This window comes from Vombatus ursinus, unplaced genomic scaffold (assembly GCF_900497805.2).
Source record: "Vombatus ursinus unplaced genomic scaffold, bare-nosed wombat genome assembly UNPS02000582.1, whole genome shotgun sequence".
Classification (NCBI taxonomy): Eukaryota; Metazoa; Chordata; class Mammalia; order Diprotodontia; family Vombatidae; genus Vombatus; species Vombatus ursinus.
In genome coordinates, this window is record NW_020940360.1 from 21,178,398 (window position 1) to 21,250,486 (window position 72,089).

General features: G+C 37.7%; 2 protein-coding genes across 2 annotated transcripts; one reads left to right on the forward strand and one right to left on the reverse strand.

Moving 5' to 3' along the window:
* Nucleotides 1–2,947: 2,947 nt before the first annotated feature.
* On the reverse strand, nucleotides 2,948–38,413 carry LOC114037506 (UDP-GalNAc:beta-1,3-N-acetylgalactosaminyltransferase 1-like). The gene is given in 4 exon segments (XM_027854416.1): nucleotides 2,948–3,168; nucleotides 3,416–3,610; nucleotides 3,613–4,239; nucleotides 38,335–38,413. Coding segments are annotated over 4 exon segments (1,122 nt in total).
* Nucleotides 38,414–53,229: 14,816 nt separating this feature from the next.
* On the forward strand, nucleotides 53,230–54,342 carry FUT9 (fucosyltransferase 9). The gene has a single exon (XM_027853820.1). It carries the CDS (start codon nucleotides 53,230–53,232, stop codon nucleotides 54,307–54,309), a length of 1,080 nt encoding a protein of 359 aa, XP_027709621.1. The 3' UTR covers nucleotides 54,310–54,342.
* Nucleotides 54,343–72,089: the final 17,747 nt, after the last annotated feature.

The window sequence follows — 72,089 nt, forward strand, 5'->3', positions numbered from 1 at the left end:
CTATCAATCTGCTCTTCCCACTAACAAATTAAAATAAAATAAAGAAAAACAAAATTCCTTCATACATATCTTCATAGCCCAGCAAAACAAATTATTAGCCACGTCTGAAAACATGTCTCTTTCTAGATCTTAAATTCACCTTTCTAGTGGCAAGTGAGTGGCATGTTTCAGCTTCATTCTTTTAAACTGGTGGCTTATCATTGCACTGATTCGAGTTTTAACATCTTTCAGAGTTGTTTTTTCCTATAAGCATAGCAGCCTTCTATGGAAACCATCATCAGAAGAGGGATCCCATGGATAACTTATACTTTATGTTTTTTTCTCAGTCTTTTGGAGAGCAACAAAACCTCTCCCAACATTGCCCTACAAGGAAAAGGCACTAACTATTCCCAGGCCACTAGGAAGACTCCTTTAGTTCATTCACTAAGTGTTGATCTTGAAAAGGTCTTTGAAAAAAATAAGCATGGACCCAATGCATTTAACATGTGAAAAGTACTCGACACAAGTTCTAGTCTAGGACTCTACCACTAATGAGCTGTGTGAGCTTGACCAAGTCATTTACTTAAATTCAGCAAGCATTTGATGCTTGCAGAGTACAAGGTCCTTTGATAGATCCTGAGGATAAAAAGACAAAAATAAGACTGTCCATGCTCTTAAAGAGAAGACACTGGAAAGGCTGAATAGAGAAAGTGGCACCAGACCCGAGCTTTGAATGAAATTAAAGACTCAGATTAGAACAGTATGTGCATACTAAGCATGGAGGATGACATGCAAAAGTACATGGCCTGGAGATGGAATTTGATGTTTTCATCCCATATGGTGGGAATGTAGTGCATGTGAAAGAAAATAATACAAATTAAGCTTGGAAAGGAATTTGGGAGTAGAATGTGGAGGGATTTGAAAGTCAAGCTGAAGAGTTTGCTTTCTTTCCTAAAGGCAAGAAGGAACTAATGAAGACTTCTTTCTTTTTTTTTTTTGAAGTCCATATCTTCTTTTTCTTCTTTTTCAGTTTTTTTGGTCTGTTCATTCAAATCTTACTCATTTTTTATTTTTTAAAAATTTATTTATTTATTTTTAATTTTCAACATTCACTTCCATAAGATTTTGAGTTCCAAATTTTCTACCCATGCCTCCCCTTTCCCCACCCCATGACAGTGTACAATTTGATATAGTCTCTACATATACATTTATATTAAACCTATTTTTACATTAGACATGTCATAAAGAAGAATTAGAACCAATGAGAGAAACCATGAGAAAGAAGAAACAAAAAAGAGAGAGCAAATAATATGCTTTGATCTGCATTCAGACTCCATAGTTCTCTTCCTGGATGTGGATAACATTTTCCATCATGAGTACTTTTCCCATTTGTATGATCTCTTTGGGGTACAGACCTAGAAGTGGTATTAGCCCTTTGAGCATAGTTCCAAATTGCTCTCCAGAATGGTTGGATCAGTTCACAACACCACCAACAATGCATTAGTATTCCAATTTTCCCATATCTTCTCCAGCATTTATCATTTTGAAGATTTTTTTTTGTGAAGAAGGAAGAAAAGACATAAGCATTTATTAAGCTCCTACTATGTGCCAGGAAGCAAAATAATTAAGCCAAAATATCCAGTACAGAGACCATATTGGACAGTATATACAACATTTTGTCTAATTTTGCCACTAAGGGTGAGATAATTTTCATTATCTGATCAAGCACTTTAGAAATAACCATTGATCATTAGTTCATCTGCCTGTAAACATATGTGTTTTTACTAAAGCAAGTCACTTACCTATTTGCAAAAACTTTGTTAGCCCTTTCTAGTCGCTGTTGGTACATGTAATAAAATATTTTTTTAAAAATAAAATAAAAAAAAAAACGCAAAGTAACTGTCTCCAGAAACAAGATATATCATTTAGGTCTTTCCATATCAGCACCTCTACATATGAACAAATGTTTTCTGCAGTCCAAATCTCCCTGGCCTTCAATATGTTATAACACCCAATTAGCATTTTCTAAGCACTTAGCATGGGCCAGGTACCATGCTAGGCTGTGGGGAGGCAAGGGCAAAAAGGAAACCATACCTGCCCTCAAGTTTTCACATTCTCTAGTCCCAAAGGGTTATTCTACAGTTGTCCATCTCCCGTCATTAAAGTGTACACCATGAAGAGTTGATTGAGAAGCATTCCAACCCAAAAAGGGTACCAAGTCTATCCAGAATTTAAATGTAAAAACCTGAAAGAATGAAACCCCATGTTTTTACCACCAATATAATAGCAGATGACCATAATAATAACCCAGTGGACACGGAAAGTTCAAATATCTTCTGGCATGGGGTAAGTCATTTAAATCTCTCTGGGACTCCATATTCTCATTTGCAAAATTAGAGAGTTGTATAGGATTCTATAAACTAATCAGACCTTAACCTTAATTCTCTGCAATGACATCACAGTTCATCCATGCTTGCCCCTCCTATGTCTGGCCAAAATAATGTCATCACTAGGCAGCCACCCACAGGTGATGTCCTTCCCCATAATAAGCGAGCATGGTCTTTGGAAATTAGACTTAGTCTGTTACAGGGGCCATACTGAAAGCCTTTTGTATGAAGAAAATAAATTAAATTATATTCAGTATAATATTAGTGTTGAGTATTATAACTATGAAAATGGTTAATCCATGTATCACATCTCTGCAACACTCTTCTTTAACTTTCATTATCAAGTTGTTTTGTTTTTTTGTTTTGTTTTGTTTTTAGAAAAACCCATTTTTACCAGTAGTCCTAAATAAATGAGTCTACTATAAATAAAAGAATTCTATTAAGTCCCTACTAGTAAAATTTTCCTGTGACATGTTCAAATCTTTAGGCCTTTTTTGTGTAATTGGCAAAATCTACCATTTTCCTTCTAAGATTTTTTTTTTTGAAAAGTACTACACGATAGCTCTCTTCTACTGCCAACCTCAAAAACAAAATACAATGACACAGGAGGCAGCCACTGCAAAGAAGGGTGGGGTCTGAATGAGGGAAAGTGAAGTGGGCACCAGGACAAACACTGCCTTTGAAAGGACTCCCCATTGGCAAGTTCTCAGTTCAACCTCATGGGCTTTTGACTTGGTCAGAGAAGAACAGAGGGTCAACAGCTGCTTTCCTTTTGCATGAACTGCCAATCCTGGATTAGTACCTTGGGAGAATAGCCATGGGCTGCAATCAAGTGCTTGAATTGTAGGTATTAAATCTAATCTGGTACCAAAAAAAAAAAAAAGTGGTCATTGGATTTGGGAAAAGTGGATGTCCACTTTTTTTTTTTAGGTAATTGGGGTTAAGTGACTCGCCCAGGGTCATACAGCTAGTAAGTGTCAGGTGTTTGGTCTGAGGCCAGATTTGAGCTCAGGTCCTCCTGCCTTCAGGGCTGGTACTCTATCCACTGCCTAGCTGCCCCTGGATATTTTTTAAGATGCTCAGGGTGATCCTAACATAAACGTCTTCAAATCCGATGGGTTTAACATGTGCCATCATTTCACAAATTTGAAGAACCAAGTCTCTGGGATAGCACATAACCAAGCCACTGCAGTATGGTGGAAACATCCTAAAAGGATACTCTTGGTAGGAAATACATGTTTTTTTGAAAAGTTCTCTATGAGAGAGTAGCCCATGAAAAAGTTCTCAGACTGGTTGTATGTCAAAAGATATTTCACTAAGTGTCCAGTGTTGCTAAAAACATCAGAGTCTGCCTTCATTACGTATTTGGCTGTAGGACAAAACTCCATAACCCATCTGAATGTCATGATTGTCTTTAAGGTCAAGTTATAGTACGTGTGTATAAAATCTTGGCAGATTATTTCACCGTAAAAAATGCTTTCATCTTGTACAGATAAGGCTAACATGTTATCTTCTGGCTCCATTTGGTGGCCTAATAAAAAGTATGTTAGGACTTCTTGTCCCCACCAAGACTTCTTTGTACCCCAAGTAACTCGAATGGCCTGTTTGGTTTTCACATTCGCAGGGCATGAGCTCACCAAAATGACAAGGAACAGGTCTGAGCAAGTCACCTGCTCTTGCATTGTAAAGGCAAATTCTGAACGGTTAATGGGCTTGTATCCATAGGAATACATCCAGTTGAGGCTCTCAATCGCAGTGTAGGAGAGGAGGTTGAGGTACCAGAGCATGGTGACCATGAGAAAGCAGAGTAGCCAAAGGCTCCATCTCAGGCATCTCACAGACGTTCTGTGCCTTCGAGTGGTCAAAGGGGAGGCTGGAGTTGCAGGTTTTGGGGGATTGTAAAAGAAAGCCCCAAAATCAAAGGGACCCTCTGCTCCCCTCTTGGAGGAGGGAGACAGTGAGGCCCCCTCCGCGTGGGGCTTAAAGACTTCTTTCTAAGCAGACACATGCTATGTTCAGACCTCTTCCTTAAGAAAATTATTTCAGTATGGTCAGTGGATAAGATAGGGAAGAGACTGGCAGCAGGGAAACCATTTAGGAGTATGTTAAAATAGCCTGGAAAAATATAAGGAGAGTCTGGTGGACATATGAGTGAAGGGAAAGGAACAGATCAAGAGGTATTATGGGGAGTACACAGGACTTGATAGCTGATAGGATGTGGAAAGTGAAAAAATGGAAAAGACAAGGATGGCTCTATGGTAGGATTGAGGTACCCTCATTAGAAGCATTTGAAATAGAGAAGTTTGTAGAAGAGATGGGTTTATAAGGCAAGATGATCCTTTCCATTTTGGACACATTGAGTTTGAGGTACTGCTAAGACATTCAAATGGAGATGTCAATCAGGTAACTGGTACTGTGGTGCTAGAATTCAGCAAATATATTTTTGAGATACATACACACATGCTATTTGTAAAGAGATGACCATTGAATCCATGAGAGCCAATGAGATAACCAATGGAGAATGGGAAGAGAAAAAAGAGATCCCACAACACAACCCTGGGAGATAACTCCCAAGAGATAGGTTAGGAGGTAGGAGATAATCAGTCAGCAAAGGAAATAGAAGGGAACATCTGTCAGATAGAACCTAGTGAGAGCATTGTCATGGAAGCCAAAAGCAGAAAGTATCTAAAAGAGGTTAGTCAACAATTTCAAAAGCTCATTAATTTCAGTTCTGACATTATTGATTACCTTTGAGAGGGCAATTTCAGTAGAGTGGTGGAGTAGAAAGCCAGATTATAAGAAGCTAACATGACATCATGGTGTTGAGGAAGCAAAGGCAGTGAGAGTACCACCTTTTTTATAGGAAATTGACAGTGAAAGAATAATAAAATTCACATTTTATGGCATTTTAAGTTTCTCAAGGGTCCTTTCTCTCAAACCAACCCTGAGACCTAGGTCATGAACATGACCTTTTTTTTTTTTTAACAGATGAGGAAATTAAGATTAAGAGATACAATACATTTCCCATCATCACCCAAGCTGGGAAGTGTCTGAGGCAGCATTCAAACCCAGTTCTCTTCACTCAAAATCAAGTGCTTTTTCCATTCCATCATACAAGATATAAAATGATAGCTTGAGGAGTTGGCAAGGTTAAGTGAGAGTTTTTGTATTTTTTTTTTTACAATTGGAGGTGATAAGCAAATTTGTAGACTACAGAGAAGGAGCTGTTAGATAAAGAGACACTGACCTCAGTTTTCTTATCTGTAAAATGAGATATTTAGACTAGAAGATCCTTCCCAGCTCTAACATTTGTGATTCAATTACGTTATCTTGTTTTTCTGTTTTGTATTCCCAGTACTAGAAGGAAGGGGAATAGTGCTTTGCACATAGGAAGCACTTAATGAATGCTTTTTTTAATTCATTCATTCAGTATATCTGTGTACATAGTCAAGAGAATAACTACCATGCTAAAAGGAAATGACATATTACTGCCACTTATAGGCAAGGGTACAATGTGAATTCAAGTATCTATCATCAGCAGTCACTAACAAAAGTACTTTATGTCTCTTCCTTTTGGCAGACCCACAGTGCTAAACACTTCAGTCCAACTTAAACAGCCTAAATTCAGAGAAACTCAAGAGTTTAAGTTCAATGTTTTGTGTTTCCCTTATTTCCATTTTAGTTGTTTCATTAAATAATGAATTGTTATTTTGCCAATGCAAATGAAACTTTCTTTATTACTGATTTCCTTAATGTGAAAATTCAACCTCGTGGCTACTTATCATAGATTATGTCTTAAATTCTCCATAGTGACCTTTTTAACTTAATGTTTAAGTGATTCCTTTATGACAGATATATATCCATCCAGATATATATCTATCCAGAATAGCAATTCTAATTTTGGGTGTAGTTAGAGGGTGAATCCTCCATATTTTTAATAATTGAGTTTTGATGTCAATATACTTGAGAGAGACAAGAGAGGCAAGTAGCAAATGTAATTAGGAAAAAAAAAATCCTTGAACTAGAATTTGCACAGCTCTTATCTGTAGTGTGCCATCAATAAGTACCTCTTAACCTCCTTTTCCTGTAAATCAGTCAACAAGCATTTATTAAACATTTATTATGCACCAGGCATGATGCTAGGCACTGGAGATATAGAGGGGGGAAAATAAAATAGTATCTGATTTTGAGTTTATAATCTATAAAGGGAAACAATGTGTATGTGGATAAGTATATATATATACATATATATATGCATATAAAATACATACATAGATATTAAAAACAAAGTGTTTAAAGGAACCCACTAAACACATGGGAAGATCAAGAAAGGCTTCATATAGAAGGTGATGATTGAGCATCTTGAGAGAATTAAGGAATTCTATAAGGTGAAAACAAGGATGAGATAGATTCCAGGCATAGGTAAATAGCCAGAGTTAAAGCACTGAAATTGGCGATTATGGTGTGTGGCTCTTCCAGTGGGCAGATATCAATATCTTGGCCCTAAAACATTCTTGTCTGCTCCAAACTGATGATGAGACTGTCACACAATTAGATCAATCACATGTAGTCCTAGAAATTTTTATTCCATATAGAAAAACAGTAGTGACCACAATTTCCCAAAATAATGCCCACAAGTGATATAGTAAGCATAGACCCTTAGAGCCTTCAGGGTCCTTAAAGCAACACCTATGCTGAGTACTCTCTTAGGTATCCTGCCTCATACTCTCAGGCCAGAGAGGTCAGTGATAAGATAAGGAAGTAGGAAAGTATTTCTTCTTTTCCCAGATTTTGAATTGTGTGAGGTATTTGTAAATACTAAGCAAGTGATTCCCCCACCCCACCCCAAGTTCACTGTGTTTTGTTTTGTTTTGTTTTTCTTACCATTGCTACTAGAATGGGTCTGATAATCAACTACCCTATGGCGCCACTCAAAATTCATGTGAATTCCCAGAAGAAAAAGAAATAAAACAAAAAACCTTCCTTCCATGGCACCTACTCCCCCAGATGTGTTGGAGAATGCAAGTTCCTTTAGGGAGGGACTGTTTCACTTCTGTATTTCTGTCCCTGGCACCTAGAACTTAGAAGACTCTTAATAATTGCTTGTTCATTCATTCTTTCATCCATCCATCTTCCCATTCATTCAACAGTGACATTTTCCTGTACACATTGTCAATTAAAGTTACTCAGAAGTGGGAAGGTTAGAATTTTGCTGAACTTCTCCAAAGAAGAATCTTTATTAAGCAGTTGGGTTAGAAGCATTAGTGTTTAAGGAAGAGCACCAGGTTTCCTCTCAATAGGTATTTAGAGCTTCTTGGACACAATCAAGAAACAGGATGGTGTGATAGAAAGACCACAGGATTGTGCATCAGTAATCCTGTGTACTAACACTGGCTTACTTGGTCACTGATCTTTTGTGTAAGCTTGGGCAAGTCTTAGTTTCTCTGTACCTCATTTTCCTATAAAATAAGGACTTTGAACTAGGTGAATTCTAAAATAGTTTCCAGCTATATTAGTACAAGAATTTTTGTGAGTTTTGGACCTATAGCTGGATTAAGAACAGAAGCTTTTTAAATTTCATTTTATTTCATTGCCACCAAAGAAATTAACAGAATACAAACACACACACACGCATGAGCATGTGCACACTCGTGCTTACATGCCATAGGAGTAGATATTTCCCTGAATTTTGTTTGTGTTCCCAATGAGTTCAGCAAATGAGAAGCCTTTATCCTCTGAACATTTATTTTATAATTAACAAAGTGCAAGGAGGTTTTTTGACCTTGTTCATAGGTGCTTAATAAATATTTGTTGAATTAAGTTGAACTTTGATTGGTCCAAATTTTAAAATATGTCATAATTATCTATTTGGACCCATTAGTCATTTTTGCCTACAAAGGCTGGATGGCAACCCAGCTGTGAAAAAGCTGGCATTTCATCTTCAATAGCATTCAGTCCTTCAAAGATCCATGATTATACCAGTTTTGGTATTCCCAACCTAGATCACAATCTTTACACACATTAATAGGGTGTGTTTGATATGATTATTTCATTCTCACTGTGACCAACATTACAGCAATTTGGCCAGACTGACTTTTGGAAAATAAACCCACAGTCTATTGTTGGACCTAACTCTTTCTAGTTGACAGAACTTTCCAGAGCTTTCCATCTTATACAGATTTTGAGAGCCCAAGTTCATCTCTAACCCATGGATGGATGATCAACATAAGAGGTTAGTTGAAGGGACCTGAAATATAAAATATTCTAGTTACCTTTACTGTTTTGAAATTTAATTCCAATTTTGAAAAGCAAGTGTTTTTCACCCAGAAATGTTTGTAGGACAGGTGTTTATAGGAAGCCATAAACCTGGGTGTGCGTGTGCACGTGCAGGGAAATAATTAACTATGAAACCTTGCCTCTCACTCCAATAAAATGTTTTATTCAGATACACACACCATATATACATATATGTGAATATTTACACATATGCAAATATATGTACAATATATATAAATAACATATATGTGTATTATGTATATAAATGGATGTGTTAATTACAAGAGTATTCTGCCATAGGATCAGAGATGGAGAGCAGTGGTTTTCAAAGAGTATGTGGTGTGCGTGGAATTGTATTGAATGGCCTGTAGGACCTAGTTTCCCAGGAATTGTATGAATCTTGCAATCACATGCATATGTATGAGTTGTCAGCTTAAAAGTTCTGTGTGATACAATTCCTTACAGCAAAGAATAGTGCTATACCATGAATAAAAAGGGCCAGCTAGGCAACACAGTAGATAGAGCGCCAGATCTGGAGTCAGGAAGACTCATCTTCCTGAGTTCAAATGTGCCCTCAGATACTTATTAGCTATATGACCCTGGGCAAATCACTTAACCCTATTTGCCTCAGTTTCCTCATCTGTAAAATGAGCTGGAGAAGAAAATGACAAATCTCTCCATTATCTTTGCCAAGAAAACCCCAAATGGGATCACAAAGAGTTGGACACAACTGAAATGACCAAACAACAAAAATGAGTAAAAAGAATAAAATTAGAACCACTGATCTAGAGTGAGCAAAGTCCTCAGAGCCTGCCTAATCTAAATCTCTCATTTTCCAGATGAAGAAATTGAGGCCATGGGAAGTTAGGTACCTTACCGAAGGTCACACAGGAAATTAAGATCAGAGGGTAGGATTTAAACCCAGCTCCTGTGACTCCATTGCATTATGCTGCCTCTGAAATTGGGGGAATAATTCTGGTGCTATGTTTGCCACAATATTTGTCCCCAGAACATGATAATATTGTTACACCTTTGTAGGATAGGTTTGGATATCTTAATGGCTGTTATTGTTGAAAGTGTGACTTCTACTCTGCCACTTAAGTCACTTAAATTCTCCCAGCCTCAGTTTGCTCATCTGGAAAATGAGGAGGTTAGATTCAGTGGCCTCTAAATTCCCTTCTAGATTTAAATCTATATTCGTTTGACCCTTGACGTTATGATCTTGGTGATAGGGCACTGAGAAAGTCCTAACGAGAGTGAGAAGTTCAGAGGATCACTTCTCTAACCTTGTATAGTCAGTCTGAAGACCTTGTTATTAAATAAGATTTTACACAGAGTCGTCTTCTTTCAGGAAAAACAGTGATACACTCCTGATCTTAGTTGAAAGAGTTGGCACTAGTATACTACAAGGCAAAAACAAAGAAGTCTTACAAAATGTCTCTCTGAGAGCACCTCACTAGAAAAGCAGAGAGATTTTTATCCATAAGTTATTTTACACTGCATTTAAAATAATTTTGTGACTTTCTAGTTTTGTTTCATTATTTCTCAGAAGAGGGTTGATTGCTGTTATTTTATTTACCTCAATAGTTATTTTGTAAGTTTTTGGAACTGCCTTTATAGTTTCTTATTTTATTTTGTTTTGTTTTAATTGGATTTAAAAAAAAAACCCAAGTATTTTTCTCTTTCCCATTCTCCCTCCCAAAAAAGAAAGAAAAACAATTTATACAGCCCTTTAAAATTGATAAAGCAGTTTTCATATGTTATCTTATTTGATCCTCACAATAACCCTGGAAGATAGATTCATTTATCATACTGATAAGGTCTAGAGATTAGGGATCCTGGAATCCCAAAATCACAACATGTGGGTCTTGCCAGAAAGAATTCCATCCAAGCCTTCTTTCAGCCAAAAACAAGGTTTATTGAAGATTCACCATATTAGCTAGACTTTTAAGGAATCTGAGAGTCTGTGAGCTATTGGCTAGATTGTGAAAATCCAAGTAGTGGCTAGATTTTAGGAATCCCAGCATCTTAATGAAGACAAAATGGACCTTATCTACAGAAAGACTATGGGAGAGGTCTAGGAGTGGCCAAGTAGTCTATGAGGTAATAGAACTCCAGGAGTGGCCAAGGAAGAATGGAGCCTAGGTAGGATTTAGGGTGGGAAATGGGGGTGGGGGTGGCCCATGGGGAGGTAAGACAATGGAGGGCCAGTCTAGGTTAAGGGTAACAGAGATTGGACATAGCCACAATGAAAGGCCAGTTGATGGGATTATAGCCACAGGGGACCACCAGAGATTAGGCCCTGTGGGAAAGTCCAGGGTTTTTCCTTGTCGGGGGTCTAGCTCCCATCCTCATCAATACTAACCCAGCCTGAGATAGGGCATGAGATAGGGCAAGTGACTTTGCCCAGGACTGCATACCTAGTAAGTGTCTGAGGCAAGATTTTTTTTTAATTTTAAATCAGTTTTTTTCCAATTATTAAGCATGTTTTTCTCCTCCCACCTCCCACTCCACTCCCCAGTAAAAGAAAGTCAAACCCCCTGTAACTTATAAGCAGTCAAGTGAAAACAAATTCCCATACTGGCCAAGTCCAAAACTGTGTATCTCATTCTGTATATTTGCCAATTACCTCTCTGCCAAGGGATAGGAAACTCTTCATCATCATTCCTCTGGAATAATGGTTGATCATTTGATTAATCAGAAATATTGTTCTTCAAAATTGTTCATTTTTACAATGTTGATGCTATAGCATAAATTGCTGTCCTGGTTCTGCTTATTTCATTCTGGATCAAATCATTCAAGCCTTTCCAGGTTCCTCTGAAACTCTGGCTTTCTTCATTTCTTAATAGCATAGCAATATTCCATTATATTAATGTCATAATTTGTTTAGCTCTTCCCCTTTCTCCAATAAAATAAAACAGCTAACAAAAATATTTTGTACATATAGGACCTTTTTTCTTCTCTCTTTTGTTTCTTTGGGAATATAGGTTTTGTGCTATCAATGGGTCAAACAGTATGCATAGTTTAGTAATTTTTTAAAGCAAGTTCCAAATTGTTTTCCAGAATGGCTGGACGTAGCCTCACCAATAGTGAGTGCATCAGTGCACCTATTTTCCTGAAGGCCGTACAAGATTTCTTATTTTTCTTCTTTATAGACTTTGCCAGTCTGATAAGCATGACATGGAATCTGTATCCCTTTAATTTGCATTTCTCCACTTATTAGTGATATAACAGTTTTTCATATACCTGTATATAACTCGGACTTATTTCTTTGAGAACTGCCTGTTTATTATATCCTTTGGCCATTTATCAACTAATGAATGGTTTATTCTTAGAAATTTAAAATGGTCTCTTATAGCTTAGAAATGAGACCTTTGTGAGAGAAACTTGCTGCAAAATTTTTTGTTTTGTTCTACCCAGTGAACAAACTCAGTGTTTGTTTTTTCTGATCTTAGCTGGATTGGATTGTTTGTAGAAAAACTTTTAAATTTGTCATTGCCTTTTTTAGAGCATGGTGGGAATAGACATTTAGACAGTATCCTATTACAAGAAATAAATCTTTAGGCAGAGGTCTCAATTGCTAGTTTTTACTCTACATTTCTTTGAAAAACAATGTTGATTGTTACACTACAATTGAATCTATTGCAGAAATGATTATCCATCAAAAGGCAACATATTTCTTTGGTGCAGAGATTCAATATAGAGATTCTTAAAAATAAACTATTTTAACAGAAGTGAGCATTAGGAGCATTCCTTGTCCTATCTTTCCATCCTTTGTGTATCAGATTATTGTTTGTCAAGTTAGAATCTAACCTCGGTCACTTATAAGATATATGACCCTGGGCAAGTCACAAGCTCTGTTTGCTTAAAATTCCTCATCTATAAACTAAGGATAATAATAGCACCTATTGCTATGGATTGTCATGAGGATCAAATGAAATAATATATGTAGACCATTTTGTAAACCTTAAATCATCATGTAAATACCAGCTAATATTATTATCTTGGTATTATTATTCTCTTAGAGCATTGCCTAAGCCATCGAAATGATAAATGACTTGTCCATAGTTATACCACTATTATCAGTTTAGGTTCTCAAAATGTGATACCTCCCCCAGGGCATGGGGGTATGATGGATCAATCCAGGAGGGTGGTAGTTGTCTTGGGTGCAATTGGGGGTCAAATAAAAATAAGGAGGCAAAGGGGCAGTGGAAGCATAAGGAAAGAAGAGAAAAGATAAGAACATTTTGAAAAACTGTTCATACATGTTCCATCTGTTGTGTAACAGAGTTAAAGTCACAGTGATTACATTATTTTCCAAATAAACACACAAAATGCAAGTTATAATTGATCAGTAGTCAAGTAAACCAACAGGTCTTAACAAGCAAGTGTTGACAGGTAAGCATATCATGCATTGTCAGTAAGTTCAGCATGCATCAGCCGGAATATGTACGCGTTATGACATGTTTACGATACTACATGGTAACATGACACAATATTGCATCATCAAAATTTCAATGCAGGAAAAAACCCACAAATTACAATATATTATTAAATTTAAGATGCATCACTAAAAATATTTTCTATTTTTTTTTGAAATGATACAAATTTCAAAAAAAAAAATTAAAGGGCTAAAGAAGGTGGATTTCTAGGAGGACACTGAGTAAATTTTTTTTGAAAAACGGGTGGTAGGCCAAATAAATTTGTAAACCTCTGACCTATTAGATAAGACATTTGAACTCAAGTCTTCCTGAATCAAAGTTGAGCAATCTATGCACAATATTCTTCTCTCAGTGTTCCCCTTACCTCTTTTACCTCTTCAGTTTTGAAAAGTACTGATGTTCCTTTTGTCAGGGAGTTATCTGGAAGTGTTTTAAATGAACAGAAAAGTAGCAAAGATTGCCTTATGGTAAACAATGAATGAGAAGTGACTTTCTTTCTGCCAAACTGAATAAATTTAGAATAATTCAGAGTAAGTAATTTCTTCATTAGCCTGAGCAAAGGCAATTTATTTCTAGGTATAATTATAAAATACATAATTCTGCCGTAATGAAATTAAAACACCAATTCTGAAAGCAAATTCATTTGCTATTTCTATGAAATTGGATTTTGAAAATGTCTTCCATTTGAATTGCTTTTGAAATATCTAATGAAATCACAGATAGGATTATTTTTAAAGAACTAGGCAAAATATTGGATAAAAGCTAAAAATCCATATATATGAGAAGTCTTTATACTCACTAGTTTTTGGTTATTAATTGAGCAATAGAAGGTAATATGAAATCATGAAAGAAAACAGAGTTCTTAACCAAAATCAAGTGGGAATACTGAGTTTCATGGGAATTAAATAGTAGTTTCAGACATGCACCACAGGTCAAATTGAGATTGTTATGCATGAGAATTCAATGCAGTACTTGATAAATGCTAGGAAACTCAATATTGCCACTGGCAAAAGTTTATAAAATGATATATGGGGAAATTTAATGTTTATAGCAGGGATTTGAACTGTGATCTATGAACTAAATGCAACCTGTACTAATTTTCAAATTCAAGTGTTTTTGTTATTTTTGTTATTATTATTATTGTTTTATTGGATCATGAATCCAATAACAATTTTGTTGGTGGCAGTGTTGTTGTTTTCAAAGCAGTACCCAGGCAACCAGTTTGAACCAGAACCAAGCCTGTATGTTTTCTAAGACTTACTCTTGAATGGAAAGAAAACTAGAACACTGATAATTTTTTTCCAAATGAAACCTGAATCTTAATAGATATTTCATTTACTTTCAAATCCATACTTTGTGTGTATAGCACAGTAGGAGACCACTAATATTTTGATTGAATTCAACAAATATCTTTTTAAGTCTCTACTATATAAAAAAGCAGTTAGGTACTAGAGCGGTTTGCTTTGCTCATTGGTCTGTATGGAAGTATTAACATGACCACATGACCTAGTTGAAGAACACTCACTCTGGAGTCAGAGGACCTGGCTTTATTTATTTATTTTCAGCCAAAGACAAGATTTATTAGAACATCCGTCATATTGGGCAGACTCTTAAGGAGTCTGAATCTTAGTGAGCTATTGGACAGATTATAAGAATCTGAGCAGTGGCTAGATTTTAAGAATCTAAGCACCTTAATGGCGACAAGATGGACCTTATTTACAGAAAGCCTGTGGGAGGGATCTAGGAGTGGCCAAGTAGCTTGTGGTGAGGGGAGAAGGGGGCCTAAGGAGATCTGGATGGGAGTGCCCAGTAAACTGGGGTGAACAGAACTCCTGGGACCTGGACAATGGAGCCTAGTTAGGATTAAGTGTAAGAAATGGCCAGGGGCCGTAGGGGGAGGTAAAACAGTGGAGGGGAGATTGGGTGTAGCCACAGTGAAAGGCTAGTTGATGGGATTATAGCCTCAGGGAAACCCCAGAGATTTGGCCAGGTGGGAAAGTCAAGGGTTTTTCCTTTCTGGGGCCCAGATCCCAACCCCATCATATACACTTGCAAATTCTCAGCAAGCCATAATTCAAACAAGCTTTTTGGCTAGTTTACACATTAAAACAATAACCAACAATAGCCAAATTATTTTAGCGGTAACCAAATTACAAAAAGTTGCTTGACATAACTGATACAAAAAGTTCACTAATTTGAAACTTGAAACAAACCCATTACCAATAGGGTGACTTCAATTTTGTTACTTTACACAGAGAATCAACATCTCCTCATTAACAGTTAAAACTGGGGCGAGATGGGGTGAAAATTTGGAACTCAAAATCTTGTGGAAGTAAATGTTGAAAACTAAAAATAAATAAATTTATTAATAAAAAATGAATAAATAAAAGAGGATGCTTACCCAAGTTCAGAGGCTAGCTTCTTTACCTTGAGCAGGATGTGCTGAACCTGGGTGATGCTCCCAGGCAAAGGCTGCCCTCGGGCCCAAGGCCATTGCCAGGGGGTCCATTCTGTAGCAGTAGCCCCTCCTCCCTCCTTCCTTTCCCAGGTGGGGGAGGGTAAAATCAAAGGCGTTGGGTAAAGGGTGAAACTCTCTTCCCCTGTAGGAAGGATTAACAGCTACCCTCTTGACTTAAGGGAAGTGAGTGGGAGAAAGGAGTGACCAGAGTTGTAAGGAGGAGTTTCAAAACCCCTTAATGATCCATCAATCACAAAACCTTCAAAATCTGCCAAGATATTTTTAGCTGTTCTGACTTTTCCCTGTAACCTCCATGAAGGAGGATTCAGGGGTGTAGAGTGAAGGGAGTAAGTAGGCCTCAGGGAACCAAAAAGCAACTGCAGTTTTCCCCAATTCCCTAGCGCTGAGAGAATTAATAGAATTGGGCATAGACTTCCGGATGGAACTGAAGGTGTACTCAGGTGCATGACCTCGAACTGACCCAGTGGGCGGAGAGCCTGAGAGCGTCAGGCCAAGTTTGAGACAGTCTCATAATTGTCTGCCCAAAAAGCACCTTCAACTCTTGGTGCTTGGAGAGTGATCTTAACTGCAGAGCAAGAAAGGAGGGGCGGTGGAGGCTTACATACCTTCCAGTCTTGGCTGGAGAAGAACTTTGGGTTAGGCAGTTTCCCCGTATGGGCCACCAAAATGTTGAGGTTTAGGGGCTTAGGGGTGCTGGAACCCCAAAATCACAACACCCGGGTCCTGCCCGAAAGAATTCGACCCATGCCTTCTTTCAAACAAAGACAAGGTTTATTAGAACATCCGTCATATTGGACAGACTCTTAAGGAATCTGAACATTAGTTAGCTATTGGCTAGATTATAAGAATCTGAGCAGTGGCTGGATTTTAAGAATCTCTAAGCAGTGGCTAGATTTGAAGAATCTAAGCAGTGGCTAGATTTTAAGAATCTAAGCTGAGGACCTGGTTTTAAATTCCATCTCTTACACTTCCTTTGTGAACTTAGATAAATCACCAAACCTGTCCCCTGGATTCCACTTTCCTCATATTTTAAATGAGAGATTTGGACAAGATGACATTAGAGCTCGAGATCTAAGAACCTGTGTTGAACTCCTCTAGTTCTGTGTCCTGTAGTTCAGATGGCTAACATGAAATCCTGCTAAATGGAGCAGCTACAAAGTGAGCATTGAGCCCATGAGACTTGAAACCTGAGGAGATCCCCAACTTTCTGTCGGTTTCCATAGGGTGATCAACTATGGCAGGTTTCCCACACCATCTCCTTTGACATCCTTGAAGCATTCTGCCCCAGTGTGGTGTGACCCTACTTCTTTACTGATAAAATCCTCTCTTCTCCAGTTTCTGTTGCCTTTCCAGATAGCTGACAGCCTTAGGTTTGATAAATAACTCTCAACTGTTTGGACAGTGTGGGGGAACCTAATAATTTCCCTCTCCACAATAGACTAGTTGGTAATTATCCACATGAGACATCAAAAAGAATGAACAATGTTCTTTTTTTTTTGGCTAAGCAGTGGGGTTAAGTGACTTACCCAGTCACACAGCTAGTGAGTGTTATGTGTATGAGGCTGGATTTGAACTTAGGTCCTCCTGACTCCAGGGCCAGTGCTTTATCCACTGCTCTACCTAGCTGCCCCTTTTTTTAGCTAATTTTTTTTTTTTTGGCAAGGCAGTTGGGTTTAAGTGACTTGCCCAAGGTCACATAACTAGTAAGTGTCAAGTATCTGGTCTGAGATTAGATTTGAACTCAGGTCCTCCTGACTCTAGGGCGGGTACTTTATCCACATTGTCACCTAGCTACCCTTAAAAGGGGCCAGTGGCACTCTCTCTTTTTTTTTTTTTTTGGTGAGGCAATTGGGGTTAAGTGACTTGTCCAGGGTCACACAGCTAGTAAGTATGAAGTGTCTGAGGCCAGATTTGAACTCAGGTCCTCCTGACTCCAAGGCTGGAGCTCTATCCACTGCGCCACCTAGCTGCCCATGAACAACGTTCTAAATCCATGTTCATGAGACATGGCAAGAAGAGTGAGGTGCTAATTAATCTGAAAAGCAGCTCAAAATGGTGCCCAGTAATGTATGGCAGTTACAAATAGTGCATCTGCTAACCCTGACATTGACTGCCAAATCCTGGACTGAATTACAGTTATCCCTTCTACATCATGGGGGTTTGGGGTATGGTGTCCCCACCATCTGGAAAATCTGCATAAAATGTTTTGGCCCTTCCTATGTGCCAGAGAAAAAGTATGTTTTTTTTTCCTTTTTCTTTTATAGGGTTTTACAGTACCTTATTGTAAAATTTGGGTATATTTATGGTATTAAAAGATAAAATATTGAGATTATACATTACCATACATATATTTTATTCATTTATGAGTTTCTAAACTTTTTCTGTGTTATCTGCGGACATCTGCAAATCTCCTCAAAAATTCCTATTTAATTTCTTATGCCAACACACAATATTTTGTAACCGCACTAGAGGATGTCGTGATGTGGAAGGGATAACTGTGCTTCTCAATCAGCATGGTATCTAAGGTTTGGGGAATGCCTTGAGCGACCTAACTGCCCATCATTAGATTCTTTCCAAACCTGAACCTAGAAAGTAGTCAGCTAAAGAACATTTGAAACTTCTAACCAAAAGCAATATGATAGTAAGAAACCTTCCTTCTAAAGATTAGCATACAATACATAATTTGAATAAAACGTTTTTCTAAAATGTCTCTTCTGGGGAAATGGATTCTGTTGTGGAGACATTACATTTCTTTCCACCTGCATGAGCCTACCACTGCCAGAGTGATTCTCAGCAGACTGATTGTTTATGGACCTGAATACAATGAGTCTTTTTCAGATGTCCCCTTTTGAAATCAGCACTACATTGCTTACCCATGTTCAGCTGATTATCCACTTGACCTCTAGGACCCTTTGCCCTCTTTCTTGCATACCGCAGTCTTAATAATGTGGGTTTGTATCAGTGTTTAGACTCCTCTGCCAAAAGTCGGAACAAACCAGAAAAGAAACTCTGTTAAGAGCAAGAAACTGGACAATCACAGCATGTTTCAGGCTGTGATCTGACAACTAACACCAAACAAGCAGGTTATTCATTAAAGCTACAGATTAAGATGCACTGAGAGATAAAGAAGGAAGGAAGGAAAGAAGGAAGGAAGAGAGAGGAAGGGAAAAGAAAGAAACAACAAGGAAGGATGGCAATTGAGCTTCACAATTCCACAAGTTTTAAGTTTTATCCTCCGCTGTGCTAATCCTGTAAACATTAGCTATATTTCCCTTTCAGGAATGGGAAAATAAGATCATAGAATTTTTAGAGCTAGAAGAATTAGTTTCAGTTCAATATTCTTCTTTGATAGAAGAGGATTCCAAGACTTAGAGAAATGAAGTGATTTGGTCAAAGTCACACAGCTAATTAGCAACCAGGTCAAAATTAAAATAGAGGCATTCTAACTCCCAGGTTCATGTTTGTCCCACCACAAATCCATGTGTTTCACTAAAAAAAAAAATAATCAATTTCATTAAAAGGTAAAAATCATTGGTGATTCCAGGCTAACAAAATCACCTTAACTGGGGTTGGAAGGATGATCAGAGGCCATATAGTTCAAAATATATCTAAATAAGAATCACCTCTATAATAAACATCTAACAAATGGTGATTCAACCTTTTCTTATGACCTCCAGTGAGGGGGGTCCACTACAGTCAGTTCTCCTATAACTAACTCAACCTGAGTTCCTAAAAATCACTATACTATGTCAAATCATGGCTTATGGGACAAAAGGTGTTAAGGATTAGGATATGGAATGAGTCTTGAATAAAGTATGAGAATTAGACCCATAAATAAAAAGCAGGATATTCCAGGGGAGGACAATAGCATAAACAAAATCAGGAAAATTCCTAACAAGGGAAGGGAGGTTGGAATTAAGGGTAACAACCTGGTTATTCAAAAAAGATCATTTAGGTGAAAACACTTTGTAACCATAAAGTACTATATAAATGAGTTTTGAAGCAGGATGCTTAGACATGTTTGGGATGTTAGGTTAGGTGTTTTTTTTTTTTTAATTAATAATAGAGAAATTCACAAATGTGAAAGAACAGCAAAGCAGAACCTTGTAGGATAACTTAACTGAAGTAGCTGATAGATGTTTGAGGTATGTGCGTGTGTGCATTTTGTGTATTCCTACGTGGCCTGGTTCGGTTAGGTGCAGTTTTCTGCATTCACCTAGCATTTCTCTCTGAGGAAATCATGCATAAACAAACATGAATTTTGTATCATATTCAGATTGTTCCCTGATATATCAATTGCATTGGAACAAATTTGAGTTTTCAAAACAAGTGTTATAGCAGAACCAACCACACCTCCTGAGGTATCCCGTTTCTCTTTGGGAGTCTTCTAATCATTATGAAATGTTTTCTTCCATCAAACCTAAATCTTTCCTGTTGTTCCTTGTTTTATGCTCTCAGGTCAAGCAGAACAAAGCTAATCCTTCTTCTATGTAGCAGCTCTTTCAATCAATACTTGGTAACCATTACTAGAGCTAGTTCAAAATGAATTGTCATTAATTGCTAAAGATTACAGAAGTGAAGTGGTTTGAGTTGTAATGTCATATCTAAACTTTATTTTTATTATCTGCATTAATTATTTAGTGGTACCAGGTTTACACCATGGAGATGTATAAATGAAGACATGATCTCCATGTTCAAACAGTTTACAATCAACTTGAGGAACTAATACATACATATATATATATAACATACACACACATGTATATACATATATATAACTAATATAATGTGTGTGTGTATATATATATATATACACACACATATGTATATATAAAACTAATATAATGTATGTGTGTGTGTATATATATATATATATGTAACAACTAGGGAGGTATGTAATCAGCTGGCAGGTTGTATGGTCAATTGGAGGTGTATAGGAATTTAAAGTTATAAAGGACTATTAAGAATGGGAATAACAAGATGATATGTAAGATTTGGACTGAGTCTTGAGTGAAGTGTAAGAACTAGACCCATGGATAGAAAGCAGGATATTCCAGGGGAGGGAAACAATATGAACAAAGTCAGGAACAAATCTAGCACAGGGAAAGGGAGAATGGAATAAAGGATACATAGCAACCCACCTGACTGTTCAAAAGAGATCCTTTATGTGAAAACACTTTGAAACCATAAAGTGCTATATGAATGAGTTGTTAATGTTGTTGCTGCTGCTGCTGCTGTTACTCTGAGAGCCATCTCTGTACCCTGATCCTAATATGATACAGTGGAAAGAAAAGTGGCTCTGAAACCTGTGTTCAAATACAGCCTCTGATACTGAAAGCCTGTGTTATTATGGATAAGTCATTCAGCCTCTCTAGGCCTCACTGTCCTCAAGAGTAAAATGAGGAAGTTGGATTTAGATGGCGTCTGAGGTTCCTTCCAGGTTCTAAATCTATAAATTTCATCTGGACACATAAGGTATTTGGAGAAAATTTTTTTTTAAAAATTTAAGAGCGTATAAATTTGACCTTAGAATTATAGAAACCTAAAATATCAGCACTTATAGGAAGCTTAGCATAATCATCTAGTCTCACACCCCCAATGCAGTGTGTGTGTGTGTGTGTGTGTGTGTAGAAGAAAAGGGAATCGTTCAAGAGAAATCAGGTCTCCTGTTATGCATTCTTTTGTCAAACGTTCATCTTTACTCAAAACATGAATGTAGTTATGGAAGGTTAGAGTAAGCATCTAAAAAATTAAATATCAATATTACACTATACATTTCTATTCACAGAAAATGACGGTTCACACTAATATGAATAAGTAATAACTGGTGTCTTAACTCATTTTGAAATTGTGTATTTAACATAAGGGGATAAAGGCCCATATAAATTAATTTTTGTCAATGAAAGGTAATATAGCTTGTCAGTTCATGTATGTTGATCTTTTTAACATATGTTGACACAGTTTTGGCAACAGTTACTACAGATCAATTTTTACTTTCTTGGGATATTGTGCTTATTTGAGGAAATATTGTATTTTTTTATGAATATTTATTAAGCTTTCATGTTGATTCATCAACTATTAGGTGGAGAGTTTGGTAAGCTGCAGCATTTTTCCTGATCTCCTGTTTTGGAAATGTCCTCTTATTCCATCATCATTTTTCTAGTGAAGAGAGTGAGGAACCTCTGAGAAATTAGATTAGGATATCTGGGGAACAGGCACTATTTTTTGGGTTTGTGGTTAAAAGTATGACATTTTACCCCGGTGGGACCATTGAACTGAAGCAGAAATATGTAAATTAATCGTATCTGCATGCATTAAAAACTATAAAATGAAATTATATGTAAGGTAGACTTATTACAAAAAGTGAACCCAATAAAGCCTCAGTTAAGGAAGAGGGATAGAGATGTTTTTCATCATTCTTCCCTATGAAATTTCCTACCTTAACTTGAAGAGAAAAGAGCTCATCATAAAATATTCACCACCACCTCCAACACACACACAGTCACACACATTCATTCATTCTCTCTCTCTCTCTCTGTCTCTCCCTTTTTTTTCTCTCTCTCTCCCTCTCTCCTTTAACCTGATATTGCAAAAGACACAACTTAAAAAGCCATCTGGCAGGAGAGGGGTTTTAAGCATTGCTTTGTCCTCAGGTTCTTGCTTCATGTTCATCGGAAGAGAACTCTATCCTGACTTATATAAATTCCATTTCTGAAGTTATATCCATACAGGTGTGTGTGTGTGTGTGTGTGTGTGTGTGTGTGTGTGTGTGTTTTAAAGGAATCATTCAAAAACAAATATGTAAAGTACATTTTTAAAAGGGTAAAAGGAAAAAAGTATCATATGAGATAATTTCTTGCACCTGTCCCTAAAAATATGGGAAATTGCTTTGGCAAGAAGAAACATCTGGTCATTTACATACGCATTGTAGCAATTTAGCATGCTTACAGATATAGAACATTTCAACAAATCTTGTTGTGTTTTTCCTAATGCCATCCCTTTCATGTTCCTTACTACTTCATTATCATATTGGTAAAATGTCTTTGGATATCCTAATGAATTTGATTGTTGCATTGTTGTCATTAGAATTTCTCTAACACATTGCAAAATGATTCACAATTTTTTTCTAACTGAAATTTAGAAATTTGTTTTGAGTTGGCAGTGCTGTCAACATTAGGGCTCTGGGATTATAGGTATATGAATGTTAATCAGGATCTATGAGACCCATTGGGAAAGGTTTGTAATGACGGTGAGCTCATCTAGTTAGAGTATGATGCTAATGAAGCCATAAACTTGATTGTCAATTAGTTTTACACTGGCTTAGTTTTGGAGGCCACATGATACACTGGGAAAAACATGTTCTTAAGGTAGAGAACCAGGTTGAAATCCTGATTTTAATACTTACTTGACCTTAGGCAAGACACAATCTCCCTGGACGTTGATCCGCTCATTTGTACAATAAGAGAGCTGTCTTTTGAGGTCTTCCAGCTCCAAATCTATGATTGTAGCTCTGTGGTGTAGTAGAACTGTGAGAGGCTGGGAACAGGAATACCTGGATCTTCATCCTGGCTCTGCCACTTCTGAAAATAGTGGCTCTTGTTTCTTTTGAAATGTAAAGTTTATGAAATGTTTTCCTAACAGGCCTGTGAGGTAGGTAGTGCCAGTGTTGTTACTTACTCCCATTTTACAGATGATTTAACTGAGACTTTGAGAGGTTAAGTGCTTTGCTCAAGATCAACTGGTTCATAAATGAAAGTGTTGAGACTTGAACCCAAATTTTCTAAGTGTCATGTTCTTTCCATTATACTGTACTGACTTCGTAAATATGTGACCTCAGACTGGTCACTTGATGTCTTTGGAACTCAGTTTTCTCACCTGTATGAAAAAATTATATTAAACGACCTACATGAGGTCCCTTTTACCTCTAATATTCCATGCTTATAACCCCAGCCACACAGTTCCCAAATACTCCCAGTGCACATAGAGGAAAGAGATAAGAGGTTTTAGATCCATCCATTCAAATCTTTACATTCCTCAAATAAGAAATAATATGTTGAGGCAGATTCAGAAATAGTTGAATGTCTATGTCTAAAGAGAATATATTAATGCTGATACCAACCTAGAAGAAGGTCTTCAATGGATTTACCAAGAATTTTTCCTGTTTACAGTTTTTATCAGTAACTTGGCTAAAGGCATAGGTGTTATATGTATCAAATACACAAGTGATTCAAAGCTAGGAATATGTGGCTACCATGATGTGTGACAGAGTAAAGAACCAAAAAAGATCTCAACAAGGGAATGTTGGGCCCAATGCAATGAGATAAAAATTTTAATAGCCATAAATATGACTGAAACATAGTCTTATACTTGGATTCAAAAAACCATCCGCACAGGTGTGATATAGGGGAGACAAAGCTAGATAGAGGTTCATTTGAATAAATACTGAGGAGACTGGAAAGACATCAAAACCTGCTGTTTTGGGCCCAACTCTAATGCCAGCACACTCCTATTTCAGGCTTGATTTGGGGATGAAAATGAGGCATTCATGGGTCAATGAACATTTACCAAAGGAGGGTAACTTTGTCCAAACACAACAAGGATACAGTGGCACTATCTTTGACTTTGATAGTCCCTGCTCTCGAAGAGCTTACTATCTAGTGAGGAAAGCACATAAAAGGAATCTAGAAAGGGAGGTGGTGGTTTGAGGTAGAGCATCAAGGATGCCTGGTGCCTGGTGCCAGGAACAAGATGTCCTATAGAATTCAAACTAGGCGGAGCTGCAGATGGAAGGTGGAGTGAGCTGAAAGTCCAATTTCTGCCCTCCAAAAATAGAGCTTTGGGAGGAGTTTAATACTCTACCCTCCAGGCCTCAAAATAGAGGGCCACTAATTGAGGAAGCTGGAATACTTAGGTCTTCCCTAAAACAGGATTACTTCCACTCTCTACCCCTAGAAAAGAAGAAAAGAAAACATGTTCTTTGAGAAGGAAGAAGCCATTATAGCTGGAGTTTTCCTAATGATGAGAGTTCTAGGTGCCTTTAGAATATGATTCACCACAGCCTCTCAGAGACCTTAGCACAGTGAAAATGAATGAGGGTTGGCTTGAGGTCCTGTCTAATGTTTCTTTTTAAATGAAGAGAAAAATCTTTATAAGCTTTTTATCTGTAGACAGCTTTATGAGTGACTACATGAAGCCTTTCTTGATTCTCTAGGACTCCCAAAATTATCTTGTATTTACTTTGCCTATTCTATTTATATGCTTTTTTCTTACCAATAGAATGATGGAAGCCCCTTGAGGAAAGGTACTTTCTAATTTTTTCTCTGTATCCTCAGCACCTAGCACAGTGCCTAGCATGTCATGGAATCAAGGTGGAAGGGACCTTACATGCCATTAAGTCAAATCTTCTTGTTTTATAGATGAGGAAACTGAGGCCTGGAGATACTAAATTATTTGCCTAAGGCCATACAAATAGCAAGTGATGGGGCAAGATTGGAATTCTAATTCTCTAACTGCATATCCATTGTTCTCAACATTTTACCATGACCTACTAGGCTTTAAAGATTTTGAGTTCAGGGTATCTTCAAATTCTAGTCACCTCCTAGAGGTGATAGGCATCAAACATATCATCTCTCCTTGTCACATGACCTCAATCCTAATTCAGCACCCCTGCTAACATAGACACTTAGGGGGAAAAAAGCTATCACTTGCCTGATTTAAAGACACTGCTGGAATATAAAGCCAAAATAACACTGAAGAGCAAAAAAAAAGGTGAATTTATGAAAACCTCCCACTACAAAAGGGAACATTTGAGAAATAGCTTTTCAAAAACAAAAGTCAAAAAAATGCCTACACATCAGTAGGAATGCATTCCTAAATCTCCATGAGCCATATTCACCAATTACTCATAGGGTATACGACAAAATAATTGTCCATAATTACTCTAAGAGACTGAAGAAGTCAAATAAAAATGGAGCAAATTGCCTTTACAAAGTGACCAGTTGAGAAGTGGTGACACATTCACCCCCCAAAAGTTGATTTTCTCTTTGTAAAACGTGACAGATTGACTGGAAGACTAGTTAAGAGGTGTCTAAGTAACCCCATCGTACCTAAACACTTGGCTCGATAGAAAATAAATTCATGTTTTCTCCTGTTATCTTTATATTTTGCAGTTTCATTTTGCTTCATTTTAGCAGTTTGTAAAGTGGTTAACTCTTGGATTTTTTTTTTTTTTGGTAACTGGTGACTATTGTATTCTTAAATACTCCATTGAATCTCTGATCTCATTGATGTATGGACTATATCCAGTGGTACAGATGACATCCAGCCCATCCAATACATCTCTTGGCTAATAATGTTTAGCATTTATATGTAAAAATTAAAGGTTTACAAAGTGCTTTATAAATATTATCTCATTTAATCCTTACAATAATGCTGGTAGGTAGGTGATATTATCTCCATTTTATAGATGAAGAAACTGAGGCAGGCAGAGATTAAGTAACTTGTCCAAGGTGATGTCTGTGACAGGATATGAACTCAGATCCAACTGACTACAGCTCTAGGGTGCTATCCACTGTTCACCTAGCTGCCTCTAAGTGCTGGTGGTAAACTCAAGTCTAAGCAGAAATTGTGTCATTTATTCCTCATAACAATAGTGTGAGGTAGGCACCACTGATATCATTATCTCTGATTTACTGATAAGGAGACTGAGGCTCAGAGATATTACATAGCTTGTCACAGCTAATAAGTATTAGTAGTGGGATTTAAACTCAAGTTCCTCTTGACTCCAAGTCTAGCTCTCTTTCTACCACATCACCCTGCCCCCCAACAGTCAAACTGGCAAAATCACTTTCGTACTGTTTCTCAAAAATGGTGCTCCATCTCCTGTCTAGGTGGCTTTGCACTGGCTTTTCCCCAAGAATTCCCTTGGAATGTAATTTCCCTTCACCTTTCCCTTGAATAAACCAGTCAGTCAATCTACAAGCATTTATTATCTGTCAGACTGCTCCTTCTCAGTCTCCTTTGCTGGATCTTCATCCAGATCATACCCTCTAACCATAGTTGTTTCATAGATTTCTGTCCTTTGTCCTCTTCTCTTCTTTTCTCTTCTCTCTCTATACTATTTCACTGGGTGATCTCTTGTCAGCTCCCATAGATTCAGTTACTGTCTCGTGCTGATGATTCTTAAATAAAGCTGACAATTCCCATAGATTTAATTATTATCTTGTGCTGATGATTCTTGAATCAAGCTGTCAACTCCCATAGATTTAATTATCTTGTGCTGATGATTCTTGAATCAAGCTATCCTGCCCTAGCCTCTCTGCTGACATCCAGTTTTGCGTCTCTAACTGCCTTGAGGAGACATCTTAAACTCAAGATGTCCAAAACTGAACCCATTATTTTTCCCCCTAAACTAACTTCCCTACCTCCTATTTTTCCCTGTTACTGTAGAAGGCAACACCATCCTCCAAGTGCTTCAGGCTCCCAACTTAGGTATCATTGTTGACTCTTCATTATCTCTCTCACACAACCCACCCTTCATATCTAATCCATTGCTGAGGCCTGTTTATTTCACCTCTGCTATATCTCTTGAATATGGGCCTGCTCTCCTCTGATACTACCACCATTCTGGTACAGGCTCTTATTACCTCATTTCTGGACTGTTGCGATAGCCTACTGGTGGTCTGCCTGCCTCACCTCTCTCCCACTTCAATCTGTTCACCATTTAGCTACCAAAGCGATTTTCCTAAAGCTCAAGTAAGACTATGTCACATACACCCCTCCCCCACTCAAAAAACTCCAAAGGCTTCCTATCACCTCCAGGATCAAATACACAAACCTCCGAGTGGTGTTCAAAGCACCACATAACCCAGCTCCCTACTAACTTTCCAGTCTTCTTACACCTTGCTCCCCAACATTTACTCTGATCTAATGACACAGGCCTCCTTTCTGTTGGGCAAACAAAACATTCCATCTCTCAGCTTTGGGCATTTTCTCAGGCTGTTTCTCATGCCTGGAATGTTCTCCCTCCTCATCTGCACAGTGTATTGGCTTCCCAGGCTTCCTTTCAGTCCCAACTAAAGTCCCATATTCAGAAGGAAGTCTTTCCAAACCCTTTTTAATGCTAAGGCCTTCACTCTCTTAATTATTTCTTATTTATTCTGTATATAGCTTGCTTGTGTATATTTGTTAGCTTGTTGTCTCCCCCATTAGATTATGAGCTCCTTGAAAGGAGGAAGTATCTTTTACCTCTGTTTGAATCCGGAGTGATTAGTATGGTCCCTAGCACATGGAAGGCACTTAGTAAATGTTTATTGGCTAATGACTGAGTTATTAAGTACTATGTGCTAGCTAGGTGGTGCAGTGGATATTGCATTGGACCTGGAATCAGGAAGATTTGAATTTAAATCCAGCCTCAAGACACTTATTAGCTGTGTGTCTGGGCAAGTCACAATCTCTGTTTGCTTCAGCTTTCTCAACTATAAGATGGAGACAATAATGGCCCCTACCTCCTGGGGTTGTTGTAATGATCAAATGAGATCATTGTAAAGCACTTGGCATAATGCCTGGTACATAGTAAGCAGATGATGATGATGATGATGATGGTGATGATGCTGATGATATACCAAGTACCAGGCTGGGCCCTAGGGGTACAAACATAGGCAAAAATAGTCCCTGCCCTGGTTTATTTATTACCTGGTTTCCTTCAAAACTGCCTTCAAATGTCACCCTCTGTATGAAATCCCTCCTGATCCCCCAGCTGTTAGTGCCAATCTTCAATTATATTTGTTTTGTATAGATTTATTTTTATATGTGTGTGTGTATATAAGTCAAATATAAATATGTATATATATTCACACAGGCACACGCTCCCGTGTGTGTGTGTGTGTGTGTGTGTGTTTTGTATGTTGTGTGTTGTGTGTTGTGTGTTGTTTCACCATAGAATGTAAAGTCCTTGAAAACAGAGCAAAAACTCTTTCATTTTCTTCAAGTCACAGTGTCTGGTACGTAGAAAATGCTTAATAATTGCTTCTCAATTGTTCATCCCCAATAAGCTCACTAAGAATTTTCTCTAATGCAGCCACAGTATTTATTTTATAACGCATGGCGTATAAATTAGGGAAATACCTATTTAACTTAAACAGATGAGTAAATAGAGATGTTTATATGAGATAACCAGGCCTTAATAAATAAATCCTAGGGAACTGCTGAAGTACAAAATGGTTTGCCAAGGGCTCTGCAACTACTAAATGTCAGTGTAGGCATTTGAAACTTGGAGGCTGGTCTTCCTGGCCTCGGTCCCAGGACTCTATCCACTAAGCCAGACTCTCTCTACAATAAATAAAGTTTTGAGTTTGGAGACAATGAATACATAGATTTTTCTTATTTAAACCTAGAATTAATTAAGTTTGCAGATAATTTAAAAAATTATTATCCCACAAAATTTGTTCTAGATTGAATCCTGTATCTGAGAGCACTGAGTAATCTGCAAACTAACTTTGTAGAGAAAGAGGCTGTTTGGCTAAGTGGCTATTCAATGGAACTGCTCAATCTACTAACTGCTCCTTCTGCAGACACTCTCCCTTGCCTTGTGAAACATTACAGTTCTAGGGATCGTATATACTGCTCTCCTTCGAAAAGATGGGCTTGCCGAGTAGTGCAGTAGATGGAGTGCTGAACCTGGAATAAGGGAGACCTGAACTCAGATCTGGTCTTCATCATTCACTAGCTACGTGTTGCTGGGCAAGTCACTTCACATTTGTTTGCCTCAGTTTCCTCATCTGTAAAATGTGGAGAATAATAGTACCTACCTCCCAGAGTTGTTGTAAGGGTCAAATGAGATAATGCTAAATGTTTAACACAGCACCTGGCCCATAGTAAGTGTTACACACACATTACCTTTTATTTCTGTGCTCCAGCTAAACTGTTCTCCTTGTTTTTACTCACACAGGGCAATCCATATCCTCAGTGGCTATATAGAGGCTGTCCTCTCATGTCTAGGATGCAATTTCGACTCACTTCTAACGCATAGAATCCCTAGCCTCTTTCAAAATTCAGCACCACTGTACATGAGGCCTTTCTTGATTCTCTAGGACTCCCAAAATAACCTTGTGTTTACTTTATATATATGTTCTGTTTATGCTACCAATAGAATGATGGAAGCCCCTTGAGGCAAGGTACTTTTTAATTTTTACTCTGTGTCCCCAGCACCTAGTACATTACCTGGCATGTCACAGAATCACAGATTTGGAGGTGGAAGAGAACTTTCATGTCATCAAGTCAAATCCTCTTGTTTTATAGATGAGGAAACAGGCCTAGAGATACTAAATCATTTGCCCAAGGTCACACAAATAGCATGTGACAGAGCAAAATTGGAATTCTAATTCTCTAACTGTATATCCATTGTTCTCAACATTTTACCATGACCTACTAGGAAATGGCAAACTCTAATATCTTTGCCAAGAAAACCCTAAATGGGGTCACAAAGAATTGGATAAGCATATGATAAATGCTTACTGATTAATTGCTGCCTTATTCTCTAATGTTAACTCTTTAATAACCCCTGTCTCCTTAGCTGATTGTTCTTCTTCTTCCAGACCCCTTAATGATTTTGAGGGTAGTGTATCTTCAAATTCTAGTCATCTCCTAGTATGGTTTATATAGGCATCTGGACAGTCTTTCATTTCATGTTGAATCTTATTAGTATCAGTTTCACAAGGTGATATTTATTAAACTTGTTTTCCAAATGTGGGGATGTACTCTCAAACTTTCTGAAAATCCCCCAATAGAATGAGAAGTATAATTTGTCTCCAGAGTCTGAACTCTGGTCCCAGTATTTACTACATCTATGAATTTAATAAGTCACTTACCTTTACGGAGCTTCAGTTTCCTTCAAAATGAGGAGGTTGGTGTAGTTTCTATTTAATTAAAAAAAATTGTTAATCACCAATTCTGTGTAGGGCAATGCTGCACTAAGCATTGGTTATATAAAGGCAAACAATTAAGCACACTGTCAACAAGGAATGGACATATTTTCTAGTGGGCGAAAGCAATCATTACAAAGAAAACTAAATACAAAATACATATCAAATGATATCTGGGGAAGGGCATTAGCAACAGCACTGGGAAACGAGACAGGTTTTCTTGGGGAGATGGCACCTGACCCTTGTTTTGTAGGAAACCAGGGATCTTGAGGATGAAGTTTGTTCCAAGCATAGGGGACAGCTTATGTGTTGGTGATTTGGAATTGGAGTTCTTGGAAGAGATTGGGGCTGCATATATAGATTTGGGAGTCATCTGCCTAGAATGTAATTTAATCCATTAAAACCAAATACCTTCACCAAGATACAGTGTAACTAGAGACAGAAAGAGAACTCAGGGCAGTGTCTCGAGTTATGACTACATAGAAAGGGTGGAACACAGGTGATGATCCAACAAAGAGTTGCAAATGTAGAGGAAATGTACAAAACCTGTGTTCAATGAGTTTGGAGGGGGATCATTTCCCCAGAAATTTTAGCCTGAGAGGTAAAAAAAAAAAAGTGACCTCCAGGTGGTATAGATTGACTCTGGGTCAGATTCCATCTCAAAAGGAGGCCTCTACTATTTTAGACCTCTAGTCCCACCTAGCCATTCAGATAAGTGTAACTGGAGGCTTTCTAACCCACCTAGATGGTCTGATGAGAGGAAACACTCCTGCCAGAACTGACCTGATCTAGGGGCTTTGCCCTCTCCCCAGTAGAGATAGGTCAAGGAGAGTTCTACCTTTCCTCCTGCAGAGGAAAAGGATTAAAGCATTCTGCCTCTCAGGAAGAAGGTACTCTAAGGGAAAAAGGAGATAGATACAGTATTACCTGCTTGGATTTTGTAGTTGGTGCAGTGGGATGGGGTCAGCAACATAGCTTCCTACTGATTGTCCCAAACAGCATCTCTCTTCCTGGAGTCCTGACCCTTTTTTTTTAAATGGTGCTAGCCTCAGATTCAGCTCTCTTCCCCTATCTCTATTGCTCAACCTCTTAAATAAGTGGCTGAGCAGCCTCACCTTTTGCTGAGTGCCCTAAAGCTCTATAAAACCCTTTATATTTGTGTATTTCCTTGGTTTAGCAGAGTTGCTAGTTATCTGGCAATTGTCCATCAGCTAATGCTAATTAAACTTTATCAAGGCTTGCTTCTAGATTTATTGACCTCTAGGCAAATGGATCTTATTGGGAGGAATTATTCTCCAGGAGGATCTTAGGATCTCTGGGCTGAGGAATTCCCCAACACTGCACAGGTAAGAGAGCTAGGTGAAGGAAATAATACATGAACTCAAGAGAGAAGGCGCACAACAGTATTACATACAACAAATTAGTCAAGAAGGATAAGAATTGAGAAACATCCATCACATTTGGCAACTAAGGAATTTAGTAACTTCAGAAAGACAATTTCACATGAATAATGAGCTCTGAAGCCAGATTGAAAAGGTGAGGAGTGGGTAGGAAATGAGAAAATAGAACTATCAGAGTTGACATCTTTTTCTAGGAATTAAGTGAAAGGAAAGAGAGATATTGGGCATTAGCTTGAGGAGATGGTTAGACCAAGTGAAGGCTTAAGGATAGAGGACATTTAAGTATATACGTAAACTGTAGGGGAAAAGACAATGGATAAGGAGGGATTGGAAATTAGGGAGAAGCTGATAGAGCAAACTCCTAGAGGAAACAGGCAGGAATGGGCTCAAAAGCACAGTTATCCCTTCCACATTGTGACTTTCCTCATTACAATTTCGATATATCAAAGACTGACATAAGAAATTAAATGGGAATTTTTTGGAAGTTTTGCAGAAGCCACAGACAACATGCAAAGGCCAGCTGACAACACAGAAAAAGTTTAGAAACTCAGAAATGCATACAAATTTATGTATAGCATTGTATAATATCAACATGTTTTATCTTTTAATACCATAAACATGCAAAATTTCTTTTTTAAAGTTAAAATAAGTAAAAAGTTAAAGTTTGTAAAGAAGAACATGAAAGCCAGCAGACAACACACAAAGGCTAAAAATGTAGTGATGTCACATTGACCTACATATACTTAACCCAAATTTTCCAGTAAGGTACTGTAAACACCCCATAAAAGAAAAAGAAAAAATTCGGACTTCTCTGGTATGAGGGGAGGGCCAAAAAATTTTATGCTGATTTTCCAGATTGCAGGGTTGCCTTGCCTCAACTCCTGTGATGTGGAAGGAATAACTGTGAATATATAGTTTTTGGCAATGGAAAGGACCACCAGTCAAGTTTTCCTCTAAGACTTGAGCAAAGAGTTAGAAATATGCTACACACACCTATAAAGTCAATTTATCCAACTGTATTAATTTAATGGAAATTCCCCTCCAAAATACTCATTTCTCTTTTCTCCAATTCCATACTCATCAAGCAAGAGTATCATTTATGGTGTCACTCCTGTTCCAGGTATATCTCACTTGGAAATTTAGCAAACTGGCTTTCTGGAACCTAAATTAGTCTCATAAATTCAGCTACAGTGAATTCATTTTCAGGAAGCCAGCCCACTCTGGCTGAACTGATAATAATAACTAATATTTATTTGGAAAGAAGTCCTTGAAAGCTTAAGACTTATCACAGAAAAGAAGTGCCAAACTAACTACAAGGTGAAAATTAGTCCCATGAATGAATCAGAAAGAAAACAAAGGATGAAGAATAATCTAAGAAGCCTCAGGGCGACCTTTAAAAGTAGGTAAGTTCACTGAGTAAAGGAGACCCTAATGAGAGAATTCAGCTCTGAATAGAGTGGGTCAAAAGGATAAGCATAGGGCCAGAAAAAAGGGAGCTGTAAGAAGCTATGTGCAGCTGGGGGAGAGAGCTGAATCTGAGGCTGGCACCATAAAAAAAAAAAAAAAGGGTCAGGACTCCAGGAAGAGAGATGCTGTTTGGGACAATCAGTAGGAAGCTATGTTGCTGACCCCATCCCACTGCACCAACTACAAAATCCAAGCAGGTAATACTGTATCTATCTCCTTTTTCCCTTAGAGTACCTTCTTCCTGAGAGGCAGAATGCTTTAATCCTTTTCCTCTGCAGGAGAAAAGGTAGAACTCTCCTTGATTTTCAGTGCTTTCTTAGACTTTTTTTATAAACAGTGGTAAAACTGGCATCCCCCTGTTCGGGGGTGTACTTACTGTGAAGAATGTTGAGAAGACCCACTGAGGGGAAAACCTCCCTAGACAGGAAAAAAAAGAGAGATCTAACACTGAATTGGTTTGTCAGAAACCCTATCTCTGGCTGGGGCTTGGAGCTAACAAAAAGATAAAGAATATTGCAGATCCTTTGAAACTACTTTTACTCTACTTAGCACAGTACCTGGCATATAATAAGTGTTTAATAAAAATGTGTGTTGCCTTGCCTATTTCCCAGAGTTTAGGAGGAGTTTATACCAGGAACCCATCGGGGCAAAGAGTCAGTGATAAAGTGGGGGGAAGATAGGAGCAGTTGAATAACTCTGACCACTGTATCATCCCTTTAACATGATTACATATAACCAGCTTTACTGTTTACAAAGCATGTTGACAGAGCATCTTACATGTATGATTTCATTTGACCCTAACAAACTACTCTGTGGGGCAGATAGTATAGATATCTCCATTGTACAGATGAGAACAATGAGGCTTAGGTCAACTGACTAAATATTTACTATGCAAGGGCAACTAATAAGTGTGGGAGATGGGTATCCAGCCCAGAATTCTCCTGACTCCATCTTCAGAGCTCTTTCCACTAAAACAGAAAAACTGAGGTGCAGATCATGTACTCATGGTAATCCTATCAAAGCATAGACATGCAATAAAGCCAGGTAGCCTATCTTTAACATTATTTTTTAAGTGCAACGTGATTGTACTTATGGAGTGATAATATGATTTTTAAAATGACTAATAATACACTAAGGAATAATACTAACAAGAAACATATAAATATATACATGTGTATGTATACATATGTGTGCATCTTCCATGTGTATATGTGTGCTGTTAACCAAAGACCCCCCAGGCCCATAAAAGCACCTGAAATGAAACAAGAGTCTGATGTACCAATTAAAAGCATTTATTTTCTGAGAAAAAGCTTGTAGGGAAGAGAAGATCTTACAAGGGAGCAGAGGAGGAGAGAGTTCTCAGCTGCTCAAAGAGGGGTGGAAAAAGAGTGAGATATTATAGTTTCTAGAGATTTTCAAGCAGGGCATGGGAGGTTAAGGGAAAGGACATCTGTAGGCACAATTAGTCAGGTAGCAGGATGTTTAGAAATTCCTCAGCAAGATCTTGAGTCCACAGCTTCTTCTCAAGGTTGCCCTTGAGCTGATCAAGGCTGGTTCTGTGATTTCGGGGAGCTACAGACATCTCCAAATTTGGCTAGAGTTCACTGGCAAAAGATCACTGGCATGTCAAGTAGTTTTGGGTTTCAGAAGCTTTCTGATTGGTTGGTTATTGTGTAATGCCATTGTCCTGTTCTGTGAAGAAGGGAAACTCTAAAATATAGCACAGTCATTACACAGCCCATGTTAACAGTGTATGCATATATACACTCATCGCTATAGATGACTGGTCTTTTAATTATTCTCTAAACAAGACCAAGTCACGATGGAATTCTTAGTATCCATTCCATTCTCTCCATTGCTGTTTGTGAACACCCTAGAATGGGTTCACCTGGACTGTGTCAATAACCTCCTTAGCAATCTTCCTGGCTCTGCTCTCAAATCCTTCATCCCACTGTCAAATTCATCTTCCTTGTGCACAGCTCTAATGTTTTCACTCTTCTACTTAAAACCCTCCAATGGCTAAATAAAATTCAGATTGCCTTGGCTAGCATTCAAGGCCCTCTACAATCTGTCACTCTCCTATCTTTCCAGAATTATCTTGCTAATACTCCCCTATAATTACTCTCTATTCCAGCCAAATGGGACTATTTGTAATCTCCCATACGCCTCCTCTGAAAGTCCCCTCCCCATCACCACCACCATACTTTTATATTTCTCTTTGCTCCTAGCATTCCTAATGAGTAGAATTCCCTGCTTTTCCACCATCTGACCTTTAAAGTCCAACTTAGATACCATCTCCTCCCTAAAACTGTCTCTGATTGCCCTATTTAGAAATAAAATTCCCCCCTTCAGATTCAGAACCCAGAATCTGGGTTGCTCCTTATCATGTATCATTTTGCACTATGGTTACATGTGTGTGCATTAGATCCCTTTATCAAGATTGTGAGTTCCATGAGGACAAAGCCTGTATCTCATCTAAATTTTGTATGTTGAATCCCAGAACCTAACACAATGCCTTGCACTTAATGAGCATGAAATAAATGTATTGAAGTCGAATTATTACTTGTACTACATTCATTTTACAAATATTTAAAGTTTTGAGTTCCACATTCTATCCCTCCCTCCCATCCCCCCTCCTTGAGATAGTAAACAATCAGATATAGGTTATATATGTGCAATCATGTAAAACATTTTCATATTAGTAATTTTGTACAAGAAGACTCAAATTTTTAAACAAAAATGAAAGAAAGTGAAAATAGCATGCTTCAGTCTATATTCAGACAATATCAGTTCTTTCTCTGGAGGCAGATGGTATGTTTCATTATTAGTTCTTTGGGGTTGTCTCGCATCATTGTATTGCTGAGAATAGCTAGTCATTCACAATTCTTCATTGTGCACTAACACATCATGTTACTGTATACAGTGTTCTCCTAATTATGCTTACATCACTTTACATCAGTTCATGTAAGTCCTTCCAGGTTTTTCTGAAATCATCCTGTTTGTCATTTCTTTTTTTTTTCTTTAATTAATTTATTTAATTTTAGTGTTCAGCATTCACTTCCATAAGATTTTTGAGTTTTACATTTTTTCTCTCTCCCACTCCTCTATCTTCCTCCCAGCATGCAACTTGATATCAGCTCTACTTAATACATTTATATGAAGCATATTTTCCCATTAGTCATGATGTAAGGAACAATTAGAAGTAATGGGAGGAACCACAAGAATGAAGCAATAAAACAAAACAACAAAGGAAAAGGAGAGCAAATAGTAAGCTTCCATCTGCATTCAGACTCCATAGTTCTTTCTCTGGATGTGGATAGCAATTTCTATCATGAATCTTTTGGAGTTGTCTTAGATTCTTGCATTTCTGTGAAAAGCCAAGTCTATCAAAGTCAGTCATCACACGATGTGGTTGTTGCTGTGTACAATGTTCTCCTAGTTCTGCTCATTTCACTCTGCATCAGTTTATGTAAGTCCTTCCAGGTCTTTTTGAAGTCTGCCTGCTCATCATTTCTTATAGCACAATAATATTCCATCACAACCATATACCATAGCTTGTTTAGTCACTCCCCATTTAATGAGTATAAAAAGCTTACATACTACTAGAAAAAGAATAAACAGACAGATGTGATCATAGAGCAAGCAGGCTGGAGGGAGAGTGGTGGGAAGTGGAGTGTATGCATCTGCACTGGGTCTTCTAGTGATATACCAGGGCCAGGCAGAGACTCAGTATTCTTTGAGTTGACTTCATAGGGCAGTAGTTCCCAGAGGGGCCAGGCAGCCAGTTTGGGAACAGAGCAGGACAGAGGTTGAAAATGGATTAACTGCTATGAGGTGTACAAATATTGTGCTAGAGGCACTGCTTAGGGATACAAAAAAAAATAAGGCTTAGTCTTTCCTTCAAAGGGAACAATTAGTAGGTGATTTCAATAGTCCAGGCAGAGGTGCTGAAGACCTGACCTGAGTGGTGGCTTAGTGAGTGGCCAGAAAAGGATATAGATAAGAGGCAGATATTATTGCATTGTGGAGATAGAATTTATTACTTGGCAAGTGATTGCTTATAGAGAGGGGCAGGGGCAGTGAAGGAGAAAGAAGAGTTGAAAGTGATCCCAGGTTGCAAAACCTGGGTAACTGTAAGGATAGTAGTACCGTCTGTAGAAACAGGACACTTTGACTCAAATTCTTAAGATCTGGCCCACTTGCATTAGCAATACAAATGCTTAGATTCCTTAAGAGTCTGGCCAATATGGAGGGTTCTTCAAATCTCACCTGCAGCCGATTGATGTTCTAATAAGCCTTGTCTTTGGCTGAAAAAGAGAGAGAGAGAGACAGAGGGACAGAGAGACAGAGAGAGAGAAATAGGACACTTTAAAAGGGGGAAGAAATATGGGAGGGAGGAGAGAGAAGATAATGTTCTATTTTAGAAATGTTGGGCTTAGGATATATACTTAATAAATAGAAATCAATGTTAGAGTATGAACCATGGTCCATATATTAACCTTTAATTTATTTATTATCTGTTTTACTTTTAACCACATGATTCTTTTAGGCAGAAAACCCAACATAACACAAAGAAGCAGCATGAGATAGTTACCAGAATATGTGACCTGGAGTTATGAAGACTTGGGTTTGAATTTTATGTCACATACTTATTATTAGATGTCTAACTCTAGGCAAGTCTCTCTGGGCTTCAGTATCCTCATCTGTAAGTTAAAAGAATTAGACTTGATGACATGTAAGATCTCTTTAATCTATGATGATGATATGATGATTTTAAGCATTCAGATAATTTTCAGTTGTCCAAAGCCTAAAACATGTGAAAAGTGCACCAAATAAAGTCATAAAACATTAGCCCAAAGCTGTTATGTGAGAGTGAGCACAGGATAATCTTAATGTGAAAGATGGGAGGTTGTGACAGTGACAGTGATCTAGTTACAATGGGATGAGTAGGTGACTTAATTCTGTTTGCCTTTGTGACCTTACTTTTGAACTTCTTAGACTTCACCATGCTCCCAGCAAAGTCGTGGGAAATCTCATCCTCTTGCAAGTTCCAAACATCCATGGTATTCATACTTCACCAGTACCCTCTGCCCCTCTGATTAGACCATGGAGTCATGAATTCATTCTCCAAGGGGGAGATGAGAGACATCTCAGACATCTAATTTTCTACCTGGCTACACTCATTTTGGACTTCTTTGACTTCTCAATGATTCAACTATTCCCTTTCCCCAACCTGGGTACCTTCCCCCTCCTCCTTTCAGCTTTCTTCTGTGTGTCTTCCCCCATTAGACTGTAAACTCCTTGAGGGCAGATACTGTCTTTTTTGTACTTGTATGCTTAGTACTTACCCTGACATTCTGGAGTCACTCAATAATTTATCAGGGCAGCTAGGTGGTGCAGTGGATAGACTACTGGGCCTGCAGTCAGGAAGACCTGAGTTCAAATCCAGGCTTAGGCACTTATAAGCTCTGTGACCCTGAGCAAGTCACTTAACCCTGTTAGCCTCAGTTTCCTCACCTGTAAAATGAGCTGGAGAAGGAAATGACAAACCATTCCAGTATCTTTATCAAGAAAACCTCAAATGGGGTCACAAAGGGATAGGCAGGACTGAAACAACTGATCAACAAAATAAATGATTATTGATTGTTGACTATTGACTCATTTGCTTTACCATTTATACTTTACCATTTACAAAATGCTTTCTTCACAATTACCCTGTAAAGTAGATAATACAAATGGTATTATATCAAACTTGCTGAGAAATGGTATTATAAATTACCCTGTAAAGTGGGTAATACAAATGGTATTATATCAAACTTAGTAAGAAAAATCAAAGCTAAGTCAAAAAAACTAGTAAATGTTGGAATCAGGATTTGAACACATGCTTTGTGACTCTGTGTCTATTCCCTCCATACCATTCTAGGTGACTCCTAAACTGCATTCAGTTCTCATTGATAGGGCAGAAATTACAGTCCCTCAGGTATATACTTTGCCATTTTCTTAGCTTTGAGGAGAGAGGAAGGGAGAGACATTCAAATCACTTACCTTCCAACCCAAATAGCTGACTCAGAGTATAGAATGGGAAGAGAGTGAGCAACATTCCCGGATGTGGTTTGTATGGAATTCTGGGAGTTGTCAGAACAACTGATCATGGCATTCAAGGAAGCCGGTTTTGGCAAAGAAAAGGGATTGGATTTATTTTATTTGGCCCCGGAGGGCAGAACCAGAACTAGAGCAATGGATTGAAGCTGCCAACTTTCTAACAATGAGGACTATCCCTAAGTGGAATGGGTTGCCTTGGGAAGTATTGCATTTCCCCTTACTAGATAGGAGGTCACCAAGTAGAGGCTATAAGACCATTTGTCAGGTAGAGGTATACATAGAAATGACTCTTCCTCTAGGTATGGGCTGGACGATAGCCTCTGAGACCTCCTCCAACTCTAAAAACATAGGATCATAAATCTATAGCTGGGAAGGACCACAGAGGCCATCCAATAAAGCTCCTCACTTTGCAGATGAGGAAACTGAGTTCCAAAGAGGTTGGGATTTGTCCAAAATCACATAGACAATAAGCATAGGAAGTAGCATTTGAACCTTGCCACACTACAGAATGCATAGATTCCCTGCGTCTTTGGGGGTAGTAAACTGAACTCAAGTCTCTAATTACGTATACTCATATACACGTACACTAAAATCTAAAGCCTTAGGAGGGGGCTTCTCATAAGCCATTTCATGTATGTAACTGGCCTCTACCCTGTCTCTTGAGCTGCATTCAAATGTTTTTATAAGTATTTACTTGTAATTGTTCAACTTTGTTCAGTTACTTCAGTCATGTACAACTTTTCGTGGCCCCTTTGCGGTTTTCTTGGCAAACATACTGGAGTGGTTTGCCATTTTCTTCTCTAGCTCACTTTATAGATGAGGAAACTGAGGAAAATAGAGTTAAGGCAAATAGACTTGCCAGGGTCACACAGCATAGTAGTGTCTGAGGCCAGATTTGAACTCAGGTCTTCCTGTCTCCAGGCCTTGTGCTCTATCCACTACACACCTAGCACTATTGTTCACCTGACATTTATATAATTGTTTGATGATTCACAAAGTGCTTTTGTGTACTTTGCATCATATCATGTGATTCTTACAACAATCTTGTGAAGTAAGTACTATCTGTCTTTTACGGATGAGAAAACTAGACTCAGAGAGCCTAAATGATTTGCTCATGATCCCACAGCTAGTGTGACATGAGGCTGGAAATGTTTCCCTCATTCTTTCTGAGACAGTTTCGTTAGCTACAAAAATAGGGATAATAACACTGGAACTTATTGTTTCTGGTGCTGTGGGGAAAGAGCCCTTAGTAGTTCTCAGTTCCTTTAAAGGCTCAGCTCAAATTCTACTGTTGCTCTTTATTCAACCAGTTATTAGTATATTAGTGCTCCTCCTGAACCCAATTTACTTGATATGTTTATGTATTTACTTATCTATGTAGATTGTGTACCCATTCTCATTAATAATGATGATGATATGGTGACAATGATGATATCTTTTCCCAGAACCTTCAGATTGCATAGTACAGTGTCTGGTAAACTTTTAAACAGTATAGAAGTAAAAGCTGTTGTTGTTGTTGTTGTTGTTGTTTGACATCAGGAAGATGATGCTGTGACTTGCAAGTGAATGGGATTTAAATGAGGGAGGACTATGCGAGGTAATCAGCCTCACTTTCTCCTCTAGAGCAATCTGGGGCCAATGGCAAAATATAGATCAGGACAACTGGAGATGGCCTGATAAATAACTCCCAGGCAGTTAGTAGCATATTGGATGGAGTGCTGGTGCTAGTATCAGGGAAACCTGAGTTCAAATCCAGCTTTAGACCCTTTCTAGCTGTGTGATCCTGGGCAAAAAATAAATTGTTTTTTAGAGAATTAAACCATAATAGAAGAGGAACAAGCATTTATGAAGCACCTAGTATTTGCCAGGTATCTGCTAAGTGATTTACAAATATTATCTCATTTGCTGAAGAGCACACAATGAATGAATGAATGAATGAAGTACCATTAAGGCTTACTAGGATCCAGACTCTCCTTTCTAAGAGTTGATGATAGTAATTCCTATCAGTGTAAGTGGGGACAAAAGTGTTCAGTACTTTTTCTAGGTTTAAATCAATCAATCAATTAACCAATAAATATCTGCTAATTTTTAAGTGCTCCATACTCCGTTAGAGCTGTGGATGATAGACAAATCAGATAAAGCTTGTTAAAGACCTCAGGGCTATGACCTTTTGTTTTGTTTTTTGAGGAAGCCAGGCACAATAATTAGAGAATAATGTAATTTAGTGTGGAGAAGATAATGGAAGGGACACAATATCAGTGTTTAAATAGATGAAGGACTATCACAGGGAAGTGGTATTAGATTTATTCTTTTCAGCCCCCAGGAACAATTTAAGGAGCAGTAGATGGAAGTTGCCAAGAGTTGAATTGGGCCTTGATACAAAGACAATCTTCCCAACTTTTAGAAGTTCTAAAGTTCTGAAGTTGAACAAACTTTCTTCAGAGGAAGTGGGTTCCCCTGAGTGGAGGTTTTCAAGAGAGGCTGGTTGAAATTTTCCCAAGTATGTTGTAGAGGGAATATTTTGTTCTGAAAAGGAATGAATTGGAATGTCTTTGTTTCATGGGTTTGAAACATGGGCCGTAACTGCTTTTGAAAAATAAAAAATGAGTTAGACACAGAGGGCGATGGAGGGATGCTTAGAAGCAGACTGCAACATATAATCAATAATAATGCAAACGTATAATAGAAGGAGCTCTAAAGATGAACAGGAATTAGGTAGTGAGTGATGACATGGACAAGACAGTGCTTCACTTGTCATATTGAGGAGAACAAGGAGGGCCTTCAAGTCATTGGGTGGACCCTCCAATGCAAATTTATGTGACGACAGAGACAAAAGTCACACAAGAAGGGTACATATAGATGGGGTAAGATTTTGGAGCTCCCAAATTGGTAAGATCACAGATCCAAGTGTATTAGAACATGGGTTAGGACAAATGGGGTCTTATTTCCCTTCAACTCTTGAGATTCTATGATTAAGAAATGCAGGGTAGTATATACAGGAGTTAGGCATTAAATTGTGAAGTGCAGACTTGGTTCAGAAAAGAGGAAGTTCAGTAATAACTGGAGTGCTTATGGAAATTAGAGAGAGGAGCGTAGTCAAAGAGCATAGTCTGGTCATGGAAAATAGAAGAGCATATTCCAGGTACAGGGAATACAATAAAAGACAAAGAACAGGGACTGCCAATAAGGCGACTGAGACAGGGAGCAGGCCAGCTTAATTAATGAAAGCTGCCTATGGTAATAAATCTTGATGGTGAGTTAATAGTAGCAGAATCATCATGATAAATGAAGAATACAACTATGGATGGATGGATGGAGGAGATATCCTAACCAGCCAGGTGTGGTTCATAGGATGGAGCTTTTGCTAATGCAGTTGAAAGGAATCCAACCTGAAAGTATGAGTTTCAAATAGGGTGGACCTGTTTTAGCTCTGAGTTAATCCCATGAAAGGACCTTCTGAAAGATTAAATCCGCCTAGTGGTGGGAGATAGAAGGCAAAATTCCCTGGGGCATTGACTTCAGGGCAGTTGTAATCTCTTTATTTTTAGAAGTACAAATGACTTGTACTCCCTTGAGGTGAGAGAGAAAACCATCCTCTCTTCCCTGTCCTCCCAGGTACATTCCAAAGATGCAGTGCCTTCCTGGCTAACTCCAGCAAAGTTTGTGACAGCAAAGGCCATAACTTTTTGAGTGTAAAAGCAATGCTCATGGGCGGCTAAATGAAAGTCAGAAAGTAGGCCCTGGAAAATCACCACAAGGAAACACTTCATCTGGACCTTGCATCAGCTACAGCCACATTGTCTTTGTGTGGTACATGGGCCAGATTACTTGGGGCATGGTGCCAGATCTGATTGCTTTAAGCACGGCAGAGGCAGGTAAATAAAACTGCTGAGGTGAATAGAGAGCTATAGAGATTTGGAGTGAGTGCAAAGAGAGGAGAGACAGCTAAAGAGGAGATGAATGGGAAAGAAGTAGATCAAGTCCCTGAGCTGAAAAGTGAGTTCAAAGAGTGTGAATATTCAATCTGTCCAAAGAAAGGAACTTTGAAGTTTGCAAAGCAGGTGAAGGGAGAGATCACAAACCAAAAACATTTCATACAGTTTTGGACCTGAGAGGAAAGCAAAGAAGAGGGCATTCGAGCTGTGTCTGAACCAAGGAGATGCCATCCTGGAACTGGAAGGTGAAATGAGACCCAGAAGATTAAGAAGAAATTTACCAATTTATGTAGGAGAACACTTCAAGGACTATCCAGAGGTACTCAGGAAATGAACTAGACTCCATAAAAACTGCAATACTCTAGCAGGTAGATGCCATGTATATCTAATAATTAAGGCCTTCCTTTAGAATGATAGAGATTCTAAGGGTCACGTCACTTAGCCCCCATGAACCTCAGTTTCCTTATTTGTAAAATGAGGGGGATTGGGCAAGATGGCCTTTTTGAGGTCCCTACCACTTCTAACTCTATGGATCTAACTTATTGTCTTTGAAAATTATTTTCTGGTGCATGAAATGGTGATGGTATTCCAAGGAATTTCATGCTCATGAGATAAATTGGTGCCTCTTTGAACCCAGATGTGGATAAGGCTCAAGCCTTATCCTGGTATCATGAGGGAGGCATTTGAAGAAAGTAATGAAAAGGAGGAGCAAAAATAGAGAAGTACTCAGAGAGGAGTGCCAAGGAAGGAACCCAAGACCAATTCAGAGGATTTGGACTTTGTGTCTTAATTGCTATTAACTATCTGAGTAATCCTGAGCAAATCATTTCACCTCTATGAAACTCAGTTTCCTCATCTGTGAAATGGAGCAGACTAGCTGATTTCTAGAACCTAAGGAAATGATTTCCCCCCCCAAGGTCTCAGGCTATAGAGAATTGCAATTTGAAAATTAAAATGAAATGTAAAACCTATAAGACATTAAGGAAAATATTAACACTTATTAATGTTAAGGCTTTCACTTCTCTGATTTCAGAAAATTAAGCCGTAAGGCTCAGTCAGGAAATTGGCCAGCAGTGGTCTAGTTTCCAAGGCTGGTAGACTTCAATACAGTAGGCCAAAAAAAAAAAATCTAACAGTAGTGAGTCTTTCCGTTTGCATATTGTGTGTCCTCTCCCCCCCAAAAAAAGAATAGGCTTTTAATTTATTGACAGTTTGTCTTTTGTTTTTTTTCCCCTTGATAAATATCAGTGCATTCTATGAACCCAATTACAAAAAGCAAAGATGAATTCTCTAATTATGATGTGTTTGAAACTGTTAACATTTTGTTTCAGAGATTCTATAGGGCTAAAATGTTTCTGTTTTTTATTTGTTCATAGTGTTTTCTGTATTTTGGGAATTTTTAATAACGAATTATCATCCTAAGATTTATCTGTATTTGAAAATTGCCATCTTTTATACTGAACTCCAAAAGGGTTCTTTAAGATAGAAAATGGAGGATCAGCATTAGAGCAAACAGAAATAAGTTGGAAATTGATCTTTTTATTCTTCTTGTCTTCAGAAAAAATATTTTAAAGCAGTAAAGAAAATTTGTTTCATCCATAGTATGTGATTTGGGAAATATTTTAATATGTTTTGATAAAATTCAATTTAAATAATACAGTCTTTTCTCTTTTTCCACCAGAGACAATGAAAAGATCTTTTTAAAAGTCCTATCAATCATAAGTATAAAAGTCAAACTCAATTGTAAACATTTGACTAATGTTATGTTCATAATGTGAATTTTATCCAGTAGCAAATATGAGTAGCTGTAACTTAGAGGAAGTGAAACTTACAAACTATATAGTGTTCATGGACTTAGAAAAGGTCTCTGAATTGTTACTGCTACCCTGCTTTTCCAAAGGTACATGCTTTTCCAAGCTCATGGTGCTCTACTTTCGTTCAGAAATCTCCCAAATGGAGTTGATTTTCCTTTAGATTAAAGAGTTGCCTAGAAACAACTGAGTTTTCTAAAATTGTGAGTACCAACTAATTTCAGATACCTGGGGCTTTTCTCAGACATCACATCAGCATCCTGAATAGATATAAATAATGCATTTACGTGCTGTTAATGATGGAAACTAATTGGACTCTCACCCCTTTGCAACTTTATTTCCAGTCATTCATTTATGGTCTTTGACTAGTTATTTGATTAATGGCCAGGTTCCCACCTACTTAACATGTCAGAATAAAGTAGGGTTTTTTATATAGTTTTGTTTTGTTTTCCCCTAGTTACAGTGTTAGGATAAGGTCTTACCCACCTATTCCTTTTTGGGAAGTTTTCTTTGATAAAGTCTAAAGAAGAATCCATCTAGCTCTTTTGCCTGTCCCCACACAATCCCCTCCCTAAAGATCTACAGTTGTCCCTTCCACATCGAGACTTTCTCCATCATGATTTCGATATGTCATGGGTTGGCATAAGAAATTAAATGGGAATTTTGGGGAAGTTCTGTGGAAGCTGTGTGAAGACCAGCAGACAACACAGAAAAAGTTTAGAAATCAAGAAATGCATAAAATATATGTATAGTATTATATAATACCAACATATTTTATCTTGTAATACCATAATAATTCAGACTTCTTTTCTAGCATGAAGGGAGGGCCAAAAAATTTTCCAGATCATGAGGGTGCCGTACCCCTAGCCCCTGTGATATTGAAGGGATAACTTACTTCTTTTTCCCTTCTTATTCAACACTAGAAGATTCTGCAAAGGCACCATTATGAGCAAGATATGAAAAGTTTATCTTACCATAAAGTAAAATCATAAGTATATTAAATCTCCATTTGTGTCGAATTGTTCTTCAGCAAATGAGATAATATTTATAAATCATTTAGCAGATAGTACCTGGCATGTAAGAGGTGCTTCATAAATGCTTGTTCCTCTTTTATTAGTGTTTAATTCTCTAAATAACAGCTTATACTACTAGACTATTTAAAAGTTTACCAGATACTCTACCATGCCATCTGAAGGTTCTGAGCAAAGATATCATTTTCGTCATTAGCAGTAGCAGCAGCTACTGGGTTCAGGAGGAGCAATAATATACTAACAACTGGGTGAATGAAGAGAGACAGTAGAATTTGATCCGAGCCTTTAAAGGAACTATGAATTATTAGGGGCTCTTTGCCCACAGCACCAGAAATAAAAATTTCCAGTGTTATTATCCCTATTTTTGTAGCTAAGGAAACTGTCTCAGAAAGAATGAGGGAAACTTTTCCAGTCTCATGTTACACTGTTGTTTGTTTTGTTTTGTTTTGTTTTTTAATTTTGGTTTTTGGTTTTTTTGTTATTTTTTTTTCTTTATCCAGCCTAAGCTTATATTGAACCCAAGGCTCTTAACTCCCAAGTCCAGCACTTTCCCCATTACAATATACTAAGTAAATTGGTTTGAATTCTCTATACTCTATGTAAATAGAACCTCAAGTGGCATTTATCCGGATCCCTTGAAGAAAGTAAGATTCAGTCCATCTGCCTCTTGGTTTTCCTGGCTTCAGGATTCCACTCAAATCCCACATTACATAGAAAGTCTTTCTCAGTCTTTCCTCTCTGAGATTACCTTACATCTACTCTGTATTTATCTTGTATGGACCTCTTCTGATTAGTGAGTTCCTGCCCAGAACCTCTTTTGGAGTAAGTACCCAAACCATCCATGGTCACCTCTCTTGCTGCTTCCCCACCTGAAGTTTTGGACTTTTATATTTCCCCTCTCAGTTCCTCTTCCTTTCTCTATCTTCTCAGCTCCCTTCACATTAGAACGTAGGATCGTTGAAGCTAGGGCTATCATTCTTTTTGCTTGTGCTTGTATTTCCAGTGTTTAGCACAGTGCCCGGCACATCATAAGTGACCTATAAATGACCCTTAATGACCCTTTCTTTCTTCCTTCCACTTATCCAGCAGGTTACTATATAAGTAAAGAAAAGGGCACATGTGGAACAGATAAGACTTGATAATTGAATAGAAGGGAGAGGGAAGAACCTAAGTTGACTGAGGTTGCCAAACTAGGAGGGAGTTAGTGAGTGTGTGAGAGTGTGTGTGTGTGTGTGTGTGTGTGTGTGTGTGTGTGTGTGTGTGTGTGTGTAGTATTCAGAATAAACTTCTGTGTTTTTATTTTTTTATTTTTTTGTTTTTGGGTTGTTTTTTTTTTTTTTTTTTTTTTTACTTTTAGGCAATTGGGGTTAAGTGACTTGCCCAGGGTCACACAGCTAGTAAGTGTCAAGTGTTTGGTCTGAGGCCCTATTTGAACTCAGGTCCTCCTAACTTCAGGGCTGGTGCTCTATCCACTGCGCCACCAAGCTGCCCCAACTTCTGTGATTTTATTCAGGAAGACCATATTTATATTATTGTAAGTTCATCTACTTAGGAATTTGGATAAATATATTTATCATTTATATTAAATATAGTATATTTATATGTATGTATATATATAAATAAATGTATGATGTATAAGTGTATGTATATATATATATATGTGTGTGTGTGTGTGTGTGTGTGTGTGTGTGTGTGTGTAATACATACATACGTACATGTGGTGACTCATCTGATCTAGGAGTCTTGAAGCTAGGCCAGCAGACCTGAAGCTCTAGCAGAGAATATACCAATCTAGAAAGGCTTTAGGCCCAGAATCCATCACTGGAAGAGCTGCTTAGAACCTGCTAGTAAATTCAATTCAACAAACAATTCTCAAGTTCCTGTAAGTACTTTGGTAGGCACTGGGGATGCAAAGACCAAAAATCAGTCAATCTCTGCCTTCAAGAAGTTTAACTTCTATAGCATGTGAAGTGGGAGTGGGGCTGCAACACAAAACTGGGCAAATCTCTTAACCTCTCTGTGCCTCAGTTTCCTCATCTGTAAAATGAGAGGGTTGAATTCAGTGGCTACTAAGATCCATTTTGTTGCTAAATCTATGATCCTATGATCCACACAAAGTAATTTCAAAGAAAAAATGTTGATATCTGATGGATGAGGAAAAAAACTCATGAAAGAAGTGACAGTGGAGCACCTCTTTGAAAGAAGTTAGGGAGTTCTGCTAGGTCAAGCTTAAGCAAGGGGCACTGCTTATTCAAAAGAATAGAAGCTGGAGGAATGACATGTACAGGGAACAAATAGCAAGCCTGTTAGAAAGGGAATGACATAAAATGGCTGGAAAGGTAGACGTTATGTTGTTTTGTTGTTCAGTCATGTCCAACCTTCATGATCTCATGGACCATAGCAGGCCAGGTCTTTTTATCTTCCACTGTTTCTTGAATTCTGTCCAGATTCATGTTCATTGTTTCCATGCACCATCCATTTTATCCTCTGCTGTCCCCTTTTCCTTTTGCCTTCAATCTTTCCCAGCATCAGAGCCTTTTCCAATAAGTCCTGTCTTCTTGTTATGTAGCCGAAGTATTTAAGTATTCAGTATTTGACCTTCCAGTGAATGTTATTGTTGTTCAGTCTTTCCAGTCATGCCGGAGTCTTTGACTCCATTTCAGGTTTTCTTGGCAAAGATACTGTAGTGGTTTGCCATCTCCTTCTCTAGTTTATTTTACAGATGGGAAACTGAGGCAAACAGGATTAAGTGACTTGCCCAGGGTCACACATCTAGCGTCTGAGGCCAGATTTGAATTCTGGAAGATGAGTCTTCCTTAACTCCAGCAATCTTTCCACTATGCCACCTACCTGCCCCATAAATAGTTTAAATGAATTTCTTTAAGTATTGACTGATTTGATCCCTCTGTTGTCCAAAGGATCCCCAAAAGTCTTCTCCAGCACCACAATTTGAAAATATTGACTCTGCAGGCATGAGCTTTCCTTATAGTCCAACTCTTCACCATCATATATTGCTATTAGCAAAACCATAGCTTTGACTATACGGACCTTTGTCAACAAGGTGATGTCTTTGCTTTTTCTTATTCTGTCCAGATATGCTTTCCTACCAAGGAGAGATTTCATGGCTACAAGTCACCATCTACAGTCATCTTTTAGCCCAAGAATATAAAATCTGATACTGCTTCCATTTCTTCTCCCTCTATTTTCTAGAAAGTAATGGAACCAGTTGCCAAGATCTTAGGTTTGTTTTTTTTTATGTTAAAGCTTCAAATCAGCATTTACAATCTCCTATCTCACCCTCATCAAGAGATTTCTTAATTCTTATTTACTTTCTGCCATTAGATTGGTATTATCCGTATATCTGAGATTGTTGATATACAGCCTTTTTTTTTTCTGACAGCCTTAATTCCAGCTTTTGATTCATCCATATTGGGATTTCTCATGGTATACTCTACATATAAGTTAAATAAATGAGGTGATATATAGCCTTTTCCAATCTCAAAACAATCAGTTGTTCCATGTTCGGCTCTAACTCTTGCTTCTTGACCCACATGCAGGTTCCTCAGGAGACAAGTAGATATCATAGGAGACTTTAAGTGCTAGGCTAAGGATTTTGTATTTTATATAGAGTCAATAGCAAGTCATAGGAGATTTTTTTAGTGGGGTGGTCATATTTTCAGATCTTGCTTTAGGAAGATCCACTTGGCAGCTGTATAAAAGAAGCTTGTGGAGGGGAAAGACTTATAATTAGGAAGATCAATTTAAGGATATTGTAATAGGGCAAGTGAAAGATGATAATATCCTGGACTAGGTGGAGGCCTAGTGTAGTGTGAATAGAGAAATAGAGTATTGTGAAGGGATGGATGCAAGAGATATTATGGAGTAAGACTTGTAAAGACTTGGTAGCTAATTGGATATAAAGCTAGAGGGAAAGAGGAAAAAGGAGAATGACTCCAAAGTTTCAGACCTGAGTGAATCAGAGTGCTGGTATCATCAAAAGAAATGAGAAGTTTAAGAGGAATAATGAGTTTTAGGAAAATAAAATAAGTACAGTTTTTTGGGTTTTTTTTTTTACGTGTTCAGTTTATGATATCTACAGAATACTTGGTTGAAAGTGTCCAGCAGATAGTTGGTGATGTGGGAATAGAGTTCTGGACAGAGTTTAGGTTTGGATCTTGGAGTTATCTACATACGGATGATAGTTAAACCAATCAAAGTTGATAAGATCACAGAGATATGTAGAAAAGAAGGAACATAATTGCAGTGGTATGGGGAAGAAAATGGCCCATTTAGTAGCTTACAGCTTTAATTCATTATTCTCATTAGTTCAGTGCTGAGCTCGGTTGTTTCTACCTTGCTGATAGAAAACCCTGTAAATTTCAGGTCCATGGGAAATCCTCAGTTGCCTTACTTTAATTACAAGTCTTGGCAAGAACAACAGCACAGAATCAGAAAAGCATGGGACATGTACAAGGGATAAAGGGATAGTGAGTAATCCAGTTTGGCTAAACTACTGTGTATGAAAAGAACATGCAAGGAAAGGTAAACTTGCCTGAGATTGTAGAGGGCCTTGGAAACTAGGTGAGAAGACTTGTTTAACAGCTAGTGGTGACTCATTGGAACTGCACAGAATGTTGCCTAGGAAGGCATATGATAGGTTCAGTGTCTAGAACAGTGCTTTGTATGTAGTAGGCACTCAATAAATAATCATCTAATTGAATTAAATTGAATGGAGATAAGTTTAAGTAATTAAACCTCCATAAATTGACAGCAGGGCCACACATTCTTCAAAAAATAGTCAAGAATTGAAAGGCTGTGTTTCTGCAAAGAGTCATGTCAATGAATAGAGCCAAATGTTTCTGAAACCAGGTCTGAAACTATACATTTTAGCAATAGATAGATAACTGACTTTTCTATAGTTTCAAGAGTATACAAAGCGTTGTACATATATTAACTCCATTGAGCCTCACAACAACCTTGTGAAGTACATAGATTTATTATCCTCATATGATAGATAAGGATTGTATAAGGATCAGAGAGGTTAAATACCTTGTGCATAGTCTCACCAGTAGGAAGCATTACAGAAGTCAAACTAAAATCTTTCCTGACTGCAAATCCAAGACTAATTCTGCCATATTACCAAAATTATCATCATCATCATCATTATCATTATCACCATCAAAATAGGAGACTGAATGGGGAATTACAGTGATGATTTTAGACTCAAAAAGACTTGGGTTAACCAATTGTGCATGATCTTGGGCCAGTCACATAATTTCTATATTCCTTTACATAAATTTACCACAAATGTGCTCTGCATTGTTAGAGACAGTTTCCATATGGGAAGTTCCTAAATCAGTGAGATCCCAGATCCTTCTCATAGTCACTGAATAACAAGAAAAACTGGGATTTATATTACAGTTTTAAGTTTGCAACGTTCTTTACATAAACGATGTCATTTGAGCCTCAAAACAATCATGTCAGGCAAATACTATGAGAACTATTATCTCCATTTTACAGATGGGAAATTTGGGACTCAATCAGTTTTGGTAATTTGCCCATCATTACATATCTAGTATGTATCCGAGTCAGGATTTGAACCCAGTGCTCTCTGCCTTCAAGTATACTAACCTCCTTACTTATTACTGTGATGGCTAGTGTTTTCCCTACATCTACTCCTTTTGATGAAGAAGAGTAAATCTTCAAAACTTATCTCACAGAGGATTTTAGGAATGGATTAGCTTGTGAACTATTGGATCCCAGGTCACTGATCTCAAATTACCCAGAACTAGGCCTTAACTCTCCAGCTTCAAGTAGCACAGGAGACCAATAGGGACTTTGGAAAAACTCTTAGTGCACTGAAGCTCCATTACGGTTGTTAGGGGTATGTGTGTGTGGGGGGTGGGGAGGTGGTATGTCCAGGGGACTCCATTCTCCTTATGCTGCTCTTGTCACCTCTTCCTCTTCCTAGGGGTCAAAGGTATTGGGCAGGGTAAGATGTGGATTGTACTATCAAAAAAATGTAACCTTTTTTGTGTCATGGACTCCTTTATTAGTCTGGTGAAGCCTACAGACTCCCTCAAAGAGCAATGCATTACAATGCATAAAATGAAATATATAGGATTACAAAGATAACCAATTATAATGAAATACAGTTATCAGTTTTAAAGAAAAAGTTCACAGACCCCAAATTAAAAAGGATCTATTGGCTTCCCCTTCCCTAACATACCTGCACCAGACTGACATGGATGCCTGGAAAGAGTGCTGAATCTAGAGTCAAAGGACCTTCAAATCCAGGCTCTCCCACTTGCCACCTGTGTGACCTTGGACAAGTCATTAAACTCTTTAAAATGAGAAGGTGGCACTAGATGACCTCCAAGGTGCTTTCTAACTCTAAGTCTATGATGTCCATCGTCATGCATCACCACCATCCCCATATTGAATTTGCCCTCACTACCATGCTTGCCAGATACAACTCTTAAGAGAGATGACTGAAATATTGAGTTTGGGCTTGAAATTAAACCAGGAGAAATAAGTTAGGTTAGCTCTGAACTGAGTTGGTGAAGACTTATGGGAAATACATTTTCTTGCCAAAAGTAGGGTTAGGGATAACTTATTTGTTAATAATCTGTATCACAAGTTCTTAACCTTTTTTGTGTCATAGACCTCTCACAGTCTGATAAAACCATGAATCCTTTCTGAGGATAATATTTTGTTACCTACATTCATAAGGGAAACAAATGCTAAAATTTAGAGGTTAGTGAAAATGAAGATGTATTTTTTCCCCATCCAAGTTCATGGGCCCCCTGAAATCTACCCATGAACTCCTTGGGGATCTGTGGACTCCAGGTTAAGAACCCTTGTTCTATATGGTTTGATGACACCAAAAAAGGCAGTTGTTTTTTAATCAAATACACTTTGGGGATAAATAATCATAATTCATTGATCCAAATTTTTACTTTTCTTTCCTTTTTCTCTGTCTCTTTCACAGAAAAAATTATGACATCGACATCCAAAGGAATTTTCCGCCCATTTTTAATCACCTGCATTATCCTGGGTTGTTTCATGGCATGCCTGCTCATTTACATCAAGCCCACCAACAGCTGGATCCTTGGCCCCATAGAGACAACCAGCTCTGTTCTGAAAATGAAAAATTTCTTTTCCAGCAAAACTGATGATTTGAATGAAACCATCATATTGATTTGGGTATGGCCTTTTGGGCAGACATTTGACCTTTCATCCTGTCAAGCAATGTTTAACATCCACGGGTGTCGTCTTACCACCGATCGAGCCCTTTACAACAAATCCCATGCTGTTCTGATTCATCATCGAGACATCAGTTGGGATCTCACTAATTTACCCCAGCAAGCTAGGCCACCATTCCAGAAATGGATTTGGATGAACTTGGAATCGCCTACTCACACACCCCAGAAGAGTGGCATTGAACACCTCTTCAACCTAACTCTGACTTATCGCCGTGACTCAGATATACAAGTGCCTTATGGCTTCATGACAGTAAGCACAAACTCCTTTGTGTTTGAAGTGCCAAGCAAGAAGAAGCTGGTGTGCTGGGTTGTCAGTAACTGGAATCCTGAGCATGCAAGAGTCAAGTATTACAGCGAGCTAAGTAAAAGCATTGAAATTCATACCTATGGACAAGCATTTGGAGAGTATGTGAATGATAAAAGTTTGATTCCCACCATATCTACTTGTAAATTTTACCTTTCCTTTGAAAACTCAATCCACAAAGATTACATCACTGAAAAACTCTACAATGCTTTTCTGGCTGGTACAGTACCTGTTGTGCTAGGTCCATCGAGGGAAAACTATGAGAATTTTATCCCAGGGGACTCCTTTATTCATGTGGAAGATTACACTTCTGCCAGCGAGCTAGCTAAATATCTTAAGGAGCTAGACAAAAACGATAAGTTATACCTCAGTTACTTTAACTGGAGGAAAAGCTTCACAGTGAATCTCCCACGGTTCTGGGAAACACATGCATGCTCTGCTTGTGACCATGTGAAGAGACACCAAGAGTACAAGTCTGTTGGCAATCTAGAAAAATGGTTTTGGAATTGACATTTGCCATCTCTTGCACACTTGGTAGAAGATTCTGATGGAATCTATTTCAAGCTGTGATAATAAAAAGAGAGACATCAGCCTGTGTTCTGTGCCACAGCTGACTCAACCATCCTCTCTTGGGTACCTTATTTATATTTTATCAGAGTTCTAAGAGATCAACATCAGCAGTCTTCAGCACTCGATTTTAAATTATACTGTATATAGCTAATTATCTGCACTGAAACATAATTTATTGTTTACTATCGTTTTTAATCAATGTTGGGGGTTTTTTTTCTTCCGCATTTGGGTTAGGTTGTCGGAAATGTAAATTTGTTATTTGATTGTTGTGGTTCTACATTGATCACTGCTTAATCTATTTGGAAAAGGAAGACCCAGATTATAGTATCATGGAGGATTTCCATTTAATTCTTTCCCCTGTAGTTTAAATTTCCCACAGTTTAGCAAGGAAGGAGCGTGTCATAATTGAATTAAAATTAATCTTCTTGTATTCCCAACTTTAACAAAGGGCATAGTTGCCTTTCTTTTCATCTTACTGCATACTATGTTTGTGAAGGCAGAGTTATTAATGTATTAAAAAGGGAAAAAGAACAAACTCTAACAGAGTATTAGTGTATCGTCCAGAAAGCCAACTGACTTACCATTTGTTTCAATATGATAACTTGCAACTGTATATTTTTACTCTCATGATCTTCAGATAAAATTTTAGAATACCATGAAAAACCTATTCACTCACATTCTCGTGGTCCAGGAAATTTTAATAACTTTTAAATGTAATACCAGACTGTTTCCACCTTGATAAAATAATAACAAAAAAGATGACTTTCCCCCCAACAGGAAAAGAAAGGTGTATAGAGGAAGTGCCAATAATGATAACTATAAATGTTATCTTAATGTAAAAAAGTTTTACATATAAACTTAAAATACAATATATTTTTTCTATGTTAGCATAAGTGAATAACATCTGAATAAATTTAAAGATATGTGTCAATATAGGTAAATTATTTGAATGGGCATTATCTTTATTGTGAATAGGCCTAAGTATCTGAGCAAAATTCTTCCATGTTTCATTCAAGTATTCCTTCCGTATGTCATATTTGTGACCATAGTTCCTAAGTGCTTTACAGAACTACAGAGATGCCTGAGAAGTAGGAGTCCAATGTGATCACTTGGCATGGTACATCATCTTTGAGGTTATAAGTAAGGAGAGAGAAAGAGACAGAAGCAAGTGAGAGAGGATGAACTGCAGAGAAGCAACCAAAGAAATGTGTCACTGGAAGGCTCTGCAATGCTTTCATTCCATCAGAGCTGTCCAGAAATAGAAATGGGACTGCCTCTGGAGATTCTGAGTTCTCCATCACTAGAGGTCTCCAAGTAAAAGCTGGATGATTTCTGGTCAGGGATATTGAGTCTACTCAGGTACAGATGGGGCTAGATGCCTTGGGGTCCTTTCCAGCCCATGGATTGTAATTCACATATTTGTATGTACTATTGAATGGATTTTAAATGAACAGTTTTCATCTTAATAAGAAAACAGTATATTTCTGCATTCTAAATAGCTAACAGTGTAGAGATTAAAGGTTGTTATGATTCTGGTGGGGGGGCATTATTCTTTTTTTTTTTTTTAAGTCTCTCCACTGCCTTTTTATCTTCTAACTACTTTATATTGGATAATGCTGACTATCTAGATATCTAGTTAAGAAAATTTCATATTAATTTATTTCAGGATTTTGAAATATATAAACTTGAATATTTGTTCTTAAGGTTTTCATTATTTGTCATGTCAGAAAAAATTAAAATGTGAAGAGGAAGGATCGCTAAGGTATGTTTCAAAAAGGCCTAACTTAGGCTGAGACTATAAAATTAGACTTTCTTTGAAAGCTTAAAAACTAGACATAATATCCTTAAATCTAATCTGTGCTGACTGGTAGTGTCCTTATAAATATAGGGGGGTGCTCTGGAAATCAAGAGAGTTAGATTCTAGTTACCTCTGCTCCTGTCTGATTTGGGACAAGTTAATCACTATGGCTGTGTTTATGATGGTGAAATAACCAGGACCACAATCTTTTGTTCACGTTGGCTCATCTCTCCAGCAGAATCACATAGCCACAGCCTAGAAGCATCAGCTTTCCTGTTCCTAGTATAACAAAAATGGACCATTATTTCTGTTCTGTCTTGAAATTGTTGACTTTTATAAATGGAAAGGACCTTAGAGATTATCTTTTATGTTATAATCTTTAGATAATTTTAAGGTAATAATAAAATCATCTCTTATTTTAAAGAAGAGAATACTGAGTCTCAGGGAAGTTGTGATTTGCCTGCAATCATACAGCTCAGAAATGACAAAGTCAAGCTAGAACCCAGATTTCCCAAATCCTGGTCCACTGTTCTTTCTGGTAAACCATGCCACCTTGATTGTGCAGCTGTACCTCAGTTTCTACAAATGTAGAAAATATTTTATTGATACTAGTAGGCCCTACTCAAATGAAATCCTCTATGTAGACACACTTTGACTTTTCCAAAGAAAAGTACTAAATCTAAAAATGTGTTTGTTGTCTTTCTGGATAAGATATTTTAGGAAATATTGTTTGTTTGTTAACATGTGCTACCAATACATACTAAGGGAAATATAAATACAAAGGAGGGCATTCATGCTCAAATAACTGGAATAATGCCTGTTTGAAATTCCTTTAATATTACACCTACTTGGGAAGGGTATGTTGATTCTTTGGTGTTGATTGATGTTAATTTTTAAATGGCACTCTAAAAGCTATAGATGCTTTATGAATATAATGATTTTTTAGACTTTTAGTCTTTTTAGTGTTCTTGTTCCAAAATGTAATGAAAGTTGCATCTCTGGTGTTGTGATGTTTCTCTGAATCATATTTATTCTAAGGTCATAAAAGAATGTTAGGATACCTTCAATTTTCTAAAACCAGCAGCAGCACTATAATATAAAAAGAACCCATAATAGGCATTGACAGGCTTGAATCTAAGCTGCCAAAAACAAAATCGGAAGGGAAGAGCAATGTAGACTTAAAACACTGATCTTTGCTATAAAAGTACCAATGCTAAAACAGAATATTGGATAATATCATCTGTTGCAGAGCCTTAGAAGGCCCATGGCACTTTACGGGCTAGCATATAGGAATTATTGGTTCAGGCATTTATTTCTTTGACTTTCAGCCTCCCCAGTCCTCACTCTGCATCTCAGGTCATTATAAAACCTTTGTGAGGAGATCAGAAAATTTTGTTAGGTAGGAATAACTATTTGACTGCCGTTTTTCAAATTACCTACCAAGATATTAAGGAGAGGTACTGAGAAGAGAACTAAAAATTGGTTGATGGTTCAGAAATTATGTTTTTTTTCCTTTTCTAATGAGACAGTCTCAGTTTAGAGCCTGTCTCTGAGATCCACTGAACTTTCACAATGAAATTTCAGTAAGATGTAAAATGCTTAACATTTTGTATGACTTTAAATAATAAAATAGCCTACAGCATTTGTGTCAGGAAGGATATAGAATGGGTTTTCATTTCTTGAGGGGATTTTTTTTAATGAAATGTCAGAGTTCTGATCTACATGTACTAAATGTAAGTAATGTTTCACATTTTATTTAGTAAGTTATGTTTCCATTTGGCCAATCAATGCTAGGATCAACTCTTGCTTGTAGATAGTTCATGTTTTGCTAAAACATTTCACAATGACTGACTAAAACACTATTTATTTTGCCTACTTATGGGCATTGAATGATTATTTTAAATTCCTCTATTATGTGATTAGAACATAATAATAGACACTCCCGTATCATACAAGATGTTGCTGTTTAGCATTTTCAGTCGTGTTCAACGCTTTGTGACCTACATTAGAGTTTTCTTGACAGATACTGGGATGTTTTTCCAATTCCTTCTCTAGCTCATTTTACAGATGAGGAAACTGAGGCAAATAGGGTTAAGTGACTTGCCCAGAGTCACACAGCCAGTAAGTGTCTGAGGCTGGATTTGAACTCAAGAAGAGTCTTCCTGACTCAAGGCCTGCCACTCTATCCACTGCGCCACTTAGCTGCCCAGAAGCTGTAACATAGTAATAGAATAGATTTATGAGGGAGGGTGGTAAGACTCTGCAACTTTAAGAGGAACAACTCTGCTTGCCATTCTTGGAGGAAGAAATAAGGACTAGAAGATCTCTTAAACTACCTTTTTACCGCTATGATATTCTGAAAACAAAGAGGGAGAGAATTCTATGTAAGGCAAGAAAAGAGCGTGGGGATCCTAATGTTTTAACTATATATTACTAAAAACAGGACAACTGTTTTCACAAAGTAAAATCAGCCACATTCAAAGTATAGTACACAGATGCTATTCAAGATAAGATTGTATTAATGAACAATGTGATAAAAATGGAAAGAAAACAGGTTCATATCATGACTTTGTCAATTAATGATAGCTGATAATAATAGCTAGCACTCTTGGCACTTTAAGGTTTGCAAAGCACTTTACAAATAGAATCCTTACAAGAACCCTGGGAAAGTAGCTGCTGCTATTATCCCCATTTTACAGATGAGGAAACTGAGGCAGACATTAAATTAATTGCCTAGGGTCACACAACTAGTAAGTGTCTGAGGTTAGAATTAAACTCAAATCTTCCTGGTTCCATGTCCAGCACTCTATCCATAATGTTCTTTGTCAAACCACTTAACTTCCTTGTTCCTCAGTTTTTTTCATCTGCAAGATGAGGAGGTTGGACAAGATGGCCACTAGATCCCTGTCAGCTCTAAATCTCTATTATCGTATAAATAGTACACATTAAAAAGGCCGGTCACCTCTTACTTACCTTAACTATATATACTTTGTTTTATTGCTAAGTTCAGGTAGCCACAGAGATAAGTATTCAGTATTTCCATGGAGGTTTTTGTCTAGCATTTTATTAGGCATTTTATAGATGAACTATAGAAATGCTATGAAGATACACATGATTTCATGGCTGTCATCATCACCACCATCATCATTCCTACTGGGTAATGTGATGAAGCCTCAGAGTGAGTCTGACTCTAGTTGTATTATTGTTGGCAAGTCCCTTAGCCTTTGTGGATCACAAATTTCTTCAACTACAAGTTCCTTTCAATTCTAAAACCTGGTAAATTAATTCCTTAAGCAAGAACTTCATGAATAGTCAAAAAAGTATCACCTGAAGTTGCTGCAGATAGAGCTTTGTCTTGGATATCTAACTGGGTTCTTACACTGGCTGTTTTCTTAAATAGTTGGATAATCTTGGGTAAATGATTTCTCCCCTTTGAAACTGAGTTTTTACAACTGATAAATGGGGAGACTAGTCTGGATTATCTCTGATACCTTGCATCTCTATTTTTGTGATGTGCCATTTCATGAAATACACATGAGTTGTATATGATGGGCTCTTCCTCACTGTTGAGAATCTCTGCTAAACAGTATTTTTTTTGAGAATCTGCTTTAATAAAACTCAAGTACATAGATAATTAAAGTTTAACTGAACACTCAATTATTTCTCTAAAATTTTCTTAGATAATAAAAAGCTTGAGGAAGGCATTTGAAGGTTAACAAACGAAGGGAATTGGCTTTGGAGGAAAGGAAATAAACATAACATTGGTAGATATGTATTCGTGTCTTTTGTATTTCGTAGATAAATAAAATAGCATGTGTATATGGGTAATGCTCTTGGATTCCTCTTGGGTGACATCACTGAACATTGTTTCCTAAATCATTTAGGAAGAAAATAAGCATCATTTTCCCCTCTCTATATAATGTAGAATCAGAACTTGTTGACTCTAGGAAAGCCAGTTATAAATTGGTCTGATATCTCCTTTCCATGGAGTTAAAGAAAAAATAATGATAGTGCTTTGACATCTGAAGAATAATGCAAAATTTCAATGTGTTTGGGATATGTTTAATTTAGGTTATAAAAATGACATGGTTATCAAGTTTTTATTAATATCACTTTAATCTTGAATAACAAATATTAATACAGATAATCTGTACTGCAAAAATTAGACAATTTTTAATGAGGTAGCATGACAGCTAAGAGAATACAGTAGATGCCATGAGGAAGTAGTTATATAAATGTGTATAAGAGCAAAAAAAAAAAAAAAGGAATGACCCTAGAAATACTAAGTGATAGTGATAGTATGTCCTAAAAAAAATCTGTTGGAAATAAGCATTTATTGTTTCACTCAAAATGTCAGAAAACTGTTCTAAAATTGATTTGATTTTTTCCTGAGTTCATAGGAAACCAAATGAGCACTATACTCTTTGTGAATATACAATATGCCCAAGTGTTTCTCAGAATTTCACTCTGGACAAGACCCAGTTGTCATACTGAATTTCTCTAAAGGTGATAGATACAAGAAGGTATATCATATGCATGTGGTAACTTCTTATACACATGACTGTATTCTATTTTGATTAATGAGAGTAAAGGAAAGAGAAAAGTAGGTTCTGCAGAAATTGCTGCTGAAGACTGAATTAACAACCTGGACTGCTCATTATGCTGGGAAATATGTGCTCAAGCTACCGCAGAGGTGCTCAAGCTCATATTGGCCTCATTAGCTATCATCAGTGCTGTGGATAAGACAATAATAGAAGTTAGCATCCTCATCTAATGAGAGATTGCCAAAGAAGAGATTACTATCATTTAGAGAGGGAAAAGTGGCTCCAGGATCCTATAATGAGATGAAGAGGGTTTTCCTATTTTGGTTTTTCACTTTAAGAGTCCTTGAGTAAATCCAAAATATCTGATCAGCTGGGTGTAAAAAGAGTAGGTGATCCAGTTTTGAGAGAACAGATTTATGCATCTCAAATATTGTGATAAGTAGCATGCATGAAAGAACTCATCTAAGGACAAGGACCAAAGTGTTTGAGGCCAAGTTATATTATTTAGATAAGAAAAAACATTCCAGGTTGGAGTTATTCCTCTACATTAAAGTGAGCTCTTGAAGTTATCTGCCATGGGGTTATAAGGGAGGCAGGGGAAAAAATACTCAGGTTTTATTTCTGGACTAAAAGATTTCTGTCTCTAGAATCATCTTTCTGGTGGCATCTTTCACAAGTACTAATTTTTCATGAAGTTTTGTTTGTGGAGAGAGTCGTGTTATGTCAACATTTGTGCCAATTTACTGAAACAAAAATGATATTTCTCTATTCTGTATAATGCTTTTCAATAAATGTCTAAGCAAATAGTAAGCATGCTGTCAGGTCATGCCCCAGTCAGAATATATTTATATGTTATTCTTGAGATGAATCTGAATCACTGAGATGAGTCATGGATTAATTCTAGCTCCAGACAAACATCTCTGGGTAAGAGATTTTTTTTTTTAGAAAGTGAAAGGTGGGTAAATTCAGGGCTAGAGCTAAGTCATTAAAAAAAATTGGGAGAAAAACAGAAATAGGCAGAGAGGAGTGGTGGAAATGTCATTGAAGTAGAAGTCAAGAGACTGGCTTTGGTCTGGCAAGGTCCCTATCTAGTTGTGTGTTCATTTGACCAAGTTACTCAACCTCTGTGAGACTTACTGGCTTCATCCGCAAAATAAGGAGGTTGGAATAGTTGATCTCCAGCATTCCTTCTGGCACTCATTCTACTACATTCTATCTGATGCATTCAAAGTCCAATTGGTATTTTGTCAATGTCTCTGTATTTTCTCAAGCCAGGGGATGAAACTCTTTAAGTTCTTCTATATTCTCTAAAAACTAGAGTCGCCCTGAATTTCCTCACATTGGATATCCTGTTACTTATTGCATGCTAGTAGCTCAATCAAAACTTAATTGAGAGGAAAGGACTAGCCTAACCATGCATAAAAAAGTACAGAGACAAAGGCAATGTCATGTTTACATCCCTCTTTCTAAACTTACAGCATTAGATTGCTACCACATTCTAATCATACTTCAGTTGAAAAAAAATGAGCTAGGAGTGAAAATATCTGTTTTTGTTTTATCAATTGATGTTAACTCACTGTATGAATTTGGGCAAGTGACTTAGCTTCTCTGGTCTTCAGTTGCCTCATTTGTAAAATTATAGAATTGCACTAAATGATCTCTAATGGCCTTTCCAAAGCTAATATCATAAAACTCAATCATTCCCCTGCCGCAGGAATTATAGCAGATCCCATGGTTCGTATCCCAATCTGCTTTGGCAGTTACCAATAGGAAGACAACCTGATGATTTGAATGGTTCGGGGAGAAGTAAATATTTCTGGGTTCATAGTTATGCCTCTGTTTGCTATGTTCATCTGCAAAAGGGATTCATATGTTGGGAGTGGAGAGGGAAGAAGGAAGGGAATTTAAAAATGAGATGAAGGGAGATGGATCTGAGATCACCTATGTTCAAATACTGCTTCTGCCCTTTTGCTGCCTTGGAATAATCATGTCACCTCTCTGCACCTCAGTTTACTTGACTGTAAAATAGGAAGAAAAAACTGGGCTTGACCTCTAACATCCTTCCCAGCTCTAAATCTGTGATCTTATTTTTAGTTATTTCAGTACATTTAAAGAGGCATTGCAGAGGGTTGATGACCTAATTTCTGGACCACCCAGGCACCTTCACTTCTCATTTTTTTCTTTTCTTCCATCTACAATTTGCCCATGTCATCAAACCTTCAGGCCTCTGACATAAGGAAAAGGGAGAAGATGGTGATAATCACATTGATTTAGCCACAACTTAGAAACTTTAACAAAAACAAAACAAAAAAAAAAACTATGGGAGGTTAAAATTAATGGTCCCATGAGGCTTAGTGGTTATCCATGTGCTTCATTCATATCTATTTCTGGTTATCACAGAGAATTAAGATTTTATATAGCTTACTAACGGGTCACACTGCAGCTCGGCAAGGCTGTGTAACATGTAGGCATTATGTGTCACTATTGTCTAGCCCAGGTGTTCTTAACCCTGGCATCCATAAAAGTGTTTGTTTTAATTGATAATTATATTTCAGTGATGCCAATTGATAATTGTATATCAGTGATTTCAATTGATAAATTATATATCAATGATTTCCTTTGTGATTCTATGTATTTTATTTTTTTGCATTTAAAAATATTCTGAGAAGAGTTCCATAGGCTTCACCAGACTGCCAAATGGTCCAACTCACCAAAAAAAAAATTAAGAAACCATCTAGCCAATGAGTAAGCTAAAAAAAAAATTCCCATCCTCAAAATGATTGACGATATTTATGCTATGCTGTGTTAATGCACTGTAATCTTGCACTACTTTGTTGCTTTTGTTGTTTTTTTTAAGCAAACACTGAAAAAAGTACCCAGAAACAGATGCCAAATGTACAGTTTGTAAATTAATATTTTTGACTTGGATTTCATTACATTGTGATAATAGTGTTATGATATAAACTGTGATTGTAATGTATCATTGTGATGTTGTCCGCAAGGGCCATTCCAAGCACACTAACTAGTCATCTTGATTTTTTTATAAAGATAAAGCCACACATTAATCAGAAATTACTTTTCTACTTATTTTTCTGTAGAGTATTTTTCCACATTTAAAAGTGACATAATTGTTTTATATTGAGCATCAATTTTCCTTTAGAGTGCTTATTTTAATAACCAATGCACATGTGAATGCAGAAGTGTTGGAAAAGAAAGATGCTAGCAGAGATACTCAAATTGGGTTTATATTCAATGGAGAAATAGAGCGAGAGGTGAGTCCAACATGTTCTATCAGGAGCACTTACACACTGCCAGTACTCAACTCCAAACCACCTACAAGCTCCTCCTTTGAATGTGTGTGCATGACTCAAGCCCTTTCAAAAGCTCATTGTGAGTGTTTGGTGATGTGAAACATTAGCTTTGATGCCAGTGGACCAACTGTCAGTGTTGTTTTGGCTTTTTACAGTTTTGCAGAGAAATGTGGTAAATTTTCTTGCCTGCCCCAATCCTCCATCTATGTTGGACATGTGTTTGCAGCAATTTGGTATTAAGCAGTACCAAAAGATAAATAGTTCCCATTAATCAGTTCCATGTTACAAATCTATTATTTCTGGAAGCTTTTTTTCTGCAATAAAAAAGTCACTCCCTATCCTGCCAAAATTAAAGGCCTAAAACAAAAATTATTCAATTAATTAAAATTGGGGGAAAAAATAAGCAAGCCATCTTTACTACTACTGACAAACACATGAGAAACCAAATCTATATGGTACAAAGCGAAGTTGACAAACAGCAAGCAATATAGTCAATCTGCATCTGGGCCAAAGAAAGAAATCCCCAACACTGTTTTCCATCCATTGCATGGGACGTTTAGGACACACATGGGGATTTTGTTTGAATTATCTGGTTATTTTCAGATATGAACATCTAGCATGAAAATGCTAGTGATGTTCAGAGGTACTTAGTAATAATAAAAATGACTCTTTTCAGGGACATTTGGGGAAAATAATATACTTGACACTGCCAGTATAGAAACATCATATGCAGTGCTTTTGAAAGTATTCCTTTTTTTAAATTATTTATAGATCTTCCTTTTCCCCCAAGGAAACTAGTCATTTACCAAAATTGAGTGAGGCCAAAACAGCATATGATTTATTGTAGAAACATCCATATTAACATTGCATTGTTTGAAGAAAATCTCATTGCTACATTGTCTAAAAACAAATGGGGCAATCCTATTTATGTATAGAATATAGCTTCCTGTGAAATCATTTTAACTACTTCAATGAAAGGTAAAGAGATCTGATGGCCAATATTACAAAAAAAAAAAAAGATGCCAATAAAAACGTTAGATACACAGTAGAAGAATGTCAGCCGAATGAGGAGTCAGCAGCTGTGCCGTCCGTATAAACACAGACAGGACTGGTCTGCCCTCCGGTGTATCTGATGTATATATCATTGAACAAACAATGACCTGGACTTTTCCTTTTTTTTCCCCTTGGAGTCAACTGTATTCCTAATGTTGCAATCACATGTATATAACATGCAGTTTTTTTAAAGGCAGCTAAGCTAACTTGGATGATATGTTTTAATAAGCCATGAAAGGCAAAATGCCAAGCATCCATTCAGTTACTCCTCAGAGACTCTTGTTTGATCCATATGTAAAACTCCATTCAAGCAGGAAATGACATCTGAAATGCTCTTCCCTCGAAACTCTTATTGCAGTGGGGATCCCGCTCACTGATGTCTTTCTGGATTTAGTAAAGAAATGGAGTTATTGCTATACTTTTAATTTTGTGGCATTTTATTCAGATGTCAACACCGGCCTCAGAAATGCATACTTGGATTCCAGGAGGTGTATGGAACTTTGTCAAGGTTTCTCAATCTTGTTGGGAAAGAAATCTCCTAGGAGTCTCATTTCCTGCATTACTTGTAAACCCCTCACTGAATTAGCCCAGGAGTCATCCCTAAAGAGTAAACACTGGATATGTAAATAACAATGTTCTATACCTACCTAACAAATTGCTGTAATGGGTATATTTAAAATAAAAGGAAACGATTTAAACGTACAATCTTTGCCAATGGTTATTTAGTGCATTTCCAGTTGTAGTTATTCATTTCTGGAGATCCATCAGCACTTACATGCACCATCAGATTCCCTGTGGCTTGTAAGTGTATTGAATTAATTACTTCAAAACTAAATATAATTCACAGATTAAATATTAAGAGTTTAAACACGACAAAACTCTAAATCAAAGAAAGATAGTCATGCTGCAAGATAATCATTTTTACAGTAACACCATCCGTATCCTCTTCTGCTTTTCAATCATCTTGCCCTTTAGAATTTTTCCCCCCTAACTCCCTTGTTGTTAACAAACTCCCTTTCACCCCAAGTCTCTTGCTCTCCTATTCTTTTCTGTCTTGGCACTGACAGAAAATTGATTCCCTCTGGAGTGCACAATGCTTCTGGCCATCCTCCCCAATACCAGATATTCTCTAATATTTCATAAAATGAGATAATATTTGAAAAGCATTTTCCAAATATTAAAGTGCTATACAAATGCCAATTCTAATTAACATGAATATCTGCATTGTGCTGGGCCAGTAAGGAAAAAGATGGTATATCTTTGTTGTCATTACAACTTCCATACCCTCTCTCCATAATCATCACTTAGCAACTTCTTTCTCCCCCTGTTGTACTGTGAGCTCTTTGAACACAAGCTCTGTCCGTGTTTTCTATTTGGATCCCCAGATATTCACACAGTATTTGGCACATAGTAAGGACTTTCATATGCTGTATCTGAGCTAGATGATAATTGAGTTAGTTGGATTTTGAACTGACTGGAAGGCCTGAACTAAGATACACTCAGAAATAGGTCAATATCAACTAGGCAAGAGTTATCTAGTTGATTGACACTGTACTCTGTATGTGTGTGAGTATATGCTACATACTATATGTACTATATTATACATTTATGTACATATATGTCAATGGTATGATAAAAGCTAATGATCTTAGCCTGCATTAAAAGAGGTCTGGTCCTCAAAAAATTAGGGAAAGCGATAGTCCTGGAGGGTTATGTGAGGGATTGTCTGATGTTGGCTAGGTGCCACGTGGGGATTGTGGCAAGATGGGGCAGGGACAAGATATTAGGAAGTAACCGGAGCTTACGCTCCCAAGGCTGGAGGCTGTGCCATGTGGAGCTGTGGAACTGGGATAGGAACTGGATATGGGGAAGTAACCGGAGCTCACGCTCCCGAGGCAGGGGCTATACCATGTGGAGTTGTGGTGAACAGGGATAGGAACAGGATACAGGGAAGTAGCTGGAGCATGTGCTCCTGAGGCAGGGGGCTGTGCCACGTGGGAGTGGGACGGCAGAGAATGAGCTCCCTTTGTCTAGTCCTCTCCCTAGGTGCAGCGCTAACCCCAGACGTCTCCTTCCTGTATCCGGGCCTAGCTTCCTGTGTCACGTACTCTCCCTTTGTGCAGTGCTAACCCCAGATGCCTCCTTCCTGTATCCAGGCCTAGCTTCCTTTGTCACATCCTCTCCCTTGGTACAGTGCTAACCCCAGACATCCCCTTCCGGTATCTGATCCTACAATCATTCACTGGTAGGCGGGCTGAGGAGGAGGGGCTAGGAAGGTATATAGGGGCGGTAGGGGTCGGAGCTCGCTCTCTCTTGCTCCTGCTTTCTTGCTCTTGCTCCTGCTCTTGCTTTCCTGCTTGGCCTTGCCGTGATGGCCTCTGAATAAAGTTCGAGTGCTTGCACCTCCCGATCGGCTCGTCTCTATGTTTATCTGGGTGGGCTCCGAAGACTGGTAAGTATGACCCTGGCAGCCTGCTCCTGTTAGGAGGAGAGTGCACGGTGTGACTGGCACAGGGTTGTATTTTAGAAAGGACATTTTTAAGGTGAAGAGTGACCAGAGGAGAGTAACCATGATGGTAAAGAGCTTTGAGATCATGCCATATGAAAAGAAACTAGTGTTTAGCTTATAGAAGATAAGACATAAAGGGAAAATGTTATCTGTCCCTACATATTTGATCACGTAAAAGAGTGATCACATTTGTGCCTTGTCACTTCAGAGAACAGAAGTAGAAACAATAAATAGAAGCTACAAAAAGGCAGATTGAGACTTGATGTATAGAAAAAATTTTAAAAACAATTTTACATGTCCAAAAGTGGATTGAGATGCCTTAGGACATAATGTATTCCACCTTCAAACTTCAATTAGAAATTATAATATAGATTACCTGGTCACTCTGCAGATATGTTACAGAAAGGATTCTTGTTCAGATATGGTCTGTCTCTTCTATTTCTGAGATTTTACATTTCAATAGTGTTATCTTTTTATAATTCAGATGCCAATGTTCTTCCCACTTCTTCCTTTTAACCATTCTCTTGCTTTTCCCACCTTCAGTCTTAATTCTCAGAATATTTATCTACTGGTAGTGAGGTTGACTTGCCAAATTCAGTTGTATAAAATGACTAGACATTTTATTTCTCCTGGAAAATTCAGCTGATGACATCCTGTAGTAGGTGGAGAAAAGTTCTGAAAAATATCTCCTTTGTTGACATACAATCAAGAACAGCGATTGCTATGTGTGTTTCCCAGCCATTGGTAGTTCACAAAGTAATTCATCATATTTCTACATTTCTCAGAAACTTTCTTGGAGCACAGAACTGGCCTGGAGGAAGGCTATATATTTTTTTCCTTACCTATGTAGCATGTAGATTTGAGGAATGGAGAAAATTGTTCAAGGTGAAAATTTTTGCTACCTTTCACAGGTTCTGCCTGATAACTATATAGAAGATTATCTTCATTTTCTCCCATAAGCTGATTGGAAAGAGAACCATGTGATAGTTGGCTGTGTAAATCCAAAGTTGCTAAGCTATTAGGTCAAATCTCTAAAATTATCAGAGCACTGCTTTTCTCTCCCACACACAGTGGGAAATTGAATTTAGTGGGAAAGAATCTTCAAAATTCAAACAGGTACCCAAATGTCCACTGGGGCTTAGAAGTTAAATAGCATGCCAAAAAGTGATTTTACCAAACCCATTTACCATTGGTGCCAATTATGTCAACGATTTACACTGCTACCATGATCAGGGGCCAATTTTTTAAGGGTTTGAGGCATAAATGGTAGGTGTAAACAGGCTGCAACATGTAACTAACAAGGAATTTCAAATAAGAACATGAGTGAAGGACATTATCAAGGAACTGTATGATAGGACAATAAGACGGACCAATCATGTGGCAAGAGTGAGGGCTGACAGGTGGACAGCCAAGTAGCCTTGAAATATTGAGAGAAAGTAAGAAATGTTTCCAGCATGTTGTGGAGACTCCTTATGGAAAACTTTTGGGAAAATGTGAGTGAGCAGGTATGACTGCATAGGATCATCAGTGTCTTAGAGCCTTCTAATAACTATCAAAAACCCTAAACTGAAGGTTACACTTAAATATAGTGCCCCAAAGGATACCCAAAGGCTGCCCACCTTTTGCTGCTGTATTTCTTGACAAGAAGAACACAAGATGCTAATGCATTCTCCATAGGTGGGCTACAATGCCAATCACTGCTTGCTGCTAAACTTGCTGGTAAAATGGACTTGAAAGTATCCTGAAAACTACCAAATTGATGAGATTACAAATTTGAGTGTTTGAGTAAAAGTATAAATAAATGACAGCTCATATGACCACTCACCAAATGCTTTTTTATTTTAAAAATTTTTATGATGTATTTTACTCTATACTTAATTAACAAAACATAAGATGAGCTTTTCCACATATAAAGTAGATGTCAAAAATCATAAAACAGAAAAAAGATTATGCATGTAACTGTTAATCTATATTATGGATAACTTGCTTTTTTAAGGAGATAATAAATTCACCATGTTGTCAAAGATGTCCTGCTTGCTTATGTTTTCTCCTGACATTCATTCTCTTCTCTTCTATGTATTTTTAAAAAATTGTTTCAATGATCCTTTTTTTTATTTTGGTTACCCTATTTCTTTTTTTTTTCTTTGTGAGGCAATCGGGGTTAAGTGACTTGCCCAGGGTCACACAGCTAGTAAGTGTCTGAGGTCACATTTGAACTCAGGTCCTCCTGGCTCCAAGGCCGGAGCTCTATCCACTGTGCCATCTAGCTGCCTCTGGTAACCCTACTTCTACCCTCCCCTACACACACAAACATACACACAGACACACAGCTCTCTTAGTGGAAAGAAAGAATATAAAACCCTTGCAACTGATTGGCATCGTCAAGTAAAAGAGATACTTACCTTGGCCATACCCAAAGATGACTGGCTCATTCTGTACCTTTAATTCATCACCTCTATGTCAGGAAAGAATAGTATATTTTTACTAATTCTTTGGAATCATAGCTAGAAATTGGATTGACCAGAGTTCTTTTAAAGTTATTTTTCACTGTGTTCCTATTGTATACATTGTTAGCACAGCAGTGTTCCATTATATTCATATAAAATAATTTGTTCAGTCATTCCCCAACTGATGGGCACCCCCTTCACCAAATGCTTTAAGCAGTATCTTGTGTTTTAGAGCTTTGAGACTTCTGTGGAGGACTCCAGACTGAGGGTTACATTAAAATAGTGAAAATAAAATAGAATTAAATATAAAATAAAACTCTAACTCTCAAAGGATACTCAAAGGTCCAGCCACATTTTGCTGCAGCATATCTTGACAGGAAGAGCACAAGATGATAAATCATTCCCTATGGGTGAGCCTCAATGCCATCAGCACTGGTGAATTATGAAGAATGATGGTCTTTCCAATATCCTGAAAACTAGAAAGGCTCTGGAGTAAGGCCAAAGTGAGATTCAGGTTTCCACTGCCAGTTTTGGAATCCCACAGCTATGTCCTTGGAGCTGTTCTCATTTAGGAGGAACTTCCAATAGATAGGTTGATCAGAGTATCCAATCCACACAGGAAGTTTCTGGGGCTCCCGTGCTGAGGCTGAACTCACAAATGGACTGAAATTCCCCAGGGAATTATTCCACTGTCGTTGTCCACCTCTCTGTCTGTCTCTTTCTGTCTCTGTCTCTCTGTGTCTCTGTCTCTGTCTCTCTCTCTCTCTCATCTTTAATCTCTCCCTATCTGCTAGGATCTTTCCTGATGCCTAAAATCACATCCAAATTCCCCCATTTCCAATCAGAAAAAAATAAAATAAACCCATTAACACTATACCCTACAATGCCGTCTGGCTATCATTCTCTTCTTGGTCTCAGCCAGAATCCTAGAAAAGTCAACTATACTTGTTGCCTGCATTTCCCCTCCTCTCACTCCTATCTAAATCCTCTGAAATCCCTCTTTTGACCACATCACTCAACTGACATTACTCTCTTTAAAGTTACCAATGATCTCTTAATTGTAAATTTTAATGGTTTCTTTTTCATCCCTGTGCAACAAATGACACTTGCTGACCACCCTCTCCTCCAGTATATGCTATCCCCTCTCTCTCTTTTTCTGTGTGGCATTACTCTCTCTTGGTTCTCCTCCTAACTGACTGACCACTACTCAGTCAACTCCTTTGCTGGAGTTGCAACCATGCCACTCACCCCTAACTGTGGCCAGTCCTCAATGTCCTATCCTTGTCTCTTCTTCTATTTACTTTCACTTGGATGATATCATCTATTATGAATTTGATTATGTCTATGCAAATGAGACCCATATCTATGTCTAAGTCTACTCTCCTCAGCTCCAGTACCATGTCATGACCTACCTATTGGGTCTTTCCAACTGTGTGTCTGGTAAGCATCTCAAACTCAACATGTAAAAGACAAAATCCTTCCCCCAAAACCCTCCCTTTTCACCAACTTTCCTGTTATTTTTGAGGGCAGTACTGTCTTTCCAAACTTCCAGGTTCAGAACCTCAGTGACATCATGACTCCTCTCTCCTCACATATCAAATGCCACATCTTATCATTTCAATCTGAAAAACATTTTTTCATATGTGTCCCTTTCCTGCCACGCACATACCAATCGCTTCAGTTCAGGACATCATCACTACTTATTTGGACTATTGAAAAATAACTTTTTAAAATTTTTTTTATTATTTTTAACATTGTTTTTAAATTTTGAGCTCCAAACTCTCTCCCTTCCTCCCTCTCTCCCTCCCATTGACGAGGCAAGCACTATGATATCAAGTATGCATATGAAATTATGTAATACAATAGTTCCTTCTTTGGTGTCCCTGACTCATCTTAACCCTCTCTAATTGTTCTCTGTCCTGCTCCCCCACAGCTCCCAAAGTGCTGTTCTTAAATCTGACCAGGTCACTTTCTTCTCCTCAAAAAAAGTCTAGTGGTTCCCTATTATCTCTACAATTAAGTATAGCCTTATCTGTCCAGCATTTAAAGTTCTTCAAA

What these genes read in the sequence shown, in the direction of transcription:
- FUT9 (XM_027853820.1), top strand. Translation starts at nt 53,230, where the DNA reads ATGACATCGACATCCAAAGGAATTTTCCGCCCATTTTTAATCACCTGC.